The sequence below is a fragment of the Pezoporus wallicus genome, unplaced genomic scaffold, assembly GCF_028554395.1.
Source record: "Pezoporus wallicus isolate ANWC-B61680 ecotype Strahan unplaced genomic scaffold, APGP_CSIRO_Pwel_v1 contig_749, whole genome shotgun sequence".
Taxonomy (NCBI): domain Eukaryota; kingdom Metazoa; phylum Chordata; class Aves; order Psittaciformes; family Psittacidae; genus Pezoporus; species Pezoporus wallicus.
The window spans coordinates 5,968,284-6,040,372 of record NW_026641327.1 but is presented as its reverse complement, the minus strand read 5'-3'; the positions used below and the strand labels follow the sequence as shown (position 1 = coordinate 6,040,372).

General features: G+C 39.1%; 2 protein-coding genes across 2 annotated transcripts; one reads left to right on the top strand and one right to left on the bottom strand.

The window, feature by feature from the left end:
- The first annotated feature begins 13,229 nt into the window (after positions 1-13,229).
- Positions 13,230-52,250, top strand: RPRD1A (regulation of nuclear pre-mRNA domain containing 1A). The gene is made up of 7 exons (XM_057423002.1): positions 13,230-13,613; positions 24,440-24,569; positions 25,262-25,368; positions 25,451-25,545; positions 26,511-26,637; positions 26,736-26,911; positions 51,132-52,250. The coding sequence occupies exons 1-7, from the start codon at positions 13,463-13,465 to the stop codon at positions 51,279-51,281; spliced, it is 936 nt and encodes a 311-aa protein (XP_057278985.1). The 5' UTR covers positions 13,230-13,462; the 3' UTR covers positions 51,282-52,250.
- Positions 52,251-58,387: 6,137 nt separating this feature from the next.
- CUNH18orf21 (chromosome unknown C18orf21 homolog) lies at positions 58,388-62,768 on the bottom strand. The gene is made up of 3 exons (XM_057423086.1): positions 62,397-62,768; positions 59,012-59,220; positions 58,388-58,592 (listed from the first exon to the last, which is right to left on the bottom strand). The coding sequence occupies exons 1-3, from the start codon at positions 62,508-62,510 to the stop codon at positions 58,427-58,429; spliced, it is 489 nt and encodes a 162-aa protein (XP_057279069.1). The 5' UTR covers positions 62,511-62,768; the 3' UTR covers positions 58,388-58,426.
- Positions 62,769-72,089: the final 9,321 nt, after the last annotated feature.

Here is a 72,089-nt window from a genome sequence, read left to right as displayed (position 1 = left end):
TACACATCAGAACATCACAGGGATTTATAAAATGTACAGCCTTTTTTAACTTTTTTAAACTTAATTTAACTCCTATGTGTTAGGGTGAAAAAGGGACCTGCAAGTCATGTTTCAGTGCCTAAGTGATTCCATTCCAAGTAGCAAATCAGGGTTAGGCTGGTAAATCTTCCACTTTAAAAGTTCAAATTTTGAGGATAGAAAGGGCAGCATCAACTTTCTGGTATTTCTCATTCTGAACAGGAGTTGACCCTTAGAAATTTTTAGCAGGCTCCTTAAGTTTTGAAGCTGTGCAAGTGTGCAGCTGACAGGTGGAGAATGGTGAAGAGTAAATGTCGTGACTGCAGATGGCAAAGACAAGCACATCAGAATGAGGACATTTGGCAGCCATGCATTCAGCTATGAGAGGTATTATGCAGTAAAATTAGGTGCTTATCATAGAGGTACAGGATAGTAACTCAGGACAATTATCTATGGTTTGTGGTTACCTTCAGTGCACATAACAAACTTCAGATTTCATAAAAAGGCTTGCAGTCACTTGAATGGGGAGGAGAGGGATTTCAGGTAATTTTCAGTACAGATCATACACTAACTGGAAACAAGCATTGATTGCCTGGGGTGAGCCAAATTTCTTCATCATATCATATGAAGTCTATTGCCATAGTCTGGGTACCTTACAAGCCCAATGGAACTGACACAGCTCAAAGGTGCTGGAGATCCTTCCTTATAAAAGAAGCAATATAGGCAGTTCTGGCAATACCTCACTGTCCTGCCAAGTTCTTCTGATGCCATTTCATACTCATAATGCCCAGATGACTTTCTTGAGCTTTTTGGAATATCCAGGGTGGGAACAGATGCTGAAAAGATGTTCTGTTGAATACAAGCAAACTGAGATCTGTCTTAACATGGAGAAATAACCTGTTTTATGTGATCAATTGCTGTGTTTTGAAAACAATATGACTCTAAAGTTTTGTTTCATATCATTGAATATGTATTTATCTGCAGAAAATTTTATCTATCTGTGTCATAAAGACTGTCTTCAAACATACAGTTGATCATCCTTCCTTCTTAAAATGCTTTGAGTGATTCCTAGGTCAGACAGCTGGATTATTTCATTCATTTATTCATGAAACAAGAATGACTTTGATCAAGGCTAAATAGGTTTGATTTAAAATACTGGGCAGTAACCAAGAAGTATACAACAAGGAACTGCTTTTAAATTATTAAAATATGCTTTAAAATATTTTTATTCTTTTTTATCACAGCTCTGAACAGAGATGAGAGGACTATCCATAAATTACTTCTGAATTATTGATGATCAGTACCATCGCCCTGCGCAAGCTGAAAATGTGAGGAACTGCTTAAATTTACATACTTTCTGCCATTTTCTGCCTGGACCAGAGAGTGGTATTATTACTGCCGGGTGATGGTAGAAGCTGTTGGGAGGTACAGAAGCTTACTTCAGGCATTTCATAGAAGTGGAGTTCCTTTCTGCAAACAAAAACCAGATTATACATATCTTAACAGTGTGAATCACTACTGTGCACTCACCCCTTGATCATACAGAAGAATAATCCAGTCCTTAGCACTACCTTGTAGACTTCATTGACTCTGCACATTTTCTTTGAGGAGTGTTAAAAAAACAGATTTCTATCTACACTATGAAACTTAGCGAAGTACATAAGGATTACATGACAAATTTGTTACTTAAAAACACTATGCAGGTCTTGGATTTCTTCCACATTCTGACTTTTAAATGACCTTTGATAAACTACCTTGGAAATAAGAATGCATTATATCGAGGCATGTTTATTTTCAGCACTGTATAGTACTGCTATTGTTGTGTACCTGCTGAAAGGGCAACACAACAGGGTGCAAGAATCCAGGAAATTTCAGGGTATTAGATATAATTCTTCAATACAGATGCTGAATGGGTCAAGTGCTGGAGGTGTCTCTGCTTGATTCCTTACCCATGGATAAGGAAATACTGGTTGAAGTTGACTCAATGGCAATCTTGGCTGTAATTGCCATGAGAGGACAGAGATTAAGATCCCTTCATGACTGCTAAGAAGGGAGAATCTAAGGGATACCTGCTAGTCAGCCTAACCTCAGAATCCAGGAATTTTATGGAGCAAATCCTCCTGGAAACCACATCTAGGCGCATGAAGGCCTACCACACAGTATCCCACAGTATCCTTTTAGAACCAAAGCAAGACATAGACTAGAGAAGCAGACTACTAGGTAGTGAACAATGGCTGGATCACCAGGCTTCAAGGTTTGCAGTCAGTGGTACAAAGTCCAGTTGACAGGCAGTCAGTAGGTGCGTCCTGCAGGACAGACCTGAGGTCAGTACAAGGATCAATACTGGTTAATGCCCACTTATAATCTAGGCAAGGAGATAGCATGTATCCTCAGCAAGTTTGCAGCTGACAGCACATTGGTTGGCATATGGGGAAGTGGTGGAGGACAGTCAATACAGTGGAGGGCAGGGCAGCCATTTGGATTGGCCTCAATAGGCTGCCAGAAACATCATGAAGCTCTAAAGAGAAAAGTGCCAAGTCCTGGGATTCTGCAATGCAAGTGCTGCAGAATTGTGGGGCTGGGGCTAGGCTGGCTGAGGAGAAGCTCTGCAGAAAAGGACTTACAGGTCCTAGTGGCAGAAAGTGGAACATGTATGTGCATCGAGCCCCTGCGATGATGGAGGATCATCCCGTACTGGGCAGTATTATCACAGCCAGGTCAAGGGAAGGGGTTCTTGCCCTCTATCTATATTTGTGAGACGATGCCTGGGCAACTGTGCCTGGCTTTGTGTTCCTCAGTACAAAGAGAAAAGCAAAACAGTGGGAAAATCTCACAAAGTGTCACAATGTATGGTTAAGGTGACATGCAGACAAGGGACCTATATTTATTTGGCTTGATGTAAAGACGGTTACAGAAAGATCTAATTTCAGTCTTCAGTTACAGAGAAGGCAGCCCTATGCTCTTTTGGAGGTGCATAGGGAGAGGCTGAGAGGCTATAAATGAGCTGCAGGAAAAAAGGAGATAGGAATGAAACTGTATCTGCTATTTCTAAACCACTAGTGACACCTAGTTTCCAAGAAAAATATCAGTAGCTATACCAGCACTGCAAGTTAGGAAAATGTGTTAGTTTACATTACGATGCTACAGGTTCAGTAATTTGAAGGTCCTGGATAGCAAAACACCAAGCTAATAGACCTCTATAATAAAAATATATGATTTAAATCTCTGCTCCAATAAAGGACACAGAGCTTGGAGGTGTGGCCTCTCAGTAGAAGGCACTGATGCTGTAACCTATAAGAGACATTTCCAAGTCTGTCTGTGCTGTCAGGCTAAATCACTAATTTCTCATTGAGGACTGATTCCCTGATTGTCCACACGCTGTACATATTGTTGAGCACAGAGACAACCTTAAAGATGCTACCATCTGTCTCCTCAGACGGGAACTCTTGGACAGCTTCCTCACATTAAGTCCTACTCTCACAGCTAATAGAGATGCAGTTGAGCTGGCGCTGTCTTGTGCTGCTCTGCTTACAGCACTCCAAAGACACTAGAGTACTGTGAAGTCCATGAGCCTCCTTTCCGTCACAGTGGCGCCAGTTCAAATTAAAACAAAAGCCAAGTATATGGACACTTTGGGCCCTGGAAGACTGTCCAGGGAAGGGTTGGGTTTTCCTTTTTTGGGGGGGTAAGAGCAGATCTCTGGAAAGCATGTTAGTTTAGAAATTCTGTTTCCTGGGGACAGAATGTCACAGGTTCTTCCAGCCAGAAGGGAAATGCCTGATAACAATGCCTATGGGCAGCCAATCTCCCACCATTGCTACAACACTCTCAGCTACAGTATCCTTACCTTGCTTCCAAATTTTCCTCCCCCCTGCTCACCATCTCCCAAGAGAAATAAGAATCCCACTTCCATAGGTATTCCACAGGTTTTACTATAACTGGGCAGCAGCTGCGGCTAGATGTGACAGGACAGCAGAGTCACACAGTGAGAAAGCACATGGTAGCCTGGACCACTACCAGACAATGACAGCATGTCTGGTCACCACGTTATAAATCACAGGTGTCTGGAGAAACATGGACTTTCCATTGCATTCACAGCTGACTCTTGCACACAACTGCTTATCCATCACCAACTCTGACTATGTTTTGAGGCAGGTATGACAAAATGATGGCACAGAAAACAAGTACAGCAGAAGACTGTGTCGCTAACAACTACTGGCAAAATTACTGTGCTTGAGACATGTTACTGAAGATGTTGCAAGAGCAAACTAAGAACCTCTACTGCCTGCACAATCTTCCTTTATACATTTCCTCTCTTCATTTATCACTTTTTCCTCAAAAAGTGGGCATAAAACCACAGTTTTAGGCTGAACAAACAAACATCCCTTGGAAACAGCCACCTAGCATGCTAGCAATTCTCGGGTATACTTTCAGTGTAAGAAAGAGAGAAGAGCTAGTATGCATCAAAAAAATACATGGATTTTGCTTATGGACACCCCATTCATATGGGGAAACTGTGGCTACTGAAGTAATTGATGGCTTTGGCAACATAACTGATGGCTAGCATGCAGAAGATTTGGCTGATGGCTGTGCAGTAGCAATTCTAACGGCAGACTTTTCCATCCCACTCAGCCTGCTCATTGATCAGTAGGAGTTTGAGGGTAAGCACACTCCAGAAGACAAGTAGCCTCTGTACTAAAGGATCCAACTAACGTGAGCTAAGCAAGCTAAGCCCTATAGTGTAGATTTGTACTTGAACTTGTACAAGTACAGACCAAGTTGTACAAGTATATTGCTCAACAAATGTGAATAGTATAGTATAAAGACTTAATCTAGAGTACTACTCCACCGTCCTCCCTCTCAAAAGAGGGTGACGTGTAAGGTCAGACCAGGGAGGTCAAGGTTCTATCCAGCCGAGTCTCAAACATCTTCAAGGATGGAGACTGCAAAATCTTTCTGGGCAACCTGTTCCACTGTCTGACTGTCCTTGTGGTGAAAAAAACTTTTTCTTTATAATTAGTTGGAACCTTCCATTTCAGTTTATTCCCACTGTTTGTCAGACACTCATCATGCATGTCCATGAATCACTCTATTTTTTCATAGGTATTAGACAAAGCCTCCACTTCTGCAGATTAAGCAAGGCCAGTTTCTTCTGTCTCTCCTGGGTTCCATGCTTGAGCCATCTGACCATCTTGGTGGTCTTTTGTTGGACTTACTCAAGCTTATAAATATTTTCCCTACACTAGGGGAGGCCAAAACTGAATGCACTATTCTAGATGTGTTCTAATGAGTGCTGAGTAAAGGTGAGTAAGTGCTTCCCTAAATCCCTTGGCTATGCTTGTGGTAGTACAGCACAGTATGCTGGCAGCCATCACCTCCAAAACAATGAGCTGAGTACACAGTAACAAAAATCCAGTGTCTGCTTCCTACAGTCGAATAGTTTCTGGTACATCACATCCTCTACTGGATCACAAAGGTGAACCAGCCTACTTTCTTTGATTTGAAGTCTAATTTGAATTTTTGTTTTCCGAAGTTTCAAAAAGGTTCTTCACACAGTATATCAATACACTGCAGAATTTTCCTTTTCCTTGCAAAGATGACATTATTTATTATTAAGAATATGCTTTATAACTTTTATTCTGTGACTAAGATCTATATACACTCTAGGGCACATATTAATGATCCATTAATACACTGCTCGGATGTTTAAAATTACTCAGTCTAATGTTTCATGCCTTTCTGCACACCTGAATTAATACATACCCTAGAGTGCTTTCTTGCACAGTTACAACACTCTTTCTACTAAGGAAAATTGGGACTTGATTGCATCCATATATTAATCACAGTGTATGTTTACATAGTATGACTTCACTTAATAGCAAAATGATGAAGAAGCTGGATGTACAGAGCTGTCTGGCTGAATGCCTGACTGAGGAAAAAAGGAAGGCTTTCTAAAAACATCTTTACATCTCTACAGAGGGCCAAAGAAATCACAGAAATTCAAGAGAGGTTTTGTTTTGTTTTGTTTTCAATTGTACAATCTATCTTTCTCCATAAAATATGGGAATGCCTTGCTGGATCATATATATATATCGCAGTAAGTGGGTTTTGTTAATCTCCTAAGTAGCAAATAATTTCTGCCTTTAATGAATGACATTAAAAGGTGAAGTGCTTAGTGGCAGGAACTCATGTAAAAGAATAATTATTCACCCTGAGGGTTTTTGGCTCCAACAAGCAGCTCCTGTAAGTTACTTCAGTGGGCTTCCTTCCATTAAAGCTTTCTTTTATTCTCTGTCTGCAGGAATTCACACTGTTTCAAATTAGTATTTATTGGTTGATTAATAATTTCTGACAGGGATATGCTTCTTGTTATACAGATAACAAATAGGGTTTAATGTTTCTGAAGAAATTACCTAGATGAATAATTATTTCTCAGTCAGGAATCATTTTACAGCTATATTACATATTCTTTTTGCATTTCTCCATTTTTCATGCCCTTACCGGGATACGGGTAGTAGGATCACTTACATAGAATTGGGTTGTGAGATGCACAAGCATGTTGGACAAGTGGAAAAATAATTTTAAGCATGAAACTCCAGAAACTGTTACACTGAATGGATCAGACATTGGAACAATAAAAAAGAACTGATATGCCAGGGTTGTATTTCTGATATTCAGGTAGCAGTAGGTATGCTAACATAAATTCTCAGGCAGGAAACAAGTCTAAAGAAACCTAATTTCTCCTTTAATATTATTGCATCTCGTGGGTGGGACTGTTTGAGAAAGAGCTGTAAAACAAAGATAAAAATGCTGAAGGTCAGCCTCATTCAGAGAAAGCTCCGGTTTATTCTGGTGCAAAACCTTGTTTCAGCTCAAATCCCACATGGCTGATGAACAATGCATACTGATAAACCAGTACATGTATACATAGATCGTTTTACTACTCTGTACAGTAGTGTAAAATAAGGATTCCTAAACAATTCTAGTGAAGCAGAGAATATTCATAAGGATAAACAAACCACCCAGTTACATCTCTCAGCTTCAAGAGAAAAAGACTTCTAAAGGTGACAGCTGTTTGGTGGGAGTGCCCTGGAGGAAACAAAGTTAAAAATTACTTCAAGAGACCAAGACATGTTCATATCAACAAACAATGCAATTACATACATAGGATTGGTGAATAGCAGAGTAGTCAGATGGTGTGTATTTTTGACATAGTCTATAACTCTTGATTTTGGCAGGGAGAGTACTTTTCTGTACAGCATAACAGCCTATTCCCACTAAACTGCATGATCACTGGAGTACAGACAATGGCCAGTTTCATGTGGCTTTGCCTGTTTTCCCTCTATGGGGACTCTGTTAACCAATACAAGCTGCCACTTTTGCCATTCCTTTGGCCCTATCTGGGACAATCTGCCATACCTATTTTGATGCTGATCTCATTTTAAGTTTTGCCTTTTCTTGCCAGTTTCAGAGAAAATAACCTGTATTATCTTTTGTTGTCTTACCTTTCAAATGCTTATTGATAAGAAAATCATGCTCTTTGTCTTGTGGCATTTTCATTTTGATTATGCCTCCAAGTGTACCAGAGGCTAGATTTGCTGACAGGCAGTCCAAGAAACAGGGTTCAATGTTGTGATGATCAGCTGGAGGGGTTGAGGCACCCATAACAGGTTTATGGCTCGGAATGGTTGCTTTTGAGAGAGACCTCTAGTAGAGTCAAGATGCTGTGTGCCTTAACACCTCAGTAGAAGCAAGACTTCCCTTTGAATTCAAACTGGATAATAGAAATTCTCAGATATTTGGAGGAGAAAAAGCAAAGATGTGGATTGATGTGTTTTGTTGGGTTTGTTGTTTTGTTTTTTTTCCTTTCCTACATTGCATCATAAGTATTGCTAGTTTAGACACAGATTAGCCCTTCTTGTGTTTTAACACTTCCCAGGTCTCCCTCAAGGTAACAGAACTTTAAACCTCCAACTGCTACTAGGGATAAATTCCCCTCTTATGAAAAAAATTATTTGGATGTCCTTGAGAGAGGGGAACAGAGAAACAAAAAATCTGTGACCAGCACACGAAATAAGGATGGCATCTTGGTGACCAGAATCTGATATGTAATTACGTATTTGAACTACCTAGAGCTTCCCAGTCCCATGTTCTACAAAAACACTGACCATGTAATTTATTTGCAGTCATTGTCTTTTACACTTGCATTGGGCTCCTTTCTCTGGGAGTGGGAGAACATAGCGGACTACCACTAACCCATGGTGGTCAGACAGAAGGGAAGCAGTGCAGAATTTTACTCTTTGGAAATCTTAGGAAAGATTCTATTTCAGTTTGTACACAGGAATGAGTGGAAGGAAACTTGCCATTTGTTGGCAACTCCATTCCTGTGGACATGAGTGAATTTTTTAAAGGCAGGTGAATAATGTATGAATTTTTTCTGAATGAAAGCCAAGGTTTTCAAAGCTCCACAGCAAATGAACCCTTCATTGTGCATACCTCCTGTCTGAGAGGCACTTCACTCTGAATAAGTCTCAGGGTAAATCTCCATTCACTGACTGGATAAGAATAGCTTGTAAAATTAGATTACTGATGTAAACATTTACAATCACAAATTTAAAATGTGCTACAAAGATTTATGGGGAAAGTTAAATCTCAGTTTTGCTGTATATTATATTACACATGATGTTATGCACAGATGATAAATCACTCTCTTAGTATTATAATGTATTATAGTTTATTTCCTAGTATAGTTACTAGGAAAAAAATATCTCAGATGATTTATTCTTGTTTTAAAATGTCCTGATAATATGGGATGAAATATGTAGAGGAAACAGTAATGAACATTTCTACAATCATTACCAAAATTATCTACCAATTTCCTGCTCTTTCTCCTTATCTTTTTTTGATTTAACACCAAAATTTCATGTAATCTATTCTCCCACATAAGAGAAATGTTTCTTTTCCCATTGTTGCCCACAAGCTTCTCCTTCTAATATCAGAATATATACCTCTAGTAAATGGCATTTGAATGTTAGTTACAAGATTACCATTCCTATTTCATGTTTCTAATGTTTGCATCCATGTTAGCTCTGTCTTAATTTTACTTCATTGGCCAGTTCTACTTAATGCCATTGTCCTCTGCTGTACATGGCAAAAACAGCAATATATTGCAGGTTCTTTCACTCATAATGATCAAAATGAACTGATAGAAAAAGAGACTGTAGGGATCTGTGCAGCTTCTCACTTAATATCTGTCAAAAGTGTTTCTGCAAAATGCTTCCTAGGTCTCTCAAAATCATTCATGGTACAGTGATTTTACAAATAGAATCCAAGTAAAAAGCTCGTAAAACTCACAACTTGCCCTCACCAATATTTTATGTTTAAAGCGTAGAGCTCACTAAGAACCAATATTAAGAAAATTGCCTGAAAACAAACCTCCGGGACATCTTCTCTGAATGTCAGACATACGGAGAAAGATCTTTGTGAAGTTTTAAAAGGATTATTTTTCATAACAAGCTTTCTGCTGTTGGGTGAGGACAAACTGGATGTGTGAAAGGTTATAGGAACACTCTGTTTTAAAGGTGGATACTTGAAAGGTGGATAACCGTTGCCAGGATGTTCCAAGAGCATGGTAAATGAACATTTTTTTCTAACACAGGCATAATTTTATGGAAATATTAAAAATACTATCTGAGACAGACACTAAATGCAGTCATTAGCTACAGAAACATGATTCAGAATTGACCTGTAGGATTTAAGGTGGGCAGTTCAGTTCTCTGAAAATGTCAGTGAGTTGGTGATGTTTAAAATAAGAAATGATGTTAGGTGTTTTCTAGAACAGCAACAGGAAGGCCAGAATCATAGAATCATAGAATAGTTAGGGTTGGAAAGGACCTTAAGATCATCTAGTTCCAACCCCCCTGCCATGGGCCCGGACACCTCACACTAAACCATGCCACCCAAGGCTCTGTCCAATCTGGCCTTGAACACTGCCAGGGATGGAGCATTCACAAACTTCCCTGGGCACCCATTCCAGTGTGCCTCACCACCCTTACAGTAAAGGACTTCCAACCTTACATCCAATATAAACTTCTCATGCTTTAAGTTTTAACCTGTTACCTCTTGTCCTATCACTACAGTCTCTAATGAAGAGTCCATCCCCAGCATCCCTATAGGCCCCCCCTTCAGATACTGGAAGGCTGCTATGAGGTCTCCATGCAGCCTTCTCTTCTCCAGGCTGAACAGCCCCAACTTCCTCAGCCTGTCTTCATACAGGAGGTGCTCCAGTCCCCTGATCATCCTCGTGGCCCTCCTCTGGACTTGTTCCAACAGTTCCATCTCCTTTTCATGTTGAGAACACCAGAATTGCATACAATACTCCTAGTGAGGTGTCACGAGAGCAGAGTAGAGGGGCAGGATCACCTCCTTCGACCTGCTGGTCACAGTCCTTTTGATGCAGCCCAGGATACGGTTGGCTTTCTGGGCAGCGAGCACACTGCCGGCTCATGTTCATTTTCTCATCAACCAACACCCCCAAGTCCTTCTCCTCAGGGCTACTCTGAATCTCTTCTCTGCCCAACCTGCAGCTGTGCCTGGGATTGCTCTGACCCAGGTGTAGGACCTTGCACTTGGCATGGTTAAACTTCATGAGGTTGGCATCTGCCCACCTCACAAGCGTGTCAAGGTCCCTCTGGATGGCATTCCTTCCCTCCAGCGTTATCAACTGAACCACACAGCTTGGTGTCATCGACAAACTTGTTGAGGGCGCACTCAATCCCACTGTACATGTCACCAACAAAGATGTTGAACAAGGCCGGTCCCAACACCGATCCCTGAAGGACACCACTCATTACTGGTCTCCAGCTGGACATTGAGCCATTGACCACAACTCTTTGTGTGCGGCCATCCAGGCACTTCTTTATCCACCAAGTGGTCCATCCATCAAATTGATGTCTCTCCAATTTAGAGACAAGGATATCTTGTGGAACACTGTCAAACGCTTTGAACAAGTCCAGGTAGATGATACCAAGTGCTCTACCCCTGTCCATCAGTTCTGTAGCTCCATCATAGGAGGCCACCAAATTGGTCAGGCAGGATTTCCCCTTAGTGAAGCCATGCTGGCTGTCACCAAGCACCTTGTTGTTTTTCATGTGCCTTAGCATGGCTTCCAGGAGAATCTGCTCCAAGATTTTTCCAGGCACAGAGGTGAGACTGACTGGTCTGTAATTCCCTGGGTCATTCATTCATCCCTTCTTGAAAATGGGGGTTACATTTTTTTTCCAGTTGTCAGGAACTTCACCTGACTGACATGATTTTTCAAATATGATGGACAGTGGCTCAGCAACTTCATTCACCAGCTCCTTCAGGACCCGCAGATGGATTTCATCAGGTCCCATGGACTTGCGCACATTCATGTTCTTAAGATGGTTTTGAACCAGATCCTCTCCTACAGTGCACCTAGGGTCTTCATTCTCACAGTCCCTGCATCTGCCTTCCAAGACTTGGGTGGTGTGGTCAGAGACTTTGCCAGTGAAGATTGAAGCAAAGAAGTCATTCAGAACCTCAGCCTTCTCCCAAATCCAGGGTAGCCAGTTCTCCTGATAGCTTACGGAGGGGGCCCACGTTTTCCCTAGTCTGTCTTTTATTTGCAATGTACCTAAAGAATCCCTTCCTGTTACCGTTAACATCCCTAGCCAAGTTTAAGTCTAACTGGGCCTTAGCTTTCCTAACGTGGTCCCGAGCTTCCTGGGCAACATCCCTGTATTCTTCCCAGGCCACCTGCCCTTGCTTCCACCTTTTATAAGCCTCTTTTTCATTTGAATTTTCCTCAGGAGCTCCTTATCCACCCAAGGAGGTCTCCTGGCCCTCCTGCTGCACTTCCTTCTAGTTGGGATGCAACACTCCTGAGCTTGTAACAGGTGATCCTTGAATATCAACCAAGAGTCTTGGGCCCCCCTGCCCTCTACGGCTATATCCCATGGAACCTTCTGAAGCAGGTTCCTGAAGAGGCCAAAGTCTGCTGTCTTGAAGTCCAGGGCAGTGAGCTTGCTGCATGCTCTTCTCACTGTCCTGAGGATCTCGAACTTGACCATCTCATGATCCCTGCATCCAAGGCTGCCCTGGAGCGTCACATTTCCAACAAGCCCTTCCCTGTTGGTGAGCACAAGGTCAAGCATGGCACCTCTCCTTGTCGGCTCCTCTATTCCTTGCAGAAGGAAGTTGTCTTCCACACAATCGAGGAACCTCCTGGATTGCTTGTACCTGGCTGTACCATCTCTCCAACAGATGTCAGGGGGGTTGATGTCCCCCATAAGAACAAAGGCCTGCGAGCATGAGGCTGTTCCTCAGAAATGCTTACATAAATACTAGAAATGCTCTCATGCTAAGCAGCATACAGTACCTTCCATCTAAGAACTAACTTGGATCATTCAGCTTGAAAAATTACTTAAGATGATACAAGTCAAAATCTATGAGAGAATGCAAAGGTGAGCAGAGCACCGTTTTTCCTTGGTACTGCCGAAACAGCAGGTGTAGCAAGGATTCAACAGAGCTTTGAGTGAGCATGTTTGAAACAACTGAGAAGTATTTTTGCACATAATCTTGTCATTGCATGATACTGTCAATGCCATAAATGAGAAATAAAATAAAGGCTTTTAAAAATGTGGCCAGGCACATTTGTCGAGTACACATCCACCTGCAAATATGAAATACCACACATCCAGTGTCAGAGTTATTAACCTGCTATGGCATTTGGCAGAAACTGGCAGGCCTGGACTGCCTTGGGGACTTACTTACGTCTGTTTTTTTTTATGTTATTTCCCAGAGCAACATGTTGGTACACCTGCAGCTTTGCACCAATGGCTCCTAAGCCTGCTTCTGCTCTGCATGTCCTAGGGCCCCCAACAGTTCACTGAGAAACCTCTCTGAAGTCACTTGGTTAAGACTCGGCTGACCCTCACCAGCTTTCAGGAGCGCAGCCACCAGAAGGGATCTCGTCTGGGGAGCTAAGGGGTCCACCAAGCAAACCACAGTCCAGCCGCCGCCCAGCTCCCTCAGGCGGAGCGGACCTAAGGGCCGCACCACTGCGGCCGTGCGGAGGCTGTTCGAAGAGACGCGACAGGCCGCACTCGCTCTAACATCCACCTCCTCGGTCCTCGCTCCGCCTCATTGTAGGCCTCTGCCGGAAGTGGGGAATGAGAAGAGGGGAGGGGCGGAGCGGAGTAGGGCGGCACTCCGGGAGGCTCGGTTGTCGCCATTTTGTTAGCGGCGGGCTGCGGGGGAGCGCGGGAGTAGCGGCCGGCGAGACGAGGCGAGAAGGGCCGGGGCTCGTCCGGCTCCTCCCCTGCTGGGGTGTAGAGGCGGAGACTGAGTGCGGCCGACCCGGGCCGGTAGGGGCGGCGGCAGAAGCGAGGCTGAGTAGAGCGGAGCCGAGCTGGGCCCGGCTATGTCGGCGTTCTCAGAAGCGGCGCTGGAGCGAAAGCTGTCGGAGCTGAGCAACTCGCAGCAGAGCGTGCAGACCCTGAGCCTGTGGCTCATCCACCACCGCAAGCACTCGGCGCTCATCGTCAGCGTGTGGGAGCGGGAGCTGCGCAAAGGTGAGCCTGGCACTGGCGCAGTCACCCTGCTGGGCCTTTCTCCGCCCTTGGGTGCCGGGTGCGGCCTTCCTCGGGGGCAGCGGGTTTGGGGGGCGGTGCGGCGGGAGGAGGCCACTCTCAAGTGTGCGGCTGCTGCGGCAGGGCTCCTCGGTCTGTCGAGGCGGGGAGGAGGGAGGGCCTGCACGCCCCAGTAACTGGGGAAAGCGGAGCTACTGGGGCAAATGTTGAGCCCCGCGTCTCAGTTTCTTCGTGACTGGGGGATGGGAGGTGCTTCTCCTCCCTCTTTTTTCTCCGCTCCCCCGGCTTGTTTTCTCCCTCCCATTCCGCCTTCAGTGAGATGCCTCTGAGGAGGCCGCTTCTGGTGTTTTACTCCTTTTTTTTTTTTTCTTTTTAATGGAAAGTGGGAAAAGGGAAGGAAGGAGGCAAGCACAGGGCTTAAGGCTTTTTGTTTTAGTACTGGTAGTTACGGCTTTTCAAGATCACCCTTCTTAGGCCTTGTATTTCGTCATCTGTAATGATGGTTAGCTGTAATACCGCTTGAGTTTCCTGACACGGTGGGCTTTGTCCACTTATGCCAGCGACTGTTCTTGTAGGGCAGCTGAGGATGGGAATATTCTGGGGAAAAAACAATTTAGTATGTCCAAAGTGAGTTTTACTTCCTGTTTTTGCCAGATGGTTAATACAAATGTTAGCATAACAGAAATGTGTATTTTTTAAGCTGTATTGAGTATCTGATGTTGAGTGTGCAGATCTAGATTCTTATTTGGCTTTCATTTTAATAGGAAAGAACTTGCAGCTATAGGTTTAGGGACTGAAAGGCAGAAATGGCATGTGAAAGTTTATTTGACCTGACTGGAAAATTATATGATCTTCAGTTGTCTCATCTAAGAAAAAGAAGTCTCTTGCTAGAATTCTGCTTTGCTCTAGGAAGTGTTATGGTTTTACGGTAGTTTCCTTTGGAGCTCCATTAATATGTGGCTCTTTAACAGGGAAAGTAGAAGGCTAGGTTTTCAAGTGGAGAGGAAAAACAGGACTAAGCTGTTACAGGACTTAAGAAAGAGGAACCACTCAGTCTCTCAAAACTAGGAGGAATAGCTGACTTGCGGAAATTATATGTAATGGAATACAAGGAGTGCATGGCTGGATCACAGTGATCTCTTGGTTAGGAGGCATAACATCATAGTAGATGAGCTACCCTTAAATATCTTGCATATGAAGTAATAATAAACTGTACAATATAATATGGAGAGATGTTCCCATGAACTCTGTAGGTTTTCATGTGGGTCATTTTCACTATGTTTGTTGCAAGCATGCTTTTTTGTTCTGAGAACATCTGCATCTGAAACATTTTATGTTTCTGGGCCTTCTAAACAGCCAGCTCGAATGTTTGGTGTTTTGGATGATATCAGAAAGGTATCTTAAGCTAACTGGAACAAAGCCAGAGTTTTGGTTGCTCACCTTAATTAAAATGCACAATACCAGTTTATAATAATCTGTAACACTAATGGTCAGTCCTTAACTTCAATATTAGCTTAATTTGCCTGTTGTGCTGTTTGACTAATTGGAAAAATGAAATGTTTGAAACTTAAACAGGGATTTAATGAGGTTAGATATGAGGAAGAAGTTCTTTACTGTGAGGGTGGTGAAGCACTGGAACAGGTTGCCCAAATAAGTGGTAAATGCTCCATCCCTGGCAGTGTTTAAGGCCAGGTTTGGCCAGGGCCCTTGGTGACATGGTCTAGTGGAATGTGTCTATGCCTATTGCAAGTGTGTTGGAACTAGATGGTCTTTCCAACCCTAACCATTCTATGATTCTATGAAATATGGCATACATGTTCTAAGGTGGCTTTGAGTGGTAAGGGTAACAATCTTCTTAAGAACTCATGGGAATGCTTTGCTTTCTGCCAGCTTTCAATGTCTGGCTTCACTTTTAAGCCTGTTTTGAGCTTTGGATGAGTATAGCTGCTATAATTATTTTCCTCTTCAGTTTGTTGAAGTTGTTATCCAGCCTTTGCTTCTTCAGAGTAAGATTTTTCTAGTGACCGCTTTGGAAGCCAGCCTTCAAGGGTGTGTAGAAGCCGTTGATACTCTGTGTCAGGTAGGAGCAGCTTAGGTGATTTCAGGGTCCTGCACCTTTCCTTCTGTGCTTTTAAGCCTAGTGCTTTTTTCCTATGTTCCTCTTCCACTGCATTTTGAAGCTGGCATAGTTAATATACACAGGGTATGTTTTGATTTTCCATCTCTGATAAATAGTACCTGAGCTTTATAAATGTTAGCTTACATTGGCCCAGTACTAACTTTTTGCTAATTGCAGCATATAATTGTAATGTGGTTCCTATTCCCCAAAGGGGTTGATTTAGTGTTCTAAGCAGTCAGCATGTGGAAAATGAGAGGGAAAACCAGTATGCTGTGGTGAAGTGACTTGCATAAAACATCACAAAGTAGAATGCTGGCAATAAGGTCATAGAGTAAGTTTTAAGGTTTCTGACTTGCCCACCAGCCAAATCATAGAGACATGATTTTCCTCCTACATGAGAGAAAAATTATCTCTGGGGAATATGGACATAAAAATTATTGGCACTGTCTGCTGCTATTGCTAGTCAGTACTGTCTTAAAACTGAAAATGAACTTTGCCGTTTCAAATTTTATTTCCTTTCATTGTATTCATTTTTCATTGTCACCCCTGTCTCCAGACCTTCCTTCCAGCCTACTCTCTTTTGGGCTCATGGAATATTGTATAATCAAGTTGAACACAGTACAGTGTGATACTGCATTTTCTCTGGCTAAATAAAAAGATCACTTGCATCAGATCAGCTTGCATGAACCTTTTTGAAGACATCTTTAGTTATTCATGAGAACAAGTACTAGGATCACAGCTCTTTTGTTCCTACATATTTGGTTCTGATTCTTTAATTTTTAAGATAGTCATTGTCTTTGTATTATGTTAGAGGTGAAGAGGCAGCTTTTCAAATGCGAGTATAACTTGGGCAGCATAAAATTTTAGTCCCTTCCTGTTTACTTGGATTAATTGATTGTGTTCAGGGCCAATGTTAGGGCACTGTACAAATAATCTGTTTCATAAACCTTCATCTACAGTTGAACTTTCACTGATTTTCTTGGTGATCTCTTGCATTTAGGTGTAAACTTGGAGAACAGTCAGAGCTTGCCCATCTTTGTCATAACTTGGAGTGGTTACACTGGATTTGTCTCGCTGAATTCCAGTGTTGCTAAGGTTGCATCAATAGAGTTGATGTAACTCTGATTATTGAAGGAGCATGCATATATGCTTTTCCCCTAATACTACCATAACTTTAATATGTAGTTCCTAAAGTACTGGCATGTAGAATTCATAGGGTCATTCTTAGAAAAAATAAAAAAATGGAGGAAAGCTAGTGTAATGTATTCTAGAATTGATGGTATTGTGAAAGTACTCTTCAGATAGCTCTGAATTGGCCAGATGCACAAATATATAAGGAAAGGATGTCATCTTATATAGCCAACAGTTTGATGAAATTAGATCGGGAGTTGCAGATTATATGCTTCAAGAGACTGAGTATAGGGACATTCTGTTTGATGACTGACCCCAGATACGTGCTAATGAAAAATGCATGGGTGAATGGTGCCACAAGGGTGGGGCTGTGGCAGAGCTTGTGGTATTAAGTATTCCTAATTATGCATCTGTGCAAAACCAATCAGGTGTAACTGAAGATACTCCACATTTTAGTGTATATAGTGGTGGATTTTCTTTTCCCCACCATCTTTTATTGTGATTGATAGAGAATAGATTGTCATTCATTGATCTTTCGTTCACTGATGAGTAAAATGATGAGAAAAGTAGAATTTAACTTAAATTACAACTGTAATGAAATAACAAAGATTTCTCCTGTTTTGACAGATAAACAGAGGTCTCCAATGACAACAGAACAGCTCCTTTTCCAGTCTGCTGTTGGTTAGCTATGTCTTAAAATATTTCTGATGCTTTTTTTTGCTGACAGTATCTTGTGCTGTGCTGCTGCTGAAAACCCAATAATTAGTTTGAAATAGATGAGTTTCCTGATGGAAAGCTGGTGTTGGCAGAAAGGAGACTGTGAGGATAGTATCTCGCCTGTAGACTGCAGCCTGTATTAGCACTGGCTTATGCTAATCATTAGTTTGTGTTCTTTTGAATTTCATAGTTGACTTATGGAATAAATAAATTGGTGGGGAGGGTATTCTTCATTTGTAGTAAATGTCTTATTAAAATGAGATTATCATGCCGTTTGGATTTTTATTCTAGGAAAGTATTTTTTTCTTGTGATATGTCACCTTCATGATTGCTTCAAAGTAACTGTTGTGAATTAAGTTCTGTGATAATGTTGCTCCATAGCCTGGTTACAGAGACTTTTGAGTTAAAGTTAGGGAAAGCTTAGCAAGGCTTGAAAAGTGTGCGCTGAGGAAAAAGATCCTGTTCCAGCTAGATTTCAGATATAGGAAATGTAACACTTGAAGTTAAATAGTTACGCACTTGCTAGTTGTAAGCTTACTCAGTATTTAATTACTTAAGTAGTACTAATTAATTAACTGTAATGTAAATACATTAGTCATTCCCAAAATGCAACTAGTGGACCTGTTAAAACTGTTTAATTTTGTGTGTCTATAAAAGGGCTGACTTAAAGGGTTGATTTGTTTGTTGTTGGGTTTTTGTTTGTTTTGTTTTGTTTTTTTAACTAAGTAGTGGCATGACACATGCAATTTTGTTTTGTAAGCCTGCAGCCACTGAGGAAACCCTTAGGAGCTAGCCCCCTTGAAGAGGCTTTTCTGAGATGAAGACTGTTAAGACATATTCTTTTTAGAACGGATGTTCTGTTGCATACATCTCTTAACCTCTGGTTTCAGGATACCCTGCAGCTGTAGGGGTTTGTTGTTTGTGTGCTTTGAAATTTAAAATTTCAATTCCATAATTCAAAGCATCAACCTTCAAGGATGAATAGTAGGTGCTTGTTCAGTAGTCTTCATGTGGTATTTGCTGTACTGGTTTAAAGCATGTTCTTTTTAAAAAGTAAAATTTTTCATGTTCCTTCTATAAAGCAAGAAAAGTAAAATTGCTAAGTGTTTGAGTTTGGTAGTATGGGACTTTTTAATTTTAACTCCAGTAATTTTTCTGTACTACTTTTCCCGTCAACTAATTTTCTGTTAGCTTTTCCAGGTCCAGCCCTGTCACTTGTTAGGTATTTACATCCTCATGATATTTTAATAGTCGTTGTGTTGTATCTTTAAACCTAATTTCAGATTCAAGTATCTGTTTCCTCAGAGCCTCTCATGGCATCTCATAGATAAGTCAGTCTTGGAAACTGACGTTGAACCTGCCCTCTGTAATCACTTGACCTCTTTGTTTTGGCTGTCATCTGTCACCCCACCTGTGTTACACTGTGTCTTCACTGCAAAGCTTATCCAGGTTAGCAGAGCCATTGTATATTGTCTTTAAGACAGCTAAAGTTCTGTAACAGTTGTGTACATCTGGGCTGCCACAGAGGGACATTTTAGCACTCAGCCCTGCCAGTTTACATGTTGTTCCAGTTTATTATGGTTGAACTTTCTGTTGTTTTCCAGGTGTTGAAGTTGTTCAGTGGTATAAGAAGTGATTATTTTTAATTATTTATGGCTGTTTGTCTACTGCTGCTGCTGGGACATAGCATTATTGTTTATGTTGTCAGTCATTATAGCTGTTGGCATTGATGCAGTATGTTTTTCTGAAGCTAGTGGCTGTTGTGGCAGTTGCTCAGTGCTGCTGAAAATTGGAAGTTAGAGGCTCTTTGTAGGCAAATTGAGAAGATCTAGCAACATTAAAACCAGATTTGCAAGTTATACTACATCTGAATTACTCTAATACTCTGATTTGGAGCAGAACCACAACCAAAAGTAGTGGAAATATATTGCTCTGCAGATGTGAAGTGGATTTCAGGAAAAAAGTTCCTGATTTAAAACAATTCTCTACTATGTAGTGCAGTTTTTCAGTACTACATAGTAGAGAAGAAATCTTTCTTTATTGGTGGTTATAGATTATTCTACGTATTGGTGGTATAGCATCATTGGCCAATGTGATACACCTGAGAGAATAAATAGATTTGGTTTTCTTTTAAAAAGAAACATTTAAAATAAAACTATAGCTTACTGATTTCACTGGTTAGCAGGTGTTCTTGGGGAGGCCAGTGAGATACTTAAGACAGAGGTGCTTGTGCTTCCCACTTACCCACATGAATCTTCTCATCTATACAGAAAGGCTTGGAGATCAACAGCAGGCAACACTTCAGGTGAATGTAAGTTAAGTCAAGTTAGAGAGATGTATTTATTGCATAATGATTTATCTGTTGCTCCTGACTATAGGTAATTTTATGAGCGATGCCAGAATCTCTCACTTAAAATAGTCACGTTTAGATTGTGTAATCCAGCCTGACTAGTTGACTCCCTAATACTAGTCTTGAAAGAATGCAGTGTGTACAAATCTGTATTGATTTATTGCTGTACCACTTGTGTCCTCGCATCTTACCTGAACCTGCCTATGTTTCACCATTCTGCTTTTAAATACTTTGGTGTGGTGTATTTTTTCTATCCTAAGACTGTTATTGCTGTGGATTTATATTAATCTTGGCATTGTACCAGCCAAGCGAGGCAATGAAAGGAGTTGGTTTGTTTCATGTGTTCAGATAATTCAGGATATACCAACTACAGTGGGAAGCTTCTGCAGAGTAATTATTTCAGAAGGGTTTCCTTGGCTTGTGACCAAGTTTCTCACATGCCTGTGGTAATTTGATGCTGATGGCCTCTTTCCCAGCAGTAGCTGTATGCTGCATTTCTTTCGTCTACTAGCCTCCAAACTCACTTGGACCCTCAAATATGCACATTCTGTAGGCAGTCTCATTCCTGTCTTTGGAAAGGAAACACAGCAGTTCTTAAACCTTGGTAAAATTCACCAGGAAAATCAGGTGACAGTGCAGTGTTGAACAGTTAGTTTAACTTTTGTATAACAGAAGGTTAATGTATTTTAAGATGAAGTGCTTGTTGTACAACATGCCTTTTATGGATTATATTATTTTTGTGTTGTCTGAAAGGACAAGTCAAAAAGTGACTTTACAGCTGTGTTACTACCTTCAACCATGAGAGCTTGTCAGGTGTTTACAGAGAAGTCATTTAACTTCTTTTGTGAAGGTGTGAGCATGTCATGATATAGGAAATGTCCCAGGGATTTTTGGAAGGTGCTGAGACTCATATTCTGCTGTGTATGTATAAACTAATGTAATTGAAAAGCAATTGAGTCAGATCGTTATTTGAATCCTTGTTAAAGAACTTTAGTAAAAAAATAAACTGTTTAGTGCTGGTAATTGTTGTGGGATTTTAACCTACTGATGTTCACTTTCTCAAAACCTTCTGTTAAATGATGTTTCCATTCATAGCAGAGCTAGCCTGTAGAAAGTGAAAGCCTGATGTAAGATTTTCAGATGCATCAATAGACTATACATTTGTAGTGGGATATAGGTGAAATCCCTTATGCTTGTGTGTCTAAGACAGCAAATACATCTCAGCTCTAGGGAAGAGGTATAGATGAGCATGACACTGATGGGCATGTTTCTAGCAATCTTCATGGGAGCTCAATTTCCAATGCCAGGAGGTAGACCTGGAGAAGATGAATAGAGCTATGATGGCTTTGATTACCAGAGTTAACCTGAGTGAAGATAACTTGCTTACTGCCTTCCAAGGTAAAATTCTAGAATTTCTTCACTAAAGTGGTGGCTCATCAGCATTATAGTTCACTGAGTTTTGTGGTTTCAAGCATACAATTTTGATACATTGATACAAGCATACAAGCATACAAGATACATTTTTGAGACAGACTTAGTTTCGGTTGCAAGGTGCCAATCCTGGTTAGTCTCACTGTGGATGCTTAATATGGCCTTTATACCAACCAGCACCTGTTAAAGTGTTCAGAATCCAGTGCTTCAGGGAGCTGCTTTGGTGAGTAAATGGTAGATAAAACTGAAACAAGCAGAAGAGTTATGTGAACACTGCAGAAGAGTGTCGGAAAAGATGACTCAATCCAACATGGATGCATTCTTTGCAGTTTTGTGTTTGCAGACTGTCCTGTTAGTGTACCAGAGATAGTGTGGGCTAGCTACTTCTAACACTATACTTTGGCAGTATGTGCCTTTCAGATCATTGTTTAACCTAAGATCTTCCATTTCTTCTTTCACTTTCTTCTGACAGTAAGGGAACTTTTGCTAGTAGCCTTGCCATGTGTTGAAGACACTTTTTTTAAAATGGTCTGTAGCTGTTCTTTGATCCATTTTGGTGTTCTGAGGTATATCAAAGCCCAGGGTTGAAGAGCTGTTATAAGTGCTACTGAAGAGAGACACTCTTGAAGAGATGGGGTTTTTACTTATTTATTTTTTTATCAGAACAGATCCATCTAGTCTGGAATTTAATTTTGTATTTCAGACTTCTGTAGTTAATTTACAGTCATGGTAGTGGTAGAACACTTCATATTTTTTCAGCTAATGGTTGTCAACCTGAGTTGCTAAGTGTTACATTGCACCTTAGCCTCATGTGTAAGGCAGATTGATAGTAGGCCAGTATGTAACTCCTGAAGATTTGTGAACTGGACAGGAGCACTTCTTGAGAGCAGATAACATTTTAGCTTTGGAATTCTGCAGAGCATTCTTACAGCAACAGGAATTAAATTTTCTTCATATTTTCTCTGCGAACATAAGAGTAGAATTTTAGTTGAATTTCTGGCCAAAGCCACAGATAGAGTTAATAGTGTTTTGAGTGACTTCTGGGTTTTAGCATGCTTTTTCTAAACATGGTATATTGATCTGTTTAATGTAGTGAATAGATAGTCAAGGCTTTGTGAAAATCGACATCACCTGACTTCATGGCACTACATATATCTCCTGTTGTTACCATCAAGATGGTTACTTGTTGGAAACAAGGAAGTTGGCTTGTCACAAATGAGTTGCATCTCTGAGGTTTAAAACATGATTCTTTTTCTGTGAAATGGATCGGCAGGGATCTATCCTGCATGCAGTTCAGAGGATGTAGGGAACAGCCTGCTTCATTAAATTTTGAGTCCTAATTCTGGGCTTATTTAAGAAATGGGGGTAGGGGTCAGGGTCAGCTTTAACAAACGTTAAACATTTTGGTACACTCATGAGACAAGATATGTTTTCTAAGACTCTCTGACTAATTCAAAGCTTTCTATGTCAGAGCTGTGGTTTACCTGGAGGAATAGGTAGGAGATGTGTTGGTTTGTGTCAGTTTTAATATAGAAATTAAGTAGCATAAGTTTATAAAGTCTTCATTTTATTTTAGCCAGATTTTGACTCAAATAGATTAATTCCAAGGTGATTGCATGTAGTGACTTCATTATTTGGAGCAGATCTGCCTTATGTGCAGCAATTCAAAACTAATTCTTTTTTTGCCACTTTTTAGTTTGCCTTGCTTCTGAGAGATAGGTTCATTTTCAGTTGTAACCATTGTTACTTCCTCACCCTCCCCTTAATCCAGAACTATCTTATCTTGTTGGATATGTCTGTTCAAGGGGATGGAAAAATTCGGTACTCCAAGGATAAGTCCGTCAGGGAAATCTTTCTATAGTGCAAAATTTATTCTCAAAAGCATTTCTTTAGAATGGAATCATACCAACATTGAATTTTTTTCTTCTGTGTGAGGATGGTGGTTCTAAATGTTTGAGAGGTTGCAGTGGGAATTAACAAAATCAAATCATGTTGGGAGCTGAGCACCTGTTTAAAGAACATGTAAAGGCTTTACCACAGTGCTGCTTTCTTCAGGAGGGCAGAGAAACTTAAATCCGTCTTTTAAGAGAAATCTCTTTTTTAAAGTTAGCATGTGTACTGAGATTGTGTGGTTGGTAATGGAGCCTGAAATTTTTCTGATGTTAACGCAAGGTTAGAAGTGTAGCAATAAGAGTTGCAGCTCTGAGAAACCTGTAGGCTAATGAAGATTAGATGAAGTGGGGTGGAAAATGAAAGTCCGTGAGTAGGAACATTTAAAATACACAATAGATTTTCAAAAGCAACTTGTAAATTTGAAGCTTGTAATTTATTTAATGTTAATGGGAATGGGCTAGAATGCTTGAGATCCTTGGAAAAGAGATATACCCCAGAAGCCTAAAAGTGATTTTTGGAAGTGTTTTCTTAATCTTACAGCTGCACGCAGATGAGCGTATTAATGATTAGAAGATAAGGGAGGGAAGTATCTGAATGGTGTGGAGAGATTGAGTAGGGACAGACTGTTCAGTTTACTCAAATATGAGAATGAGGGGTGGTTTTATATAGGACTGAAATTAAAACTGGAAGGAGGAGGTTCTTCATGTAAGTGTTTGTGGGTCTGAAACTCCTTGGCAAAAGACTTCATTGGTGTCAGAAATTCAAGCTTAAAGGGAAGTTAAAGTACTGGAAAGAAATCCATGAAGGCTACCAAAGACACAAATCACATAAGGCTCAGGAAAGCATGTGAAAATAGTTGGGGACTGAAGAACACTATAGAGTGTCATGTTGTTTTCTGTTTATTTTTGGAGATGGTGCTAGAAGGAGCTCATATTATGAAGGAGGAAGAATCTGGGCAGAGTTACAGCAGAAGGGAGGGAAAAGCCAATGGGTGACCAAAGTCTTCTCACATTTTTAAATACAGAACTAGAGTGAAATGTTGTAAGCAGTAATGAGAATAGGAAAAACATGCTTGATTTGGTTTTTGTATTTAGCATAAATATGGATAAAGAGGTATTAATTTGTGTAAGTTTTCTAATTATTCTTGTTTATCACTCTCTTTATTAGCAAAACCAAGTAGGAAGCTGACATTCCTGTACTTGGCCAATGATGTCATACAGAACAGCAAAAGGAAAGGACCAGAATTCACAAAAGATTTTGCTCCGGTAATAGTGGAGGCTTTTAAGCATGTTTCAAGGTACAGTATACTGTTATGTGCAGTGTCCTTCATCGAAATGTATTTGAGGGGTAATAGAGAAGTCGTCAGTGCATCTCTCCTGACCCAGCTAGTCTTTGTGTGCTATTTCTGTACTTGGAAGTCTTGTTAATTTGATTTATTCAGTGTTCTTTTGATCTCAGTCTTAACGATATTGGATGAAGTTGCATAGTAAATTCATCTGCATTCAGTCCCCTTTGCCTTAGAAAGCTGTTAGCTGTATTAAGGCTTGTTTTCAGTCTGTATTTTATATGCTACAGCAGTTTGGTGTGTTTCGTTACTGGTGGTGTATGATTTGTTTTTCCCCAGCAGCCATTCATCTTGTTGCATGATGATTCTAGACTCTAGATACAGAATTATTTTCACATGGTACACAGCTGTTGATGCAACACAAACCTGTTTGCAGTGTTTGTGTAATAGGGCTACACACCTACAGATCCATGGGTCAAGCAAGCAAACAGAAAGAGAATTGGGTGCTGGCCCATTTTTTATGCTTACTAAGACCTGTTGAACTGGTCTTTGCTTTATTTTCTTTAAAATGTGATTTTGCTATTTTCTGAGATTGCCTTCTCATACTTTGATATTGCTAAGGCATGTCACAGTCCTTATGTGACATAATCCTACAGCAGTTCTGTACTTTCACCTAGTGCTGATTTTTGCTTTTCTTGTGACAGTGAGTCTGACGAGAGTTGTAAGAAGCACCTTGGCCGAGTGCTGTCTATCTGGGAAGAAAGGTCTGTTTATGAAAACGATGTGTTAGAGCAACTTAGGCAAGCTTTGTGTAAGTATTTTATGTGTGTATGAAAATTCAGTCTTTTCTTTAGAATATTATTTCCCTGACTGCTGTGCTTGTTTTTATTTAGATGGAGACAGAAAGGTGAGGAAGCGCACGTATGAACAGATAAAAGTTGATGAAAATAACTGTTCACCTCGAAGTTCTCCCTCTGACCCTCCTCAGGTAAAAACATGTTTGTAAAATTCTGTCTGCATATGTTTTGGCATAGAATTTTTCAGTTACTCTTGGTTTTTAGTGGTCTCTGCTTTTCTTTTGAATGAACGGTTTCTGAGCAAGGTTGACTAGACCTGAAACTCCTTCACAGTACTTTGGGTTACAGGTGGAGCATTTTGTAACCCTAAGTCAGTTTGACACTAAACCGGAGTGTATCAACTAGATACCCAGCTTTGTGCGCAGCAGGATTTCAGCATTAGCTTCTACAACGTTTCAAGTTCTCATTTGGTTTCCAGAGTGGTAACAAGTAACACATGTATTAGAATAAGGTTATTGTCGATTTAGGAGTAAAATACTTCTCAATGTTGCAATCAAGATGGTTGGGGAAAGTTCTTGTCTACCTAGCATTGTTATGGCTTTTATAGTTCTTGTGGTTTTGGTTTTTTTGTTTGTTTTTAGTGATACTGTCCCATCTCAAAAGGCATTTTATTATGGCAAGAATGGCTTCCTTCAAATAATCACAATTTAGTATGTTTCTCTGTAACAAACATCTGGGCTTCTATGAACATCAGCCCTACTTCCAAAAGAAGTGCACTGATCTAGTCTGGTACAATAGTGAAGCAAAGCTACAAAAAAAATAATGTAGAAAATGTATAGTAAAATGAAAGGTACTGTAAAATTATCACTAATGCCAAAAATAAAAGACTTGGAAGTAGTCTTGCATCAATAATTTAAATGAAGTATCTATTTTAGGAAGGTGACCTTTAAAACTAGGAACACTGCAGTGTTCTGAGAAATAATGGCTTGACTTTGTTTTATTTCCAGTCTGAGAGGGGATAAAATATTGCTATGCTGACATCATAAATGCTGCTAAAATTACCATCAAATTTATTCCATAAGCTTATTGTGAAATACTGTTTTGTACTAGGATCTGTTTATTTAAACTAGTTTTCAATCTTGCATGCTTCTTTCAGACCACAGATCTCATTAGAGCATTACAAGAACTAGAAAACGCTGCCTCTGGGGATGCAGCAGTTCATCAGAGAATAGCTTCTTTGCCTATAGAGGTCCAGGATGTGTCCCTGTTAGACAGAATAACAGGTGAGGGTTTGGGTCCCAGTAACTGAGATGTGGTTCTGAGAACTTAACAGTATATAGTGAAATACAGCTTTACTTGTTTTTCTCTGCTTGCTTTTTAGATAAGGAGTCTGGAGAACAACTTTCCAAAATGGTAGATGATGCATGTATGTTGCTGGCGGATTACAATGGCAGGTTGGCTGCTGAAATAGATGATAGAAAACAGCTAACGCGAATGTTGTCAGACTTTCTCCGATGTCAGAAAGAATTCCTTGCAGAGAAGGAACATAAGCTGGAAGTGCGTAATGTTTTGTTTTAGTCCATTCTTCGCTAAAGCTTGTTCTTGCAAATGTTTTTAGTTTGCCTAAACAACTTTTCTCTCCAAAAGTAAATATTTAATTGCCACTGTTAGATCTTTGCTTCCAGCACATTATTAACAATGTTCTTGTGTTCCAAATGTTAAACCAGCTCAACATTAGGTAATGTTACAACTGTAATTGCTTCAGTGTTTGTCTGTTTTTTTCCAGCCTATTTAGTTTTCATTATACATGCAGGCTTAGTTTTAGTAGTGCAGATAGAAAGCAGTATATAGTACCCGTAGCAGTCTGTTTTAACGAGATGAAGTTCTAGGATGTTGAGGTAAACTGCAAGAAAGTTTTTAGGCTAATCAGTGTGGTATAAATGCAGGTTATTTAATAAAGAACTATGAGCCAAGGTGAAGTCACCCAGGGTACTAGTAAAGAATTATGAACCAAGAAAGAACAAGAACCTTAAAATCAAGTTTCTAAACTTGTGTTAAGACAAGTAAAGTGGCTTTAAGCTCATTAGCAGTAGTTCCTTTTGTTTTGGGAATTTCAGGCTGGTAAACGTTCCAAAGTTTTGAAGTCTAAGATCAGGATGTCCTCATGGTACTGTCTGTAGGGCCAGCTGACTTAGTTTACCTTTTTTGTTTGTTTGTTTTGGTGTTGGTTTTTTTTTTTTTGTTACGTTAAAGAAATTGCTCTCTTCTGATGTAAATACAAAATACCTGTAGCCAGATGCATTTTCTGAAGCAAGGACTCTGTTTTTACAGTCTTAGAAAATATCATAGCTCAGACTGTGCCTTGCTTCTTGGCCTTTTTATTTAAAATAGCACTGGGAAAGGGACTGTCACCTAATTCTTTGAGACTCTGTTTCCTGAACTGTCTCTCCCTAGGTTTTGCTGTTGTAAGTTTAATTTCTTGTCAAATGAACTTGTTCTAGAAAAGCTTGTTTCATTTGTTAGACTTCTGTCAATTGACATTTTAGTATAAAGTGATCTCTGGGTTGTATCAGGACTTCATTTCTTTCTGAATTAATATTGCTAATCTGTAACTACATTGCTGAGATCCTACCTATTTGTTAAATACCCAGGTATGGAAAGAAACAAGTGGTTATATTCTTAGCAGAACGTAGAAATGTTACTTGCTGTTGATCTGGTTTAACAATATTAGAATTTGAATTCCCAGAGAATTCTTGCTAACTTTAAACTTAAGATGGGAGCTTTAGACCTAAATTTGCAGATACTTTATTTTCTGAAGAAAAATATTTACAGGTAAGTAACTTTGAATAACCAATCTTTCCATGAGTATTTTTTTGATAATAATAAGTTTCTCTAACAGTTGTTTGTAAACAGAAGTGCATGATTCCCATCAAAATCAAGGTAATGTATGCATTAAGTCTTGATAGAAAATTCTGACAACAGATAAATAAGAGCTATTATGTCTTCATCAATAACTAACTATATTTCTTAATTAGGTGACTTAGGTCTGCTCTGGGTAAGTAGTGTCATCTTTAACTCTTAAATGGTTTTCTTTAACATCTGTCTAGCTTCTGTTGCAGGTGGTGGACACGGACCTATCTTCTAATGATGTCACCATCCATTAGTACACATATCCTGCTAAAAATAAATTTAAGAATCAAAATCTTGTATTGTCTGTTGTTTTTGAAAACCAAACAGGAGCAATTCTCTAACTACTCATACCAGACCCCTGCTGTTTTCATCTATATTCTCACAAACATTACTGAGTTCATGCCCAAGATGGATAAGTGTTTATCCAGTGTCATGCCCCTTTTTTTTTTTCTTAAAACTTTCACATAGTTGTTCCTAAAACTCAACTCCTTTCAATTAGATCATTTGAAATTCCAAATGCAGAAGTTTGGCTGTCACTTGCATTGAAGCTGCCATTACCAAAAGGAAATTGCTGTGGAAACAAGATGTTTTCAGACTGTCACTTTGTAACTTACACTCTAGCTATTGGGTTTACATGAACATCAGAAGTGAGAAGTGATGGATGTAGGAATTGTCCTTCACAAGCACAATAAAGAACTTTCACTTTATTAATGTACATATATTTTACATTTTAAGTAGGTAACAGGGAAAATGTATTCTGTAATTGCTCTTACCCCTGTTTAGAGCCCTCCTCAAATTTAGGATTGTCCTAAAGAGTATTTTCCCTTCACTTTAAAACTTAAAATAGTATAAATATTTGAGGCTCACTGTACTCTAGCTCTATTTCAAAACTTGTATAGGATTTATAGATAGATGTCATTCTGTCGGAGAAAATGTAAATTTATGCAGAAAGATTTTTGTAGGATCCCTCTTTTTTCTCAAAACACTGAGAACTAATACCCTGTTTTCTACTGCTTTGGCTGACTCATCCCCCTGTGCTTTCTTATTGTGTCACCCTCCCCCTGCCTGCCCCCCTAGTTTTTGTACAGAAGTGTTGGCTGATCTGTTGATCTTACTGAGGGCTGATGAAAAGACCTTTCTGTTGTGCAGGCACAGAGGATTAGATACACATAAATGAATATCCAGGTGTGTTCATCTTCTTTTGATACTGTCTGTAGACATTCTAGAATTAACATAGACTTAAAAATACAGGGATGACATGAATAACAGAAGTAACTGATTTACTGTTTTTTCCTATTGCTTTGCTTTTGGCTCTTCCACAATCTCATTGATAACAGTAAACAGACATACTGAATTTCAGATAAAAGCTTTGATAGTTTGAAATCTTAAATGACTTATTAATGAGTGTGGGCAGGGGATCATATGGCCTTTGGAAAAACAAGACAGCCTCTTCTCACCTTCATTTTGATGCTTTGGAAAAATGTAGCATCACTACCCTTAGCATATACTGGATGACCCAATTTCCTTGCATAGTGTTTCTATCAACTTAGCATTTTAAATTGCTGAGCATCTTGTTAGTAAATCTAAATTTTTATGAAGGAAATGCTACTCTGGGAGGCCTTCTGTGTTTCAGCAGCTTGCATTTAATTAAGGCACTTTTATTGATGTTGCTATCTTGCATTCCTGATTTTCTACAGCTGTATAAACAATATTCATATTCTTACACTCTCACATCTGGTTATAATTGTGATTTCTTAGGATATTGAGAGAATATTATGTTCTGTGCACTTTTATTTCATAATTGAGCTTTATAGCTCAGTGTAGCTTGACTTGTCTTCCTGAAGGGTTTAATTTTGTCATGAGATTTTATGGGGAAACAGCAAGCAGTCATCCTAGTCTATAGCTCTGGAGTCAAAGGTTTCTATTTTTATTTTTTTTCCCCCCTCTGTTCCATTTTAATGGTTTTAAACACAGACAAAAATGCAAAGCAAAGAATTTGGGGATGACAGTACTATGACAGGCCTCTTGTGTTTGGATTTTGTTTCTTGATGCGAGGCTGGATAGATACTAGTATCTGTTGTTTCCCCCCACTGTGGCCTTTGTATTGTCACAGGGTGTAGTGCTTTTCTTGCTGTTTTCTTTTCCTTTAGACCCCTTACACTTTGTATGTCAGCTTCTTTCTTTCAATGCCAGATGAACCTAGGATAATAGATGCAGTCATGCTTTGTACTTTTCAAGTCCACTTGAAATAATTGGGATTCATTCCTTTGTAATCTTGCAGCTAAGCAGCTAAAGTATTTTGCTGATCTTTGGTTAAAGTTGAGGAAGGTGATTTGTAGCATGAATTCTGTACTGCTTTTTACTGTGGGTCAGAGTTTGCAGCATCATAGGTGATTTACAGCTCCCTAAATACAGAAGTATCACAGTAACTCAATCTTGAGGTAGAACTGAGCTGTGCTTTATCTGCTGCTAAGAGTGCAGTGATTACAGAACTCATAGCTGGGAAATACCAGCAAGTGGGAAATAAGGTTCATGTGTACTCGTAAGGATTAAGTATTTAAGATCTCCTGATAACATGCTTGGCAGCAAAAGACGCTCTGTAGGTAGTGGTACCAAACAGGCCATGTTGTATGGTCTTTTGGTGTTACGAACATGCACATAAATTTCTGCTCAGTATCAGAGCTTCAGAAATCAAAGCTGGATTGACCGTTCTTCCAGTTCAGGGAGGATATGTCCTCTACTAAAAGAGGTTTTTGAATTGGTACAGATATTTTGGGGCTAATGGAAACATAACTTTGGATCCCATGATAATAAAGGAGGAGAGCCTTTGCAAGAATTATTTCCTTTCTTTCGTGAGCCAATTGCAAGCAACTTTCACTTTGTCCAGAGAAGTGTATGTCACTCAATTATCAGGAGGGAAATGTATGCTAAGTTGTCTAATGGATAGGTTCTCTTCATTCTAATTCTCCCCATCCTACCGTGTATGAAATGGAGTATGATTCAGAAACGGGCCTCTATGTTTAGATTTGTGTCGATTGTGTCAAAGCCCTTGCTCGTAGGTTGGCTTTGAATGACTATTTGAGATGCTTTGTGTAGTGTGAATGCGTATTCATCTTAAAGTCAAGTTGCTCTGGCGTATTTCTGTCTCTTTAGAAAAGCACACAAACACACACACACAAAACCCACAAACAAACCCCACAAAACATAATCCCCACCAAAAATAAAACAAAACAAAACAAAAAACCCAAACCATCAAAAAGTAAGGTCAGTAGTTTGGATTATCTGCCTGCAGATGATGGGGACAATTAAGCAATCACTGCAATACTTACCTCCTTAAGGTTTATTAGATTAGAAGTTAAAGGATGTGAGAGGATGTTTAAAATGAAACACAGATTGCATCTTTCATCTGCAATAGAAACAGGCTTGCTAAGCATGCTTACAGGTTCCTAACCTGTCTTTCAAATGTGCAGGTTGTTTTTTCTTCTGTGAGCAGTTTTTTTTCAGTGTCAGGGATACAGTCGTAAAGGTCAAGTTTTGCAGGAGTAATTTGGTGGATTGGAGTGGAGAACAGCAGCCCTTACCTCAGAGGAAAGTCAAGTGGTCGGTGCATTTTGTTCCTTTGTGCTGCGCCCATTTTATGGCAATACTGCTTATTTGCCCTGTTCCTTTCAACAAGTTTATAAGCTCTCTGTACTTGAGCAGTAAATATCCATTTTTAATTGTGGTTTAACAACTGCAGCCTCAGCTGCCATGGGAACATAGTACAGTTTCTCAGTTCATACCTGAAAGAGTATTAAACTTTAGAACTCTGTTGTCATTCAGAGCAACTGAAACACTTGAAGACTTACCCTTTCTAAATTTAATTACCAGGCACTTGAGTATAAATCCTGACTTTTCTGACAGATAGGTCAGGTTCTACTTTGCTCATCCTTGTAAAATAAGGGTAACCTTTTGCTTCAGTTCATCACATTTTAAAGTATCAATTCTCACATTGAAGATGCTCTGGCTTTGAAGTGGGGTAATAAAAATGTTATTTTGCATTTGTAAAACCTTTTACTGATTACCCTCATTAATTTTGAAGGGTGGCTTTTTGTAATGTTCATGCTGCAACTTACCCATTTCTTTCTATTTGTGAACGAGATGAGAGGGAAGTATAAGATACTGGGTACTTTAATAACCCTTGAGGTACCTTTTGAATTCCTTGTTATAAAAATACTAGGAGAAGATGTTAGTCTTCTCTAGGTAGGACTTGCTGTTTGTGAGACTTTTAGATAGACTATTCCTGGCTGTTGCAGGCCAAAACCTTCATAATGTTAACCAAAACAAATGGATCCGTTTGTGTCATCCTCAGAAGAGCAAGTTTTGCAGGTATGTAATGGATTCATTTTTTGTGCGAACGTCTGAGATGACGGGAAATGGAAAACAATCATCAGTGCTTTATCTAGAGCCTTTTAAGTTTTTGAAGGTCAGCTGTAGATTGGCAGCTGACTTTGCTTTCTGCAGCAGATGTTCCCTTTGATCAGATGTTTGTTGGACGGGGGGGAAGCCCTACAACTGGATGTAAGAAATACCGAAACTGCAACACATTTTTATGTCAGTAGTAGCAATGCTTTTCAAGTTAAGGCTACACCTTTTCTACAAGCTTTCGTTTCCCATGGTAATACTGTTGCTGTTTATACTTTTTAAAATTTTGATGGTTTTGTCACTAGACCAATTAAATTTTAAGACCATACTTTTTTTTTTTTGATCTGTATTGTGAATACAGGGCCAGCAGAACTGTAAAGCCTGCTTGTATCTGTCCCACAACTAGAAACTTGCTTTTGGAATTGTTATCTTGTCAAAGCTACTGTAAACTCTAAATAGAAATGTAAGACTACGCTGGAATGACAGGTAGTAAGTACACTAAGTGATCATTGGACTGTCACATGCAGTTTTGACAGTTACAAAAGGAAATATCTAGTTTCAGAAAAGAATTGTGGATGGAAAGGAAAAAGGAAGGGACGCTATTGCAAAGCTTTGCTCCACAATTTGAGGTGACTCAGAGAAACTGATTAGAAATCTGTTGCTTTAGCTAATGTATTCTGGTAGTTTCCCTTAGCAGGAAAATAAGCCAAGGTGTATTAAAAGATAATTATGTTCAACTAAAATACTGTGATTCTTAGTGTTCTCTTTTAAACTGTGCCCTAATTAAAGCCTATGTTGTTAGGCTAGTGGCCAGACGTTGCACTTGGAAAATTTTTCTGCCATCACTAGGATCTAGAATGCTTATAATTTTTTTTGTCTAACAAGCTTCTAGTTAAGAGGCAGCACCACGCTTAAGTTACACTTTACTATGACATATTGGTAGTTAAATTTTTTTTTGTTCTGCATTTCTGATCATAATTTGGCTGGTTGGGTGGAAGGGCTGAACAGAAGTGCTCGTAGGAATCTCTGACAGAAGAAAGAAGAGAAATGGCTAGAGTATCAGCTCACTTTTTCTCTCAGCTTTGCTGAAACAACTATCTCAGTTAAAAATTTTTGATGCCTCAACTTAGAACCAGCATAGTGTTCGACAGAAAAGTGACTTGTGTAAAATCTGGTTTAGAATACGGTAGCAGTCATGCATTTGTGAACAGGGCTGATACCTTTTTGAAGAATTTGTGCACAGCAAGGAAACAGTCTACAAGTGGAGAAAAATTAGGTTTTTATGAGACGGCATTTAAAGAAAATTTGCATCAGTGCAGTTAAGGGAGCTGTTGGGCAGAGTGCTCCTATTTACCTCTGTCCTCACATATATGTAGGAAAATAATTCATCAGCTTCTGTGATAGTCTCAGGTGCAAATATTTTCAGAGTCTGTTAATAAAGTACGTTCTGTTACTAGGTGTATTTTAATGTCAGCGTAGGGAAAGTACTTACTGGAAGAAATGTTACCTGGTACTAACTGAATTAGTAAGTCTAAGTGATAGTTTTATGACAAAACCTGTTTGCGTTTTCTTATTTAAAGCAATTTAGGGTTAAATATTCTTGTTTTAGAATATTTCAGCATTTTGTGGTGTGTAAGTGCACTTTCCATGCTGATTTGGATTTTTTTTGGCATGGAGAGCTTGAAATACATGAATAGATGAATTTCATTTATTGCTAAGTCCCTCAGTTACAGGTAAAAAAATCACTAGAAATAGAACAACACTGAAGAGTTCATGTGAATTTCTCATGACTGAAAGGGTAGTTTTTATTTTAATAATTCTGTTGTCAAAACAAAATTCTCTGAGTTCATCCAAAACCAAATGAATGAGTTCATAGCTGAGCTTCTTTAATCAGGTACTAAATTATTTTTGTTTCTCTAGTTTAAATTCATAGTGTTTTTATGTAATGGTAATACTAAACCAATCACAAGGTTTATCATGATCATTTTCCACATATTTTATGGTGTATGCTTTTTTTTAAATAGATATTGATCTGAAAGACACATTTAGCTTTTCTGTTAATTATAAATTCTCCATCTACAGTTCTTAATAAAGATACAAGTAAATAGACAAAATGAGCCAACAGGCAGTTTTAACAGATTATGGTAGCGATGTCTTTTTGTTTAACCAGTAGCTCTCCAGTGTGCCCTTTTAAGTAAGCTCTGCTAATTGTGTAAGTAACAGATCATGGAAGTTATTAGCTTTTACCTCTCTTCAACTAAGGCTAAATATAGAGCGCAGAAATACTGTTCAGTAGGACTCTAAACTGAATTTTATAGATGAAAAATACCACACACCAGTGTCTTAAGTATAGTAAACCTATGGAATTTACTTCAAAAAAATTAAGTTCAGATATTCTATAACATCAGATACTCCTGGTTCTTAAAAATAGTTCAAAGAATAATAGGCTGTTTCATGGAGCAGGAGGCCAAGAGACCCAGCTGAGAAAAGGTTAAAACTTTCAAGGAAAATAAGGCTTCTCTTAGCTGGGCTGTTGCTGAAAAATTCAGTTCTTAAAAACTGTCTTATCTTTCTGTTAAAGAGTACAGGTGAAATAGAATTTTTAATAATGTTTCCTTTCAGCTAGTAGCAGCTTTAGTTTAGTTAATACTGGCCTGGTTATGAAAATCTCCAAGAATAATAATAGCCTTTTTCCCTTTAGAAGCCAAACTGGAAGGCTTACCTCCATACTGAAATACATCCATACACACACACTGTGTGTGTACTCTGAATTAGAGGGGAATAGGAGGAAGAGAACTGGGCTTTCACACCTTGCTGCAGCTACCTGGTAGAAGTCTTTATGCTTTTGTTGATTGGAATGGGAAGCTGAGATTTACGATCGTGTATATATTTATACACACCCAAAGACTTACTTTTTTCCACAATGTTATTTCAGAGTGGTGTATAGTACAGATGTTTGCAGGGGAGAACAGCTTGGAAGCTATGAATTAAAGCATGGTTAAGGACAATGTCAAAACACTAGATCTCATTATTGCCTGTCTCTTGAAGCCCTATGTGTTAGGTTTTTTTTTGGGAGGATGTAATGGAACAGCAAGAGAGCAATTGGGAGAGGTATTTCAGCATCATTGAGAAAACAATGTATTCCACATCTGTTGTGCTTGCTGAGAATTAGCTTCTTAGCTGGGGAGAAATGGAAGTTCTTTGTCACAGGAGTGCTCACTATCACACGATATAGGTGTAAAATGGTCCTTCCAAATTGCCTTTAATTCTAGACCAAAGGAATGGCCAGAGTACATTTACAGCTGCATTCAGTCACAATGTTTTTCAGTTCTGCCAGAAGTAAAAGGATACTGGAGTAGTCTACTTCAGAATTGGTAAAATTTTTCTGCTGCCAAAATCTGGAATGCTTTGGACTAGCAATGATGAAAATAAGGAGAAATAAAATGCAGGGAAACAACTCAGGATGATATATAAATCTTTTAAATAGACTAATTGTCTTGGAATCTTTTTCTGCTAATACAGTATGAAGATACATCTCTGAGATAAAAAGTGAATTAAGCTGATGAGAGAGGGCAGAACATTTTTCTAACGCTTCTCTGCTATTGCTGGCAGTGACCAGTGGAAGAGGGGGTGGTGAATTGCTGTTACTGAAAGCTTATAGGTATTGTGCTATTCTGATTTCTTGGAAGACTTTACTGTTGCAGTCATGCTGTTAGTCTATCAGTTCTTATTTCATTTATCAGGAAAACAATAATTCAGTTCCTTAGAATTCCAATAAAATTAATTTTTTTACTAAGTGGATAAAAGAGAGGCCAAAGTGAATGTTTCAGTAGCTCTTTTCCCCTCAGTCTGCTTATCCAGTCAGCCTCTGTAGCATGGAACCAGCCATAACCTCCACTGCCTTTTGACACAATAATAGCTGGGCAATGTAGAAGACATCAAGGGGTATTGGGATGGTGAGGGGAGAGATGGAGGGGGCAGACTGGGTGGGAGATACTGTGGGATGGAGAGTAAGACTAACTGGGATGGAGTTGAGATGTTTAGCCATTTCTTTACAAGAATCAAAAAGCATCATTCACTGAACACCCTTTTACCACTGTGCTGCCTCATCTTGAATAAATGCTACTATGGAGGATGTAAAATACTTGCATGTGATAATAGGATTGAAACAGTATGTCTCTGAAAGTATTAGTCAGAAAAGCCAATGCTTTGAGCTGTTCTCTCCAATATCACTAGCTGCTTTATTTTCTTGACTGATTCAGTATGAGAACTTGTTCTTCACAAGGGCACCTTTCTGTTTGATTTTCATCATCTGTGAAAGTACAGTGCTCCATCAAGAAAAAAGAAGAAAAATCTGCTGTCATAACTTTTTTCAAATTGAAGAAGAGCTTCAGCATTTGAAGTGGGATGGTACACATTTCAATGGGGATATTTGGAACACCCTGTTGTCTAAGTGTCAAAAAGGAATTTTAGTTACTTGTTCTTCCACTTTTACACTACCAATTTAAGAAAAAAAAACCCAAAACAACAGAACACATTTTTTAGGACCATGAGAATGGTATCTTTGAGGGGTATAGGTGGTAGAAGAATGTACTGTGACATTTGTGACAGAAAATTTAGAGAATGTAAGAGACAAATGTGGTTTACTTTTTTGTTCATGGACAAGATAAGGACTCTGAGGAAATAAATTGCTGTTAACAGTATTATTTGGCCACAGCCCTATCTCCCTGAATCAGGCTGGTTTCTTAGTGCAACAGCCATCAGTTCTCTCTCCATAGCTGGTTTTCTTTGCTGCAGCACATACATTATTTGTTAGTGGGGGCAAGGGAGGGAGCTGAGAAGTAGGAAGAATGGCACATGCTTTATTAAATAATTGTAGAAGTTACAATAGATGTGCACCAGAGGATTGGAGTATTAATTACTATTTTGTATGTTAGCACAAGTCCTGAAGTATTTGAAGCTATTCTGTGGGTCATTTAAGTGGAGGCCAGTGCTAACTAATAGAAATCACTGTAAAATGAAGTCTTTGATCTTCCTGCAAGTTAAATTTTTCACTCTGTGTTTTGAATCTTATTTTGGGGTTTTTCTTTCTGGTTTTTTTTTTTTTTTTTCCTCCTCCCCACCCATCCAAACTAGATTTTTGTATGCTGCTTCATTTTGAGTCCCTGTAAACCAGATGTGGAGATTCAGTTTCACAGTCAGCACGTGCAGTGGTTTTAAAGCTCTGCTGCATGCAGAGTTTTGGAGTAGGAAATGTGTAGTGACAGTTACTAATTGCAAGACAGAATAAAATTTTGAAACACACAGAACTGAAAGTTGGAGACAAGCATTTGAGCTTTGAGTTCCACCATTCCATTCAAAAGATTTTTTTTTGAGGTTGCTTCTGAAAATAGCACACTAACCACATGGTAAAAATAGCAATAAAACAATATGAAGAAGGCTGGAGAAGCAAGATTTATATCTGATTGTGGTCCTAGTGGTCAAGTAGATGCTTACTTTGCTCTAGTTGCTCAAATGCTGGGTTGTTATTACCCCTTTCCATTTTTAATTATGTATTTCTCTTCGTCCTTTGGTTCTCTTAGTTACTAGCACTCAGATAAGGTTAATTTTACTTCAGCGCAAATACTGCATTCATCAGACAGCAAAGGAGGTAGAAGGACAACATTGTGTGCAGAGTTGTGTCTGTGAAAATGTTCTTGGTTTTTCTGTGGAGTGCTGAGCTCCTTATAACTTCTTTAAAAACAAAGTTCAGCTGTCATGGTATCAATAAATGTGAACCCTGTGATTGTGGAGATGGTAGAAGGCAGAAGACTGAGCAGACGGTGAAACTCCCCCACGTGTTACACTTGGCAATGTTTCAAACGCACAGGGTTTTAATGCAACTTATTTCTAGGTTGCTAGTAACTACCAGAATAGGAGGAGTGATTGTGCAAGGGCAGTAAATGGGAAATCAGGCATTTCCTGCATCACATCCCAATTTGCTATTTGTAATCTCACCCATCAGTTTATTTCTTTTTTTTGCGCTATCACTTGCTCTGCTTTCTCAAACCACAGTCACTAAGAAAACACTGAGCACGTTGCATTTGTATAGAATATCCTTTCTTTCCCTCCCTTCATCCTGTCTTTGTTATCTTACACATCAAGACTCAAAGTGAACCTGAATCTGGTGCTATTTTGGTGCCTAAGACTTCAGAATATCAAGGTGAAACCTGCTTAAATTCTGGATGTGTTCTAGAAACATCATAAAATCTCCCATTTTAAGTTACCTGTTTTCTGATGGATATAATTGGCATCCATCATCCATAGCAAACTCTAGTCAAGAGGTGGTGGCTCATTTATAAGGTCAGCATATTTTGAGCAAACTATACCATCATTGTACTGACTTTATTCTGAGGTATTTGACCTGATAATCATTTGGCATCCAGAAAAAAAACAGGGGTTTAGCTTAACTGGTATTTCATCAGTAGTTTCCAGGCATATCTTTTTTAGTCTTTCACTCATCTATGATTCCATAATAACTATTTTAAGCAACATGTACTGTATGGATACCAGTAAATCATGTTTTCTTCTTTCCCTGTTTTCTGCCTTCTGCCCTAGGAAAACTTTTTTGGTTGTTGGTGATTTTTTGTTGCTGCTGTTGTTTTTTAAACCAATGGTACATTAAACAACCTTTGGTTTCAAACGATTTTGCTCTAGAAGCTGCACCACTGTAATTAGTATTACAGACACTAACTGTTTAGCAAAACAATTTAGCATGCTGCCTTGAAAGCCAGGCATTTCTTGGGCTGCTGTCACAGGTCATGTAGTGAATTGAGTGCTGTTTCCAGTAGAAAAACACGTCATTTGGCATAGGATGATATTAGATGCAGCCTCTGTAAAGAGAACTTGTTTTTTGTCTATGTGTGTACCTATTAATTTGCTCTTCTGGCAATAACACAATTACTGTGCTTAGCTTTGGCATTATCTGAAGGTGTAGGAGTCGAAAGTCCCTATTTACGATATTCTTATCTGTGGAACAAATCAGGTGTTCTTGTTCAGCAATGTTATCTCAAACCCTTTTTATCCTGAGGTTGTGGAATAAAGCACAAACAGTGAGGCAGACACAAACCCTGGCAGAAAGTACAGTCACTATGTGCTGGTTTGGTTCTGGGGAACCTGTGTGAACTTTTTCAGACAACATGTTCCTCTCAAAAACTAATAATTTCTGGTTTTCTGCATTTCTTCCTGTGCAACAGTGCTGTCTTAGAACATAGTAAGAAATATAATGTGAATAGGCTATCTTACAGAAGGTAGTCTTTAAACCACTACTTACTTAGGTTTCCTGGCTAGCTTCTTGCTTGTAATTTGTATGGATTGTCAATGCATTCTCCACCTGCAATGCCTGTAAGCCAAAGTCATCCTAATAGCATTCAAAATGTAATGGCCTGTTTCTTCTGCAACCATCTTGTACCCATGTTCTCAGCATTTCTAGGAAGAAGCACCTTGAAAGTTCTATTTTTACCTCCTCGCTGATTAGTTCCTTCTGCATTACTGGAAAGAAGAATCCAGGCCTATTTTGTGGAACACCGAGATCTTCCTTTATTCCCTACCTACTCTCTGGTAGAGCTGTTACACTTAGTGCTAATCCTTGAGTCACAGAGGGGTGTTGATTTATTACTGGGCTAATTTGTGTTACTAAGATTGGGCTCCAAAGGATCATACAACTGCTTTCAAGACAGGTAGTTGAAAATTCTTGTTTTGATGTATATGCAAAACATAAAATTATCATTAGCATTATTTTATTGGTTTTTTTTTTCAAATCTTATGGTTCAAGATAAAGAAGCTTGCTATCACTGTGCAGACTAGAAGCATCTCATGTATTCTATTCATGTCCTTGAAGCTATGCTGGATGTCAGTGGAAAATTAATGTTCTTCTCATGCAGTGTGATCAGAAAAGTTGTACACACTCAATAGCATCTGTAGGTTTTAACTTTGTGATTTGGTTAAACAGTAAGCAGTAACTTCTGGGCTTTTTTGAGGAAGAACTTTACTGTGAGGGTGACTGAGCATTGGGATAGGTTGCCCAGGGAGGTTGTAGTCTCCTTCCCTGGAGATACTCAAGAGCCTTCTGGACACAATCCTGAGCAATGTGCTGTAGGTAACCCTGCTTGAGCAGGGAGGTTGGACTGGATGACCCCCAGTAGTCCCTTCCAGGCTCAGCCATTCTGTAATTCTTAGGATAATTCTGTATGTGGGCTGTAGAATAATCTTGATCACTTGAACTGCAGTTTTGGAGCTACCTGTAAGTATTCTTTGTCTGAATAGCTAGCATCCAGTTAGGTAATAACTAAAAGAGCAAGAGAGTTTACAGAAGCTACTCTTAAAAATACCAAAAGTTATAAAGACTGAGATGTGTAATCTAGGCTTTAGCTATCTTTGTTTATAAAATGCTGAGCACAAACTGAACACAAACAAAAAGATTTGCATCTTTTGATAAAGATTTAGCATTTAAATATGTATTTGTTAATTTAAGAAATCATAATTTTATTATGTGATTTAAGATTTAGAGTAAATTCATTTCCTCTGTGTTTGTGTGAGTTGGTGTCCAAGTTTAGTAGGAGAAAGTTGCTGGAAAATACTGTATTTCGTTAAAGCTCCAATAAAAGCAAAGCTTTCTGTGAAAAGTGTAAACACACAGATGAACTGTTATGAGGGATAGTAGGCAGGCTTTCTGTGCTGTAGTGGAAGAAGGGACACTGCAATTCTGACAACTGAGAGGTCCAAAGCTGCACTAAAACCATTTCTGCAGGAGACATGTTCTACACAGCCTGCAAAATGTTTAATGGCAGAAAAGCTTTCTCTTATACTGCTGCATACAGGCATATTTGTTAAAGCACATTGCCCACCTTTCATGGCATGTGTGTTTAACAATACTTTTCCTTCCAGTATTTGAGTACCTAAGCATGCTTTCATGCTACATCACACAGCCTTTGCCATGTTGCACAATGAACTTTGTCCACCAGAATTCAGTTGATCTAGAAATGCAGTGAAGTATGTCCTACACAGTTGCAGATTTCAACCTACATTTGAATGATGGTGGGGAGAGGTTTTTGCTGGTTTTACTTAGCCGCGTTTCCTTGGCTCTTCTTGATAATGTAACTGCAAGCAAGTCCCTTTTCCTGAACAGAGAGAAGCATGGTTTTGTAGTTTGTTCTCTTTCTGCTGTGAAATGGGGGATGGTTGGGCTCTGCATCATCAGCAGTTACTTGCTCTCTCAGTGAGGGTTCCTCTTGCTATGTTCTAGTATCAAGGACATGCTAGAGCTTACTGGGAGTCACTGAGGGAGTCATTTTGGCTGCTAAGCTCCTTCAGCTTGTGCTGCCTGGCTAGCTTGATTTAATTTCACTTGCAGGTGTTTTTTTAGGGTGCCAGTAGAGAAGTTGGCTTTTGCTTTGCAAGATGATCCCTTTAAAAAGAAAAAAAAAAAAAGAAAATGAATGCATGGTGACTTATGGCCATTCTTTAAGATGGTTTCTTTAAAGTCTTTATCTTTTATTATAAGTCATGGTTAAGTCATAAACCATTTGCCATAACCGTACCTTGGATTTAGTGCTGTTTCTCCTCCTGCATGGGGGAAGTGTTGCCCTTTTGCATGATGGTTCATTGCAGAGTGAAAGCAAAGTGGCATACTGAGGCCTAATACTCAAGACCTCTACCTCATTGCAGGCTGGAAACATACACCCAGAGGGTGTTTATGTTGTTCATCATAAACACTTAGTCTACCCTGCAGCTGATCATCTCCAGCAGACCAGAAATCTCAAAGCATGTCCCAGCAGGCCAGTTTTGCTGTGCCAGCCTGAACTTCAGCTGCAGATTCAGACCTGCTGGTTTTGTTTCTCTTGGTGAAAGTCCCACTTGTCAGATCTAGGCATAGCTTGTTTTTGTTTTCAAACTTCATGTTGGTAAGAGATCTGGAGGGATGAACTTATGGACAGACCAGTCTTAACAGTTCACTGAACAAGTAGAAATGAGATGGACAAGTATTTTAAATGTTCTTAAATTGCCCAGCAAGCCATGTATATGCAATTTGTATTCAGTTCTATTTGCCACAATGATAAGCCGTTTTGGGTAGCAAGAAAATTCTATGGGAATTTGAAGCAGCTCACTATCAAAATGAGACAGATATAATTACTCTGCAATTTGGACATCAAATTTGATAAAACCCACGTTTCCCTGCTTTACTGAGGTATTGTAAGGAGAAACACAATTTTAAGAGAACTTAAACTCCTATTTTAGTCTGTCTCAATGGAAGTAGACCCTGAGTTTTTCTCTAGAACCTCGGATACAAATTTCAAACAGTATTAAGTGTAGGAGAGTAGATTTTATATTAATTAAAGAGAAATTTGGGTTGTCTGTCATACAAAAAAAAACCCAGGGTAATGTACCTGGTGAAAGTTTACCTAAGTCACTTGCATACTGATATGCAGGAAGCATAGGGCAAAACACAGAATTTTAACGTAATTCCATTTTCTTCAACACTATGGAAACCCAAATAATTTAGAAAATACAGCAAAGGAACTGATGAAGAAAAGAAATTGTGTTTAGATACTTTATTATGCCTATTAAATAGCCAGAAATCTCAGTTGTTGGAATCTTCATCAGGAATATCTAAAATGCTGTACTGTGCAAACAGTTATTCTTCCCTGTATTCTTCTCCATTCCAGAATTACACATTTATTTAAAATCGGATAAAAATTGAAATAATAAAGGAAATTTTTACCTTATTTCTTCTGTAACACCTCTACTGAATTACTCATTATTTCACATATAAATACCTTACTAATGAATTACTCTAACAACCTTTAATTTAATATGTTCTCCTGATGATGTGATCTTCACTTCATCCATAATGGGGTAAAAATACAGACCTGCAAAACAGAAAACCCCACAGGTTCTCTTAGAACTTACATATAAACCAGGATAATAATTTTAAAGACCTTTTTAATGAAGTAAAGATGGCTTGAAGGTATGCAAGTTGCTTTAAAAAGCGAAGACATTTTACATAGAGATGATTGCTAACCTCTGAAACATGTTTTCTTTTATCGGTAGATCAGAGAAGGGTGTGCATTTGCAGGGTTATTGCAAGCTGTAGGCTTTTGGAAGGAAAATTACTCATAGTGATAAAGAAAACCAGGAAAAACACTGTAAATATCTTTCCTTGTTCTATATTCTGCTTTCTCTCCAGACTTTCTTCTCTGGTTGCTTGTAATTTCTGCCCTGACAATCTCCTTTACACCGTTTTTATTATATAACTAGTTATTTGAGCAGTTCAGTATTGCATAAATAATGTAAAAAATGGGGAAGTGTGCAAAATTTCTACCTGAAATAGGTTTGGTAAGGGACTTTTACATTGTGAATTTTTCTTGTAATAGCTTCGTGCTCTCTATTGGTATCACTTCCCCTATGCAAAAGTTTCTCATCATAGTATTTAAATACTAAAGCTTGAGGGTAATTTTTTAAATGGTAGAATTAGTATCTACATGCATTGTTAGGAAATTAAGATTCTGCTCCTTTCTTGTTGGCTGTAGAAGGGTTGTGATTGCTTGCTTCATGCATGGTAGGGTTTTCATTAGAGATATTCCCACAGGACACAAGGGGTGGCAGTTTCAAGACGTTAGTCAGAATATCTACTGCTGTGTAACTCTTCCTCTCCAACTTTACTTTTCTCACACTCCCATCCCCATCACTAAATGGTGCATTTGAAATATATATTTCACACTCAGAAGAGGAGAGAAAAAACAAAATTACCATGCAGCATATCAAAAGTTTCTCATTCTCATTAGTCACGTAAACCACAGTTTCAATTCTCGAGTGACAGTGAGCACTTTCAACTACTATTAAATCAAATCAGGCTTGTGAATACTTATCTCTGAGCTGTTTTAAATCCTCTGGTTTTGAATTCATGTCTCTAAAATGAATGTTTCAACCTACTTAATGAAATTGTGCGAATGAGTTGAGAATGAGTTGACAAGCGTAATATGAAACTCCCTAACTGTTGCAATTTATTAGAGTGTACACACACTGGATGATCCCCTGGCATTTCTTGGCTTATTTTGAGAACCATTCTCTAAAAATTTCTTTCAAGAAGTAGCCGCATGCTCTTCAGGTAAGATTGCTTTGGAATTGTAAGGTGATTGTTCTTCACAGCTGTCTCTTCAGGTTGGATAGGAGTCACTTACAAACTGGGAAAAGAAATAAATAAAAATTGAAAAAATAGTTTGAAGAGCTTGTTCAAAATGTCCAAAGCAGGTTTTGCACAGATAGACCTGCACTGATAGATTACTTGAATGAACAAGGTCAACAGCCTGGGCTCACCTGTAGCATAAATTTGAGGACCTCCATCTGTATTATTTATTTCACTTGAAGTGTAGCTAATACCCAATTTCAGGTCAATAAAATACTTCTGCTTCAAACACTTCTCATTCATTTCCTTTCTTACTTACAGGTTAACACTGAGTGGCTCTACTGTGCAGTTGCAAAAGCTGTATACATTAGCCTGCTTTAAGTTCTCTATTGCTTGATTAGACTGCTACTAGTACTTAGCCTTGCTACAACAAAACTAGTTCTCATGCTTCTACTTTACGTAGATCTTTCACAAAAGAAGAAGGTCTGAAACAGTTGTCTCTTGACAAGCTCTAGATAAATCCCCTACCTAGCTACTTTCATTCTCAGATTCCCTTTTCATCTTCAAGAAGTCTTGGCTTTACTGAATATTCATACTTTCAGATGTGTATTTCACAGTATCACAGTATGCTAGAGATTGGAAGGGACCTCGAAAGATCATCTAGTCCAATCCCCCTGCCGGAGCAGGAACACCTAGATATTTGTCTGTGTTAAATGCTAAATGTCAAAGTCCACTTTTTTTGTGGTTCAATACCCACAGCATTAGCTTTAGAGAGATGAGTTGCACATGTGGAATTTAAAGTTGGAATTGAGACTGTTGCAATGGCCTGCGGGAAGAGTTGCGTGAAATGTGGAACGTGTGTCTGACGTACACAATTTTTACAGTTCCGCTGTTAGTTGAATCTGAAGACTTTACACAACTGTTCTTAAATACATTCTTCAAGTTGTTTTTTTTTATAATGGACCATCAAAATTCTTCATTCAGAGATTCCTTTAAAATTGAACCCTGATATCTTTTAATTTGTGTTTTCTTCAGATCATTTGTGAATAGGTGAAATTTTAAGCTATCATCTCTAAACCTGCAGCTATTTTTTTATTTTCTTATTTTCAAAACTGCTCTGCTTTATCCCTTGTGTGTCTGTACAGAGTATCAACTTAAATATCTGAGTGCAGTTGCTCAGAATTGTTCTCAAGTGCCTGATTGCTTATCATCAGAAGTTCTCCAAAACTTCATTCTGTCAGCCAAGATCTGAAACTTAAGAATTCAGTGTAATTTAAGCGTCTCTTGGAAGTGTGTAGCTTTGAGTTTATTAGGATGGCTAAATTTTCAACCAGATAAAAATGCTGTATCAGATAATAAAACACAAGAAGACCAAATTTAACCCCAAGCAGGCATCAGTTGTTAGAGCTGGTGCTCATATCTGCCATCCTTTAATCCTTTAAATGAAATCATCTTCCTATAGAGATTCTCTAATTAAATTAATATATTTTAAGTAGTAATTTATTTTATAAATTAATCACTGTGGACATTCTATGATTTAATGGAAGTAAGTATGAACTAAGTAAGCCTAGTAATACTCCTACTAATTAAGCTTAGAAGTCCCTGTTTTCTTGAACTTTCCCAAATATTGACCAACTTTTTGCCAACACAATCTTCAAGAATAAAGCTAAGGGAAAGTTTTGAATAATAAAAAAAATCTTTAAAAATTACTTTGAGATGATGTAATTCATGTTCTTTCTCAAAATATTCTGGAATAGGGAAATCCTTTCCGTCAGGATCATGCATTTTTGATATAGTAATGAAAACCAACCTGAATTTAATGGAATTGCAAGCCTTTGGAAACAATCTTACTTTAAATATGGTCATCAGAGATGTCTTAAAACATTACTATTTTCCATGAAGAGCTTCCCTGCTAGAGAGTTTTCCAGGTTGGGCTAAAGAAGACTTCTGCAATTGCAAATGTATACAGTTGTTCTCTAGGCCGACCATGGGCCAAGTACCTGGTAGAGCAGATAACTTCTTCCATGGGTGGGATGTCCATGGCTCCCATGAGTCTAAGCAATCAGGAGGTGGAAGCCGATGATTCTGAATGCAAAACTTGGACAAGTTCCCATGGAACTTGGCACCAGAGGCTAAAGAAGATAAAGAAAGGATCCAGGACTAGACATTACAGTAAAGAATGGAATAGATCAGCTGGCTGAGAAGAAAGGGAGTGACTGGGCAGAAAAGTGTAATGTCATGTAGGACTAAAATGAGAGGAATTTAAATTCCTTTGATCTGAGAGAATGGAAGCAAAAACTGGTTTGAGGTGATAGAGCAGATCTGGTTGAGATCTGATGATGCTACGTAGGCAGAGAAGAGAGACAAATTGAGCGTAGAACTGGGGAGAATTTTGACATAGCCAGAACTAAAGACAAAGTGCAGACCAGGATTGGAGAGGGAGGAATTCAGTTACTGAGCCAGAAAGGAAGGAAATGGGAACAGGTAGGCAAACCCCCCCCCCCCCCCAAACTGCTGTTGCATGTATGAATACAGACATAACAGGAGTATGAGAGGCATTGAACAGCCTTGCTAGTTAAAGAGGTTCGTTCTAAGAGCAGTGTTCAAGGAATGGAGATAGAGGCCAGGAGTCACGATTGGCATGAATGAGATTGGAGACCTATGTGTAGGCTGGAAGTAGCTGGACAAAGAAATTGCATTTTCAAGGATTGGGAAGAATAGTTTGTGACCACTGTGAAGAGCTTCAGATAGGGCATGTCCTGGTAAAATGCTTTGTTCCTATTTACTGCTGCTGTACTCAGGAATATGTGATTTGAAGATCTGCATTGTATTCCTGTCTGAACCAGAGCATAACAGTTGCTGGTGGACAAAATCACTTAATCAAGCTTTCCTATTGCTCTGCTGTACATTTTTTGCCATGCAGTATTTTAATGCATGCCATATGCTTAATGGTCATATGAGGTTTCAAAGTCATATTGATGTTCTAAGTGGAACATGTGAATTTCCAAGTTGTTTAAGCTATAGCTCTACAATAATTGCAGAAACTCTGTATTAAGATCTGTTTCAGCCTATTTCAATTGAAAGGGAAGCTATTCTCTGTAGTGCGCAGCCTATTTTGCCTGCCCACGTTTTTATTATTCATGATGATTATAGTGTCTAATCAAAAATTATTTGGCTTTTTTGCCTGGTACTTACTTGATAGAGAATACTGTTAAACTAGGTGTGAGTACATGTTTTGTTAGCATTGCTTTCACAAAATATCCATATTCTATACTGTCAAGTAATGGAAACTGTAGTAATCAGTGAGATTCTAATGAGAAAAATGTTCTTCTAATTAGCTCATAAACCTACTCTTATGTCTGGAAGTACAAAAAATTACCACTGGAATGTAGTGTTATCTTAGTCTGCTGAAGAAATTGAAGAGGCTTTTTATGCTGTACATCAGATTGCCCATATATCCCAAGAGTAAGATTCTCCACAGATAGCAAGCAATGCAAATTATGCTTGGTGTAGCAAAAGAAAACATCATACTTCCTGTCCTTTTCTGTTTGAAGTAAATAGCTTGGATCTTGCCTCATTTACACAGAGGTAATTTGAAGGGTATCTTAAAATCAACGTAATGAAAATGAAATTGAGGTTCTCCGTGAGGATTTCTGCAGTTTGAAGTGCCAGCAATGTGGTTAAATTGTTACTCAGTTGTATAGTATACAGTGTTTCTAATGGAACAACAATATCAGAAATAACACCTAGATATCCCCATTCCTGCTCCTCGGCTTTGTCACCCTCTTGCCTTATATGCTGAGGAAAATGGTTGTAGATACATGTTCATGCTATTATGATAAAATAATAAAGGCTGTGCATATAATGAGTATTGCTGATAATGAGTCCTTAGTGAGAAAAAGGAATCTGCTGTCAGTAATACTGATCAAGCTGATATTCACTAGGCAACAAGTTCCAGGCAAAATTTATATGGAAAATGCTGCATGTCAGAAATGTGATGTTATTATGGAAAATATTTATTATCAGCTAAAGGGAATTTTAATGGTGCCGAGCAACTGGCAATCTAAGGTATATTTCAGCTTTTGGAGTGAGGTCTTGAGAGTATATAGCTGCTAGGTGTGATCTATGTGTATTTGCCTAGCATCGCACTTCAAGCTTCTGGAGGGATACTGATCTGTCATATTCTCCATGGACAGAATGAACTGAGTCAGGATTAAGTTGATTCAAACACCATTTACAAGAATTAACTGCTGGAATGATATTATAGTTAATTTCTTTTACTGATCTTGGACCTTTTGAGTGTTTTGATTCTGCTTTAGTTCTATTCATCCCCTTCTCTACAGCAGTATGTCTTTCAAAATGGAGGCCAGAAGCTTGCCCGAAGCCCTCATTGCCCAATCTCCAGCCATTTTACTTCTGAAAATAATGTGTCTGGTCTATTGCCAAATTGATCTTACTAAACAATTTCCTGATACATTGAAATCTATGCCCTATTGTAATAGGAGCATATCTTTCTAATCTGGACCATAATAGTGAAAATGGCAAGAAGTATTCTTTATTGGCTTTTTGCCTACTGGCAAACAGCTATGACTCTTGCACAGAATTAGTTCACTGAAGCCTCTGGATATTGCTGTAGTATTAGATATGAAACAGTAAAATATTTGTGGTCTCTGGGCACTACTGTTAAGGATACAGCATCAGGATACAACCCTTCTATTTCCACAGCCGTGTCCTGAAGTCACTTGCGTCAGAGAGAAGGTTTCTACCAAGTGTGAGCAAGTGACAGTTTTCCTAAGACCAAGCGACTTGCTGTTGTAAGACTTTTTTGGTCATCTGCATCATAACAGGAGCACTGCTTCGCTCTGTCTACTGTCACCAGGTGTTCACAGTTCTGCTGCCCAGACATCCGTAGCACTTTCACTGTGTTTAGTACATCATAAGACTCTGAACTGTACTTCAAAAGTGGTATCGAGGAATTTATGATCCTCGTTCAGGGGCACCTTTTTCTCTCTTTCTATGTAAAGATTTAATTTTTTTTTTTTTTAAACTATGCCTTGCCTTTTCATTAAGAATTTAAGATTTCGTGTAGTTCTCTTACTGCCATTGGTAAGATGGCTACACTGCTGCTAATAAGTACAGACTTTGGTTTTGTGTGTGTTGGACCTTGTCCAGTAATCTTGATCATGCCTCTGGTATTTTACATTTGTACTACTGTTTTGGATTCTGCTACCAAAAGGTCATTTCATTACCCTTCCTTTTTACTCCATGCTATTAACAGCATAGAAAAATGTTTAAACCTATGTTTAGACCTTGTAAATAGCATGATTATTACCTTTTATAGACATGTGCAAAGTGTTTTTTATGCTTGCTGGAACGTTCAAGCGTTTACTTTTGGCACTTGTACAGGATGTTGTAGGGTTTTTTCCCCACTATTTAGAAGTGGTTATAGTCATGAGATCTTTGTTATCAATGGGCTGATTATCTGAGTTGTTAAATATTTGTTATTTCCAGCCATTCCGAGGCTGCAGCAAAACCTGCAGCCGCACTAGAAAGCATCTGCATTTGATGTGTTGTGAATTACAGTATATTTTCATGAAGTGCCTCTTTGCCTGCTAATGCTCTGTCTCTTCTGCTCTCCAAAAAAAGTGTGTTTCCAAGTTTTTGAAATGTAAATATTTCCATAAATTGTACCCTATTCCTACATTTTGGAATAACTTTTCATTTTATACAAGCTGGTATTCATTATGTCTCATACTCTTAATAGGTGAGCACTAACTACATTCTAGTGCACTGGTTTATGGTCTTAAATATTTTATCATGTATAATGTTGTTTCATGTGAAGAGTGCCTCATAATCATTAAATATATGAATTATGAGTAGTTTGACCTGTATTCCAACACAATGTGAAATCCTAAGTCCCCAGTTAAAAAAAGTTTCTGTGAGTGATAGTAAAGTACGTGTATCTATTATTCTTAATACAGTTTTTAAGAATAATCCCATTCTACTAGTTGCATGGAGAAACACATGTAGTTGTGTTGACTGGGCTTCTCTTCCTTATTTGGCATTTATATACTTGCAATTCAAAGCAAAATAATTCCACAGCTATACTTTCAAAGTCAGGTCCCAAGAAAATGCTGGCGCTGATGTCTCTGCCTCTCCTTCTCTGGGTTCTCACCTTTAAAAGGCTGTTAAGTCATCTACCATTCAGAAGGAATGCTTTATTTGGAAAATATCAAGTACAGTAAGTAGCAGGGACGGTATTAGCAGAAAAGTCTCATGTTGAATTCTTCTGCATTGCAGGAGTACAAACGGAAGCTAGCCAGAGTGTCCCAGGTACGGAAAGAACTCAGGTCACGCATCCAGAACCTGCCTGATCTCTCTCGACTTCCCAATGTCACAGGCAGCCACGTACACCTACCGTTTGCAGGAGACATCTACAGTGATGATTGATTACAAGAACATCCTTCCATAACCTCTACTTTTCTGTGAAATGAGGGGTAGGTCTGACTGATTGGTACTCTTGTAGTAGTATTTTTGTATATTGTTGGAGAGTGTCAGTAAAAATACTCTAATAATTTATAAAAAATGGTTTAAAAAGTTGATTTGTTTACTATTTTATTGGCAAGTGAACATAAGGGTACATTTATAAAAGTGGCATCTGTGTCTATTACACTGAAGAATGGATAATTATCTTATCTTTTGTAAAGATTTTAGTTGGGTGCCCTGTAAAAAAACCTGTTAAGATTTTTCTTATGTACTCTGTATTTAATGTAGGTCAACATATAATCAACACATACTTCTAACTTGAGACATTTCAGTTGCTAGTGAGGGAGTTAAATGTGGAAATCACAAGGTTATGTTTGCAAGAAGGTTGATGCAATTTAGTTGAAAGTTAAAAGTGATCTTATTGTCCATTACATATAAATTACCCACTCTCAAAACAAGTCAGGTGGGGTTTTTTGAAACAATAGTTTGTAACCAATTTTGTATTGGAAAATATACATCATGTTACACTGAGCAGATCTTTAAATTACTCAAAATACTGCAATATTTTAGTATCATTTAAAGCTCTACATAAGAAACTGTACGACTGACCAGTTCAATTCGCTTTAGAAATTGTAACTTTTTACAGCCGCTTAGTTTCTAAATTGAGGGACCATTCATTTGTACTCTAATCCCTTTCTGCAACATTCATCTCCCTCTAAAAAGGTTAATCCGAGAAACATGAAGTCATTTTACAGCTTTAATTAAATTGAAAGGTCATTCTCCAAACTGTCCCAATTGTTAAATGCCCATTATTAACATTTGACAGTGCTGTGTACTACATGCAGCAACACAATGATACAGCCATACTATACATCATCTTTCACTGAGAAACCCTGGAGGCCTGTGTGGACTTCCAGCCGCCACCTTGACCAGCTCTAGACTGAGAGATCTTGATTTTCTTTCGCACAGAACAGGAGAGACAATTCAGGCCTGTGTGTGTAAAAGTCAGACAGTGGAAAATTATTGCCCAATGTCTGGTTTTAGAAGTTTTTTGCATGGCTGGTACTTATACAAACCCCAAATGTGGTATTTATCTACAGGTAGCTGAATTTGTGTTATACTTGTTATACAATGCACCAGCTTTTAATTCACTTACAGATACAGACGGGAATCTAGCAGATTGCCAGCAACTTTAGCTTTTTCAGTCAATTAGAATTAGGCATGTAATTGTTGAGCAGTAGTTTTTTAAAAAGCCTACCCATACCGCTGGCATATAGATTATATCGTCTGTGTATTTAAGGATTGCAGTTTGTTCATGGGTTTGCACGTGGCAGGCATTATTTTGCATCAGTTAAATTCACAGTTTACAAGTTTTAATACTCCTCCTCACATGAAAGCAGGGTTTTTTTAGAAAAATCTATTCTTCAAAACTCAAAACAATTCAAAATAATCCTGGAGCGATATTGTTGAAGATAGTGATCTGTCACTTGTTATTGACTTCTGCAGGGCTATTCGCTAGAGTGGAGAATAATCTTTCTCTTTAAAATAGATACACTTGACATAAGCACCTCAGTCCAGTTATCTTTTCTCATGGAAGTTGCCGTGAAATAGACCTCAGTTAAGTAGGACAAAACCACTAAAAGATAAAAACAGGAGCTGTTGATTTAGCATTCATAGCATGCAATGTAGAATACTGATTTCATCAAAAATTCTTACTGACAGGTAGGAATGCTGAAAATAGTTCATCAGAGCTCACTAGCTGTCCAAAGAATGTTAAGTTTTGAGTGCCAATTTTCCACTCCATAGGAAAAAAAGAGCCAACACCGTATAGAAATGTTGCTTCAGTTTAAGTCTAATGTGCAAAATTAAATAACACATGCTAGCATCTTTTCAACATAGATTCTTGGTAAGAAAATTAATGTTCGGGTACAATTTTATTTCTTAAATATTTCTGTTCTGTTACATTAAATTCCGCTCATAAATTCCAAAAAACATGTACGTGCATTACAGTTGCAGTTAAACCTCAGCCTTGCTAAAGAATAGAGCCAAATTTGTGATATATCTTAAAACAGCATAATCTATTAAGACTTATAAAACAAGCAATAAGTCAAGAAGGATAAACAGTGAGTTCACAGTTGAATCCCATCCATAGAAAACTTAGATTAATTTGTAGCCAGTGGGGGTTATAAATGCAGTGGCATGGCTTGGTTAGAGTGTATACTTGGATACTCAAAACCATAGGGATTTGAGCTTAAACAGTCTTTTGGTACCATAATTAAAAATAAGTTGAATGATGAATTTCCTTGCTCTCTCAAGAGTATTAAAAAAGACATGACACTTACTTCACTAGACTTGTTTTTCCTATTCATAACTCTTAGTGATAATGTTGCTTATCTACAGATAATGTAGAACTGTTAAAAGAATGAGGAAAAATCTCAACTTCTTGATGTATATACAAGTTTTACTTTTGAGAGAGTGTTATTTTCTGGATATATTTTTCTTTATTTTACTGTGAAATTGTTTACTTCAAGGAGTATTTCATAGCTGGGATTTTGGAAATGATCCCTCACCATTTGTTTGGAAAAGAGGACTTGTGGAAGATAAAGGTCACTCTTACACCAAGTGTCATATATGAGTGGCTAAATGGTACATTGTTTTTTATTTATATGAGAAAGGCATCAGGTATCAACTAGTTAGAAGATTTATATTGTAACTGTAATAGTATAGCAAGAGATAACATGGTACGATACAAATGCAGCCCTGTAGTGTCAAAAAAATACCTCCAAATTCTCAGGTTCTAAAGCTTAATGTTCGTACTTCTGATGTCTCAGGAAGAAAAGAGGCTGGGTGGGGAAAGGAGGGGTGCCTAGGAGCTGAAAAGGGGAACATGCTTGGGTGGAAATGAAAAGCAAAACAAATGTCAACTTTTGTCAAAACAGAAGTAACAGTGTGAAACCGGGCAGCACAATAGTACTGCTCTGGGGCGTTACCACCCTGGGAAAGAGAATGTGAGGGTTCCCTGCCTGTCTCTTCTAACTTGGTCTGACAAACCAGAATGCCCACTTTACAAAAGGCACAATTGTAAAATATCTGAACATTTTTTCATCTAATAATAAAAGCATAATAATGAGATTATTTGCTTCACTGTATTGCACTTTTATTGAGCATTCTCTGAAAAAAAAAGCAGATTCCTGCAGCTCTTTACTATACAAGAATGCTTACATTGGAGGTCCCTGGGACTGCTTGTATATTCTAGTGTTTGCAGGCTTAAACTGTGTTTTTGCAGAATGTTTTGAAAGATATCAGGAACATTACCCCACTCCTGTGGTTTTAAAAATAAATGTGAAGTCCTTAGTTACAAAAATTACCGTGCTTAGAAGTGGTGTTTCATTTGAAAATTAAACTCCAGCCTGCAGGAACATTAGCTTGTCTGTTTCACTCTGTTAATGTTTGTATTAATATTTCAAAACACCTCCATAAAGCCATAGCAGCACAGCCCAAGCTACATGCCTATTGTATTTTATCTGAGTGGTCTTCTGAATGTCAAATAGAGAGCTTTCATTGTGGTAAAATTACATTCCCGTTTACCTGGAGTTTAAAAAGACAGTGCATTAGGACTTCTGCAGACTAATACTGCTCTCACGAGTCAGTGGTAACTCAGTCTGGTACTTCATGTGGTGACTCAAAATACAGACATAGGATGCAGATGACCATGGAAGACATGGAAGTCATCCATAGGCTCAACTGGCCCTCTGCAGAAGGGTTGGATTTCAACCTTTTGAAATGTAAGTGAACAGACTCATAGGTGTGGGTTTTTTTTTTCGGTGGAAAACATAGTGAACTAGAAAACCAGCATGTCTAAAATTTGACTGACATTTCTAAATATTTAGGCCAGTTCTGCTCATTACTCATGCATATAATCACAGTAGCTATTCCTGCAAGTAGAGGAAGCAGACTCAAATGTAGTGTCTGAAGTGGAATTTTTTTTAATGAATGACCAATTTTGTCTCGGCTTCTATTTCAGTGTGTCATTTATCTTGATTAAGTAGTAAATCTCTTCCATCTTGTTATTTAGAAATCTAATTCTGATTTCATCTTTACAGTATTTAAAGTATCCTACTGAGCATGATGTTTTTGTGGGAATTTGCAAAAGTTCAATAGCACTCGTTACTTGTTTGCAACAGAAATACTCATTTGTTAAAAGCTAACAAGAAAAGTTTGAAATGTAAAGATGTTTCATTATTGTGCTTTTCTGACAGAATGTGTAATACTTGTGTAATTTATGTCCTCAGAATAACACCTGTATGTACGCTCTTTCGTATTTAATAGAATAAAATGTTGTTGTAAAAACATCTTTGAAATCATTGTTTATTGCAAACAACTCAAAGTCTGGGTGAAATTCTGGCCTCATCGAGATCAGTGAGACCATTTCCTTTCCCTAGAGCTGTCCTTCCAGCTCTTCAACCACAAACCAGTAATGCTGCATGGCAGAGGTTTGGTGGGGAGGCTCAGCCATAGCCAGTGGCAGCCAACAATTAACCTTTCACTGTTTCAGTGAGTACAGGGATGTGATGCATTCTGAAGGGAAGAATTTGTCACATGGGTATATGTAGGGTATATATGTGTACATACATGCATCTGGTGTGTGTGTATGTATAAATCTATACACATCATATATAGGTATGTATATACATAGATACCTATATATGTGTGTATCTCTATACATGTCTTTCAATACATTGATTCTGTGAAAGTCTAGTAACGAAGACTGCATTAGAGGCTTAGGAATAACACAAAAGCACTTCAGACAGAAAATACCAACACTACTTCTGCCCAACATTTTGAAGCACACTTGTAAACAAGGAATGGCACTTACTGAATGAATCCCCCCTTGCCCTCCCCTGCCCCTGTTTTCACAATGAAGTCTGCTAGCTTGCAATAGTCTGATAGCAAGATCCCTTACAACAACATATCTAGACATGTCTGACAACTCTGGTAATTCCAAAGAAAAAGATGTCGCTTGGAGCATGACAAGACTCTGTCTACATTAACAAATAGTGCTTTATAATGGTAGTACACCTGGAGTGCAGAATGCCAGAAGCTCAGTGCCTGCCATCCACAATACGCTTTTTTTTTTGGAGCTGTGTACCTCAGAGGAGCTCTCCTGTGGTCCTATGGATAGATGGTGCCCATTAGCATCCGCAGCACACTGGTTGTGTCCCAGATCATGTTTTTTATCCATTAGCTGTAGTTTTCACCAAAAGGAATGTCACTCACGTACTCTGAGGCCAGTTGGTATTGCATAAAAAGCACAGTAAACATGGACAATTGAGAGATCTGCTTAAAAAGCATACTCTTCATTTGAGCTAACACAGTAATGTTGGGCCACCTTAAAACACAGCAGATGCTCATGCTGGTTTCATGTAAACCTCACAGGAAGCACAGCAGTAATGTGTGTACTTCTAATAGGAAAACTTATTGCAAAACTTGTTTTTCAAATACTTCTGTATAGTCCGTATTTTCCATCAACAAGATGATTGAAGTGTTTTTCCAGAAGACCGCATCATAAACACAGCAACAACAGGAGAATTAATGCCAAGTTCTACATTGGAAAAGGCGTAACTCTTAAGGTCTGTATGTTGATCAAATGTGTTATTTTGATTCTACACGTATGCAAGAAGCAATGACAGTGAACCTTTCAAAGTTATTGTGCAAGTGTACAGGAGATACAAAAAGGTTACATGCCAATCTTTGAGACTCTAAGTAGAATTTGCAGCAAACTCTTCTCCACTGCCCTGGATTGCTTTCAAGTCTGACAAGTCTTAATTTGCTGGCCCTATTTTGTAAGCAGTGTTCATTGAGTCTGAATACACTTAAAGGGACTATTCATTAGAACACAAAAATTTTTTTCTTTTTTTTTTTTACTGATTCTGTTTTCAGAGGGGAAATCTGAATGACCATTTGCAGAACCGTCACTGCAGACTACAGGCTATAAATTCAGTCCTGAATGGTGAATTTCTACTCTCCTTTCTCACCTTTGTGCCGAACTGAAAGTGTAAAATCTGGCAGTGGAGACTAGTTTAACCTTGACAATCATCTATTCGCATCAAAATACTTGGGTGCAATGAGATCACTACTGTTCATGGCAAACCTGCTTGTCCAGATTGAAGGCCAGGAAGGAAGCAACTCTTACATTTAAGAAAGGTTCTCTCCTCAACTCATTTCTGAACAAGACAGAAAGGACCCATTTTGGTAGCACCAGAGTAACTGGAAAGGAAGCATCCCGTCTGTTTTTTGACTGTGCCACTCTCGTATCAGTTTCACATGAGGGTGCTGATAGCAGCCTACCATGGAGCAGTCAGTCAGCATTGACAACATCCCACGTTAGGGTGTTGTTTTACAAGTTCTGCACTATCGTGATCTGCAGTCCAAATCACAGGGAAAACCCTTAAGAAAATGGAGAAACTTAATCTGGTGATACACTGGTTTAGTGCTCTCTGTATGAGTGCTGTTTTAAAGTGTAAATTATTTTGGAACCTTTGTAAAGGCTGTGTTAAAGGCTGCGCTTAAATTACCACAGGTAAATTAAAGACAGCAACACTACAGGACACTACGTTAGACCCTTGAAAATATTGTACCTGCAGAAAGTGCCAGTGAAAGTGTTGTTTTACTTAAACATCCAAAGCAGGGATGAGGTCTTCTAAATTCTGCTGTGATGCATTACCTCAAAAACAGGGGGAAAGTGAGGTGGAGCAAACTGCAGCCTCCACAGCCCCAAACTACTTTCAAGTCTGGCAACTGATGTGCTGGTTCTGACGGATCCAATATTGCCAGTTTCCTCAAATGACAGATCCTGGCTTTCAATTCTTGGGCCATTAGAGATTGCAAAACATGTTCAAGATTCCCAAGTGTATCAGACTGGCTGATTTCTCACCTCCTTCTCGCAGACAACCAGTCCTCTCAGAGAGAGCTTGCTTTTAAAACACATGCCCTACCCTTTCTCGGGGTACATGCTGTTAGCTTGGGTTGTAAAGAGATCACTTTGTTGATTTACTAAAACTGAAACAATGTTATTGCTGTAATTTTTATTACTTTGAAATAACTTGTAACTAAAGTAAAGTCAAGAAGGTTTTCAAATCTGCCTTCTGGCTTTTGTCTTTTTCTTCTAGCTCAAGCATCCGTTTCAGTTTAGAAAAGTGAAATTTGGAGTTTCGGGGAGTCCTGGAAGCAGAGCTGGAAGCAGAGCTGGTTGCTGCCCGTCCAGATACACGTGTTCTGAAAAACAGAAGACTCAAATGTTTTAAAGATGAGGAATGAGAATTAGCATAAAGTAACTATGAAAGTGCACATATATAATTTTAAAAAACCTGAACCTAAGTAGTGTATTTTCATGGGAAAGTCAGCAATCAGAAGCATAAATTTTTAATGCCAATTTTAAGCCAGACATTTCACATTCATGCCAAAACCAGAATTACACATTCCTTGCACAGTCGCTTTTCATTAGAATCTTTGATTTTAAAGGTCGGAAAGCTAAAACTGATCTCCTTAATCAGACCACTGAAGAAAAATAGCTATCAATTTAAAGTTTATTAAGTGACTGATCTGAAATCAGTACATGACACTCATTCCCACAAGACATAACTAACACACTCTACTCAGCAAAACACCCCTTTAAATAGGAGAGAAACAGGTACCTGGGAAATGATGACGGACTGTTCCCTTTAGATCCCAACCTACTGCAGTTTACAGGTGTCACTTTGTTTGCAGACTGAGTTTTTACACCTGGTGTCCTCAGGGTAGATTTAGTACTTGGAGTGCCAGAATTTTGCGTCATGGTAGCCAGAAAATCCCTGCTTTTACCATAATGCCTTGTTGTTTTGTTGCATGATTTGCAAGTAACCAGCTATGGAGAGAAGAAAGGAAGTATCAACTAGTTCTTTCAGCCTTTCCACCTTTTATGTTACAAAGCCATTGTGAGAATTACCCAAACTATTCTCCAAATATCATGATACAAATTAAATATTAGCTTGAGTGAAACATGAGCTATTAAAAAGCAACACATACTCTACACCTAGCATTTTCATTCAGGCTTTGTAAGTCAAACACATCCTATGGGCTTATCTAGAAATGACTCCAATTCCCTAGCAACTAATGTCAGGAGACCCATGCCTCTGAATGGAACATTGTACAGTGAAATACAGAAAATAATCCTGTCACAACAGAAAGATTAAACAGCACCTGAACTGGATAGAGGGTATCTTAAATATACATTAGTATTCATATTTTTCTAAAAACCCGTGACATCCAGTGTGATCTAAATTCATTAACGTATTCTACCACTGATGAAGTTATATTACACACTTGCCAGGGAGTCTTAAGATAAAATACTTAAATTACCAAACTCTCAAAACCAGTCATCCACAACTAATAGCAACAAATCTTAGTGAACAAATAACTCTGAGTTACATTCTGAGTCCCCTTCTGTTTGCAGTGAAAAAATACTTGCTACAACAAAGGTTCTAAACAAAGGGCACTTTCTCTTCTCTTCTGTTTACTTCTAGGCTGCAGGGGACTTCGAGCAGCACAGTAAACTGCAGAGGTGCATCAGAACAGATAATGTCAGACAGCCACAGAGACCATCAGATATTCCTAACATCTATTACTGCCATGGCAACTACTCTTATAAGGAGACATGAGAGTAATATTGTGAGACAACTTTCTGAGGCACGCAATTACACTGACTGAAAAACACAGTTACGTGGTGTTTCTGGTTAAATTAACGTATTTCAAAGAACATCAAAAAAATGTCTAAGCAGTTCTGAAAACATCTATACCAAATCACTCATTTCAGTGTGCATATTTCCCTAAATCCAGATTGCTTAGAAAGAATTACATCTAAAAATTCCAAAATTAAATGTTTTCAGTTGTGTTGCGACTGTCTCTAGGTGTTATTTTGTCAGCCTAACAAACCGAAAAAGAGAAAGATCGTTAACTTATACAGCTCAGGTATTGATGTATTTTTCAGTTCTAAATGAAATTCAGATGGGAAAAAACAAACAAAACAGCATCACATGATGATTTAGCACCCCACAGAATATAAATGGAGGCGAACACCTTATAATGCAGGAATTAATGAACTAATCATAGCACTGTCCCGCTAGTTTCCATTCCCTGAACTGCATATGCAGTTACCTCCAACAATTTTTAACAGCTCTGAAGTAGATCCTTTGTTATATGACTTTTCATGGCAGAATTATTCTCAAATCAAGTTCTACTTGCTAAGAAAGGTATCAGAGGCACAATCTGTCACACTGTTGCTAGGTTTAAGTTTTTGGCCACACTCCAGATTTTCATTTTTGCAAGCCTCAGGTATTTGATTATAGGGATCTACATCACTGCTAGTTTTGAAAGCTGCCAGTTGCTGATAGCGTTTTAAATACTTAAAACCATAAATACTTAAATCATAACCCACAATGTAAACGCAAGCAGAACCGAGCAAAACCCAAGTTTAGCAAACTGTAATTACATGCCAAGATTAGAGCATTAACCAGAGATTAAACAGGATCTATTTAAAACTGAATTTTAAACTACTCACATCAATGCTCAGTGTGTCCTACAAACTTCTCCAGCTACAGAATAAATCTAACAACCTACTGTAATTCCACAGGACAATGTCCATCAGTTGTCTAAAGAGACAATTTTTAACGTATGCTAAACGTTTGTGATGCCAGAAAAATAAAGCAAAGATTCCAGCTTCTCAGATGCCCTTTCTGCTGCTCAACTATGATCTATAATTTGGAGAGAGCAGTAGCAAAGGCACCTTTCTGGAGCACCTTATTCAGCCCCGACAGCTCAGAACCTCTGTGATATTTCCCCAGTTTATTTTTATGTTATTGACTCTAATAATTCTGGGTTCCACAGCTTTTACTCCCCAAACCAGCAGACTCTCATCTGAGAAAATGCCAAGTGTGCCAGCCAGCAACTGCCAGGCACAATACAGCGCTGTCCCATTTCTCAAAACATGCGTTCATATAACCCGTTTTAATAGTAGTGCATGGAGATTTAATACTAGATTAAATGTATACTATTATTCTTCAAATAGTAGTAGTTAGTATGAAAAACAGTAATTAAATCTTATATTCTGGAGTGATTTTAGGTGGAAGAACTGAAACCTCAGGAGCAACATTAACTTGTTTAAATTACCTGCGTGGTTTGGTTTTGAAAGACTTCCTATAAACAGTAATAGTCAGACAAATGTAAAAAACTCAGCTTGTACAGAAGGTAACAATAATCTGCTGTAGCTGTGTCAGTCTACTGAAATAAGTGAAGTAAAGCTCATTGAGCCGAAGTATTTTTACTGATAAAACTGGGGAAAAAAATTACAATCTATGAGTCACTCAAGCCCTTTAGAGCTGAAACAAAGGCAATAAATGGTCAAGCTATGCCTATTGGCAAAACCAGCCTGAATTCAGTCATGTTTTTCTTCTTAGGTATGTTTTGGGGTATTCAAAGCAATGGACTTCTAAAGATTCTAATGGATTTTAGGATGTACATTTGCTGTATTAAGGCTCTGCATCTTGCAGAGTTGAAAATTCATAGAAATTTAATAGAATTAATAGAAAAAAAAAAAAGCAACAGGCAAAAACCTGGAACTTCTGCCATTTTTTGCAGTTATGCTGATGGTGGAAGCCAAAAGCTTCCTGGCAGGAAAATATTACTTAATTTTCAGCAAGATGTTACATATCTGCAGACTCTCCACGCTGCTCTAAAGAGACCACAGGGCAGGCAGAACTGTTTGTGCAGCTTCTCTGATATGTGGGATTGGCCTGGTTTTGTGGGGAGGGGAAGCTTACTGTTCTTGTCACTGTACTCATGATCTCTCTATTGTAGGGGGGGAGAGTCTAAGAATTTTGATTGTGAAGTTGTCCCAAAAGAAAGGAAGAGTTACATGCTCCTGAAAAAAAAGAGAGAGATGTGTAGGTGTGCACTCATTTTCTAAGAGAAGGATTTCAGGGTTTCTGAAACTTCAGGTTTCAGGAAAATATCAGGTATTTGGCAGCACCAAGTAAATAGCCTTACCAGAATACTTCTTGACTCCCTGTACTTTTTCAGAAGCTTTGTCTGTTTCATATTAAGTTTGTGGTTCTTTGCCTCTCGTTTCAGAATCTTCTCTATCTGTGGGGTCGCTTTCATCTTCGGTTTGAGACGCACCCGGTGGCTATCAGGAAGCAGGAACTGGAAGCAGTAAGGACATACCCTTTCTAATCCATGTTCCTTACCTATGGATTAATAAAGGTAGACTTAAATTTACATGAAATAATTATGGTTTACAGGCAAACACTAAAATGGTATATTCCTATTTTAACATTCTCTAGGTTGATATGATTTTACGTTTCAGGTACAACTAGAATGCAAGAGCACCAGTATATGCACCAGTATGCGCTCAGCTGAGCACAAGTCGTCATCCTCAATTTACACAGTATGCAATTGCCAATTTTCCTGAGAAAAGATGCAATTCCTTCCTAAAAATCATTCCTGACAAAGGCTCACAAATCTGCAAGGAGCTCCACGCAGGCACACTCTCCTGCCAAATCAGCGACACCAAAGCCTCATAAAGTTGTCTGCCTAAGGGCAAGAAAAGGACAGCATCTCAGCCTGGGGTGGAGAAACACTCTGGGATAAATTTCAGACCTAACAGAATCATAGAATAGTTAGGGCTGGAAAGCACCTTAAGATCATCTAGTTCCATGGACAGTGACACCTTCCACTAGACCATGACGCCCAAGGCTCTGTCCAACCTATCCTTGAACTCTGCCAGTGATGGCGCATTTACCACTTCTTTGGGCAACCCGTTCCAGTGCCTCGCCACCCTCACTGCAAAGAACTTCTTCCTTACATCTAATAATAGGAGGCACGCTCCTCATCTACCTTACTACTTTCTGCCGCCAGAGCTGTCTGTACTCGAGTATCCCTCTCCCAACCTAGAAGGTATCACCAGGACACCTGCCATTCCCACCGGCAGCCCCGAAGCGCATGCTGGGGCAGGGGGAAGGGGGAGATGAAGAAGAAAGGAAAGCCTGCTCTCTGCAGACCGCGCTGTCCCGCCGCGGCACAGCCGGGCAGCCCCTCTCTCTCCTCCGCTGCGGCCGGACCCCTCACTCGCCTCGAGACTTGTGGAGCGTCCACCTGCGCGGGAGAAGGCAAGGCACAGCGTCACCACGCGCCGCGTCACGTCACGGTCAGCGGCCACGCGGCGGCGCGCCACGGCAGGCGCGAGGACACGGGGCGGGACTACCCACATGCGTCACCGGTTACCTCTGTTCCCACCCCCTCCAGCCTCGTTCCCTCGCCGCTTGGCGCCCTATGGGAAACGGTTCCCGTGTTGCTGAGCCGCTCGTGTCTTCAGGTGGTGAAAGTTATTTGTTTTTTTTTTTCTGTCGGAAAGAAAACTTTCACCTCAGGGTAAAAAATTGGATGTCTTGTCAGGAGTTGTGAAAAACCCCATCCCGCAGCTCCGGAACCCCGCTCGATGGTCAAAAGTGCCGAACTTCAGTGATCTGCTCTATTTAGGTGCCCTCTGATGAATTTTGGCAACTCCATAATAATACCCGACTTGCTTGGACCATAAAGGGTTAATCTTTACGCACTGTGCTAAGCATGACAGGCAATGAACTGAGCTGTCTCCTACACATGGTGCTGTTTAGCAGGAGTAGACTAGGTGTCCCTGTAAACAAAGTAAAATAGAAAGGCGTCGGCCTTGGCCCTGTTGAGCAAACTGGTAAAACATTGGTAAAAGAGAGACGTTATCCATGAGTTTCAAGAAATTTAAATATATATATATAGATATATAACTTTTAGGGGAAATTTTATGAATATGTGTGTATTATTGTTGTATAATGCCTGCTTCTGAGAACCCCAGGCAGTTTGGTGGAAGGATCCCCTGTGTCTCCAAGTGCTGCAATAAAGAATGCCTGCTTTCTAAGATTTGAACACAAGTCTGAGAGAGTGTTATTTACCGACTTTTACAGTATCAATGCTTTGCTTTATTATTCTGGATATGTGCTACTATTAAAAAGAAAAAACACCCTCAGCTTTTCAACGTTTGATGTGTGTTTTATTAATTCCCTCGGCCCCATTCATTTGCTAGACATTCTTCTTCTTTGATCTGTTGGTAATGGTGCTCATTTAGGAGAGGTATTCATCTGAGCAGGCTTCAATATTCCATCAAGGAATTTGAATAAATATAATTATTTCTTATTTTCTAACATGGAGTAGCTGAGGGCATCAGGAGTAGAAAAGCATGAGAAGAACTGAATCTCTGGACTTCCTTTAATAAGAGAGCATTACAGTGCAGTCAGTAAATCTGGGCTTATTAATGAAATGTTCATAATAGCTACAATTAGGGCCTCTGCTGACTTTATTTTTGAACTAAAAATGAGTTTTCCAAGGGTCCCTCCAACATCACATTTTTTGTTGCCAGGTTGCTGGCGTTGTTGGTGATGGGGTTTGTATGAACTCTGCCTTTCCTCAGTGGGAGAGCAGGGATGGCACTTAACAGCTATTTAAAACACAACCAGTGTTTATCGGTCAGCAGAATTTTGGCAAAAGAGAGATTCCCATTTACTAATAGTGGTGGGGAAAAAAACAGGTGTGCTTTTTGCATACAAGTAAGCGACAGTAATTTCAACACTTTTTTGGGGGGGGGTGGGTGGGCCTGTTTCTATCATTTCTTAACTATGTTTTCCCCATAGGAGAGTTGGTTGTAGAGTCGGAGGAATGCTGAGGCAGGATAGTGCCAGGTACTCTCCCAGCAAAAGAAAAACATGCTGGGGATTTTAGTATTGTTTAGAGCTGGGACCTGACCTCTCCCTGCCCCTAGGGGTGGTGCAGGTGGGCCACAGCACTTGCACCAGCACCTTGGGATAACTTACTTTTTGTGAGAGCAAGTGCCAGAGTGACTTGGTTAACAAGCACTGTACCATGCTAATTAAGCAGTAACTAATAGAAGGTAAAGGATGCGGTTTTATTCCCCCCCCCCCCCCCCCGGTTTTCTTTCCCCCCCAGTCTCTTCCAGTCTCTCTGAATGCTTATGCATTTTTTTATTCTTCTGTTCCTGGAATTATGCTGGGCAATTCTTTATGTTAGTTCACTGGTTTCTCTGTGCATTATAGATTATTTTTGTCCAGCAAGCAGTGCACACACCACCTCTCAGTGCCATTTGTATACAGCATGTCATGTGTGTTGTCCTGGTACCTGTCTCATAAGACAGGAAAGGCAGGAGCCGTGTTTCTCATTTTAAGTGTGGTGCTGAATATACAAAGCACATAAAACTCTAGAGACAAAGGGAAAATGAACAAGAAACCGTGGTCACTGATTCATGGCTCTGTGCGAGCCCCCTTCTGCAGAACTCCCATCAAAAGTCAGTATTTCTGTGCATCCAGTGCTGGCAGGGCCAGTCCTTTAAAACCAGATAGTCCTCAGCTTCCTGGTACAGTATTTACGACAGTGGTGGGGTGAGTTCGCCCACATTTCAAGGCAGAATGTGTTCATCTCTACTTTTTCCTGGCTTTTATTCACAAAAAAAACACATTAGCAGACCCGTGTTACTAGCTGCTTCCTGCTTCTGTTGCTTAGTGTTTTGTAGCTACCACGGCTAGCCAACAAGCCGTAAATCTTGCCTGGTGTTTTGTAACAAAGGAAAAAATAGAATGATTTGTGTTGACTTTTGGTCATCGTGTATCATAATTGATTTGAGGGCGGGCGGTGGAGGAAAGCATACTGTGTTATTTGTTGCTCGCCAGTTCTCCGGGAAGGCGGTGTTAGCAGGCAGTCAGTAGAGGGCAATAGAGAAATACAGTTTGTGGTACCTAAAGGATTTGAAGCACGGATTATGTGTTTACAGAAAAGAAAAAGAAGAAAAGAAGAGCCAGGAGGATAGGTTGTTCAGTTTACTACTGGAGACCTGACTGTGACAGACCACCAACACAAAATTTTGAAGGAGAGCAAAGACAACCTTCTGCAGCATCCACGACTCTCTCCTGTTTTCTTTGGAGTTATGCAGGATAACTTAGCCAGAACTTACTGATGACTGCATATTCAGTGGGCTCGGGAATGGACTGGGAGATGCGGGAAGGCACTCTTTGGGAGGAACAGAAGAGGAGGCATTTCAAAGATCCTGCAGGTGAATGAGGTGAGCAAACTCACAGCTTCTCTTTCAGATGAGATAATAGATGTCAGTCAGCTGTAGGAAAGTCATGAGCAAACTGAGCAAGTGATTGAAATTATATGAGAATTCTGCTTTTTCAGGCATGCTGGTGCAAGACTAATTTTATCCTGGGGAAAAAAGAAAAAAATAAAAAGACCAGAAAGAGGATAGTGATGCTACAAGGATAAGCATTTCTAAGCATATGTTATTTTGGAGACAGGCTAAAGCTAGTGAGTTGGGTTATGTGTAATATTTTATATTGGAACTGTTTGAAACATGCTTATCATTTTAGAAGGTTTATGTGCTATAGCTTTGAGACTCTACAGATAAATATATAAAGAAGATGTGGCTAGTGTTGTTCCTTTCTTAGACGGGGATTTTTGCTAAGCTGTTAGACAAATGTGACTTGGAGGTTTGCAGAAATTTATTAAGAGATTTTGGATGCATGGTGGGAATGCCCCGAGATTCTTCAAAGGCTTTATTATCAGAGAGATACTGAGAAGTGATAACAAAGAATATAGCAATAACAAAAGGAGTTAAGCCACAGAAATCAAGGGGTTGACAGAGGGCTGGGAAAGCAGAAAAAAAACCCAAGAGACTAAGTTAGGAAATAAGCATATGAAACACTTTTCTATTGCCAAGATTTCAGCTGGTGTCACCATAACACTTAGAAAATATCCTCAGGATGCTGGGAACCATTAAAGCAGTACAGATTATCAGAGGATAAACTTCCACTTCAGCTGTCACCAGTACCAGAGGTGACCAATAAGAAACGTTTGGGAAATAAAAGATGAAGAATTGAAGCATTGACATTCAGGGGATATCACAGAGAAAGTGCAAGGATATCTAGAGGTCAGTCAGACAGTACCCATCTGAAACAAGGCAGGCTGATAAATAAAAGGAATAAATCATATTCTAAAAAATACAAAGCTTTGAAAAGCTAATTGAAGGGAAAGTTATCTAGCGTTCCTCTTGAGCCTGGTTTTATTTTGTAAGTGGTATGATAGATAAGACCACTACACATTGAATTTTCTGTGCTTCAAGTGCCCAAATATATGAAAGATTAATATGATGATTGTTTAGACATTGTTTAGAACGCAACTTCCTTGCAGTATGTACCTCAGGAAAGTGAAAGATAATATATATATAAAGCATGTCACCATTTTCCATGCGTTAGCAACATCCATCTGACAGAGAAGGGACTCAATGAATATAAGAACCCCCCTGAGCTTGAAAGCTAGAAGTTCTAGTTCCAGTCTCCAATATTTTCTTCCTTTCTTTCCATTTCAAGTGCTCTAAATCTTGTATACCCACAAATCAATTCTTTCAAAATGTAATAGAAATTAAAGGTGGTATTGAGCAAAACCCTCAGAAACATGCCTGCAGTTTAAGGAAATCCATACTTGAGTACCAACTCCTCTTTAAAGTAATTTCTGGTAGAAATTATTAGTTCTTTATCTCAAATGTGAAGCTCTAGGGCAGTAAACATTCTCTTACAGCTGATGCCTATTTTCAGTGAAATTAGCATGATTGCTTTTTCATGTTTGTTAAATTGTTTCCTCACAGATTATCTCTCTACAGATATAAAAAAAGGATTTTTGTAGCGGGGAACCACACAGGTCAGAGGCTGGAGCTGAGAAATCGGAGCTACTGCTTGTTCAGGTCTGGGTTTTGCTCTGCCTCTGTGTGACTTTGTGGTACCATAGGCCTTTTATGGTCACCTTATGAAGTGGCCAGCCTGGCATCTTTCCTGTGCTGAGGGCTAGGTTTTGAATGGCAGGCTGCAGACGTTGTACAGGATGCCCTCCTTGCATAGACATTCTGGGAAAAGCCATCGTCTGGTTGCAGTGTTCCTCAGTACATAGACCAGTCTACTCCTATGCCAGTGCTGCATATGAGTCCTTCTCAACTTGAGTTATAGGAAGCTATTCTTTCTTTTTCACTCATGAAACAAAGAGAAAAGGTTCAAATCTCAAGCCAAAGTTCCACCTGTGAAAAAGATGCTGTTAATAATGTGTTAATTGTCATGTAAACCTCTGGCTTAAGGAGATGTGAAATAACCCCTACTGTTAGGAATATCAGTGTGCACAGGAGTTTGTCCCAGGCGCTCAGGGTCATTTATTGCTGTGCTGCAGTGCAACCCAGGGCTGCTGTTTCAGCCTCTTGCCAAAATAGGAACATTCACTTTCTGATGAGTCATCTGGGTTTCACTTCGATCTCGAACTCACAAGGTTCCCCCACCCTGTTGTTCTTTGCTGTATATTCCAGGCCCTGCCCTGGAGGCCTTGCTTTCCCAGCCCAAAGATGAGGTGGAACCCTCTTCAGCAGCTGTCCTGTAATTAACTTGGAGGGGACTGCTAATGAATGAATGATATGGAGCATTTTCTCCCTCACTGAAGCTGAATGTGCAGCATTCCTAGCCTTTTCTGGCCTGGAGTGTGGCAGAGCAGTGTTGGCAACTGAGTCGGTGTTTGCCACACACTGCTAAATGTTACCTGCAACAAGACAGAAAGGGAACAAAGTCAACCAAGGGAGGCTAGATATTTTCCATATCGGTCTTATTTACTTATGAGCAACACAGAAGAGCTATATATTTCAGGAAAACTTCTCTTGCTTTTTCTTTTTTTCCTCGTGGTGCAAAACGGGGATGGGGAAGTCTTATTTTTTTACTTATTTTTGCTTCAAATTATTTTCTTTTAATTCTGAGTGATCTGTTCTCAGTTGGCACTGGGTTAAGCATGAGGCTGGACTAGATGACCTCTAGAGGTTTTCCAACATTACCCTGTAATTTTCAATACTCATGCTGTTATTTTGGATTCTTCCTGACTCCAAATTACCCGGGAGAGAAAAAAGAAAACACAGCAAAACTCATTACTATTTTATGATAATTTTCTTCCCCCCCTATTATTATTTTAATTCATTTGAAAATGGACCATAGACAATAAACCAACCCCAGGTACATTCAATAAATGTGTCATGGAATAGTTCTTTGCAATTGTTGGTTTCAGGGTTTTGTGTTCTGGGTTTTTCCATAAAATGCTTTAGCTATCATGTTCAGGCTGCTTAACAGAATTGCTGTTAGTCAGCTGAGGGCTAAACCATTGGAGGGCTGTACTCCCTGCTGCAGTCAAAAAGTGGCTTCTCACTGGTTATAGTATCCAAAGTTGGTATCACATCTAAGAAGCTGGCATCATTGCTGGTTCTTCCAGTTTTATGCTTGATAAGTTAGATGTCAAGAAGGGGTGGAATATTTATTGCTAAAGTATGTGGAATAATATGAACTTGAAAGATTCATATAATTTTTTTCAGTAATCAGTTTTGGATAAATTAATTCAAAATTAAACTGTTTGCTCAGCTGACATCCTTAATTCATCATCCTTGCCAAGACTGAGATCTTCAAGGCCATTTCTAACAGCTAAATAAATGTAACTTCCATTAGCTATGATTAGAAAGCCTGATGAAGCACGCAGAAGATCTGAATCTTTAGAGATGACAGTGATGGATATAATCTAGACAGGAGTGGTAACAGAGTTGAACTGGTCCTTATCCTGAACTTTACACCACTTTCACAGTTGAATATGGGTGGGTGGTGCAGTGCTTCCTGTCTGCTTCAGAACTGCTGCTGAGGCATTGCGGTAGCACAGAATACCTGCACTGGGAAGAGAGCACTTGAGTCTTCACTGTTGGTAATGTGGCATTGTCCCCAGAACTTAGTCTTTTAAAGGAAAAACTGGAATGGAGGGAAGTAACTACTTCATAACCTGAAGCAGCTACAGTAAAGAGGAAAAACTTCACATGACACTAATATAATTAGACTCCAGTATTATTGCCTCGACTAGTGATGGAAAACAGGAAACTTCTTCCGTGAGGGCTGTGTTACAGCTGCGTAATTCCCCAATACTGAGAGGAGCCAGCCTTTCTAAAGTTGGCCTGCATGCAAGGCCCTCAGCTTTCCTCTGCTCCTCAGAGATTTTGTACAGAAAACAGAACAGCAAGGGGTAGATGATTCAAAAGAATATCTTTTTTTTTTTCCTAAAACCCCATAGGTCTCTGCTTAAGCATCTCAAGCCAGAAGAAGCTCAAAGAAGTTAGATGCACCTATGTTAAACAAACATCATCAGAGTTGTCATTAACTTGCACCTGAAGTTTGGGGAGGAGGGGATGATGCAATCTCCAGGCTTTTTACAGAAGACCTACAGCCATAGGTTTTCATGTATTCTTTTAGTTATTATCAGTAATGCTTAAAAGTAGTGTTCATGTATGGTCTGCATCAGTCTCCTGAAACGTCATTTTGGCCCTTAGTGAAGAAAAGACTTGTTTTCCCTCTTCAGAAAAATCATTTTAAAGTGGCCAGACTGATGGCATGGCAAACATAACAAAATTTGTCAATTCACAGTCAATTTGTGTAAATGAAAAATACTTTTTTCTTTACTGTGTCTTTAAGCATTTTCCTGCTGAAAATATTTGTGGGTTTGGTTGTTGTTGTTTGGGTTTCTTTTTTTATTAATCTCACCCTTCTCCCTAGGCCAGTTTGAGGTCTCTGCATCCCTTAGCACTGTTTGAAAAAATGATCTGGTTCTCATAAGAACATGGTTGAAAGTTAGGACAGTGGAAAGCCTGAAGGAGTAAAGGTCCAGATAGAGATGTACTGGCAGGTGTAGGAAGAGCTTGTCAGGGTGTCTGTTGGCTCTATGTTACTGTTTCATTTGCTCTGCTGGTTAATCATTTGCTTGAATGCTCAGGTACCATGGTGATGGATACGCTACCAGTGCCACAGACCCTGCATGCTGCATATTCATTAAAACACTATTTTTGAAAGGAAACACTAAATAAAATACAACTTTTGAAAATCCTCAGCCTAGCAAACATTGCTGTTTACTTTCCTCTCTTAACAATACAAATTAGCATGGTAGGATGTAGGCTTTCTCCTTGCCTTTTAGGTTTTTTTCTTCTGCTGTTGATATCCACAGCTTTCTCATGAAAACATAAGTGATTTGAAAGGCTTCAGACTACTTCTATATGTTGAGTAGGGCATGTTTATGCATCGGCCTTTCTGTGCAGCTATTAAGGTGTTTGTTTTGTTGTCATCAATATTAAAATCGAAGAAAGGGCCTTGGAATAAAGGCAAAACGCATCTTTGTTAAGTCCCAACGGTTTGCTAGTATGACCTTCGTGAAACTAAGAGTATCATGTGCAACTTTCAAAATCCTGGCCAGCAACTAACCACTGGAATGCCAACTAGCAAATTGTTCTTCCTTCTTCTCCAAATATGAAGCCTTCTGCTGGAATACCTTCAATGCAGCATCTCTTCTGCAGTGTTACGTTGTGAGGTCCGATCCTCATGTAGACCTCTGTTGCCCTTGTTACTTTTTATAGCGCAGTGCTATATATGTATGGTGCCTGCCACTGGAAAGTTATCCCTTAAGCAATCGTTTCCCACAGAGGACATTACTGTGCTAGCATCCCTTCAAGATAACTGCACAGAATGCAGAAACAAATGCTCTCTTATCATGACTACCTTATGAGTTTGCTCCTGGTTTTGGTATCTTGGATTGCTTCACAGCATT

Excerpts from the sequence above, each read along its gene's own strand:
- RPRD1A (XM_057423002.1), top strand. The coding sequence starts at position 13,463 with ATGTCGGCGTTCTCAGAAGCGGCGCTGGAGCGAAAGCTGTCGGAGCTG. Across the intron at positions 26,638-26,735 it reads CCTGTTAGACAGAATAACAG|ATAAGGAGTCTGGAGAACAA; the intron begins GTGAGGGTTTGG and ends CTTGCTTTTTAG. Across the intron at positions 26,912-51,131 it reads AGAAGGAACATAAGCTGGAA|GAGTACAAACGGAAGCTAGC; the intron begins GTGCGTAATGTT and ends TCTGCATTGCAG.
- CUNH18orf21 (XM_057423086.1), bottom strand. The coding sequence starts at position 62,510 with ATGAAAGCGACCCCACAGATAGAGAAGATTCTGAAACGAGAGGCAAAG. Across the intron at positions 59,221-62,396 it reads GGGAGTCAAGAAGTATTCTG|CTGGTTACTTGCAAATCATG; the intron begins GTAAGGCTATTT and ends TTCTCTCCATAG. Across the intron at positions 58,593-59,011 it reads AGTCCGTCATCATTTCCCAG|AACACGTGTATCTGGACGGG; the intron begins GTACCTGTTTCT and ends TCTGTTTTTCAG.